The 72089-nt window shown below is 46.7% G+C and overlaps 1 long non-coding RNA gene across 1 annotated transcript; it reads left to right on the top strand.

The window, feature by feature from the left end:
• The first annotated feature begins 23539 nt into the window (after positions 1–23539).
• LOC144149779 (uncharacterized) lies at positions 23540–52283 on the top strand. The gene is made up of 3 exons (XR_013318362.1): positions 23540–23685; positions 25783–25956; positions 52082–52283. It is a non-coding gene; the product is annotated as an uncharacterized LOC144149779 (long non-coding RNA).
• The last annotated feature ends 19806 nt before the right edge of the window (positions 52284–72089 follow it).

Below are 72089 nucleotides of genomic sequence, written 5' to 3'. Positions count from 1 at the left end.
TATGCTGTTATTGACGCATTTTAGCTCAGTGCTAACCACAGATATTTTGAAAATAAGCTTTATAGACAAACAAATCGTATCTTCATTGGCTCTTGTGTAGCCCCTGCACTTTGCAACATTTTCCTTGCAGGTGTCGATTGTGATCTTAGTGAGCCGCTCAACGGGGACAAAGTGTTTAATGTTTTTAGATATGTTTACGACTTTTTGGTTCCTTTCAAAAAACACGACCCACAAACCTATACACACACTGTCACATAAGTTTTGAGTCATTTTTATTGGGGTGGGAACGGTTTAAATTTTACACATGAGCTACTCCTTTACAGGAGACTCTAGTTTTTAGATATTAAGCTAATTTTTCTGGACGAACAAGTTTGCAGGAAACACTTACCTAGAACCTCCAAGGAACTGTGACTTTTTTGTTCTGCGCATTCCGAAACTGTAAAGTGTACCATCGCCACTATGTGCCTGCAGTCGGCCCCACGCAAATCTTGTGAGCATGCAATGAGAAGCAGCTTTGACCATTAAAGGCCAGGCTTCAAGCTGCTGGCTTGCCGAGGTCAATCCTGCCGTCGTGGCTGAAGGTTTGCTAGGGAAAACCAAAGCTGCTCCTAAAGGGCTCCTGCAGAGGTCTTGCCAAATTAGCAAAGGCCTGCGGTCATAACGTCCATGGACTGAGTTGCGCACAACCATAAGAAGGTCGCTTCCAGGTACAACATACCGGTTGTGTTGGAAGCACCCTTAAAACTTCCCACGTTGTGCTCAGGAATAGCGTCCGATATGAAGCTCTAAAAATGCGCAAAGAAGCATTTAAAGCGTTTCATCAACTTTTCGAGAGGTGTTGTGTAAGCGATTTCTTTGAATTGTGGCAAAGTGTAAATCGGCAAAACCGCCCGATGCATCAACGACAACCTAAGAACATGTCCTGGGCATAAAAAATCGAACTGGTCCAGACTTGACCCAACATTTTAAAGATTGTGATTGTGTTTGTAAACAGGACCTGGACAAAAAAGAAATAATCGAAGGATGCAGAGATGTGACGGCATGTGAGGTTCGCGAGGTATTTTTACAAAATAAAGGGGCCCATGTGCGTGAGTGCACAGTCGCGTTCTATCTTTCTATCTATGACAAGGAAAGCGCATTACTAAAATCTTTTTTCTGATGTTCGCGCTGTGTCAGATGCCCGTGGTGTATCTATTTCCCTCCTTTTCTTTTTTTTTCTTTAGTGCATGCCTGTCATATTTATGCCTGTACTTTTCCAAATAAACTCAGTGGCTTGTAGCGCCTGTCTCGTCTGCCACCATCCTAGTCAATTTTTTTGCGCTAAGCCCCCCTTTCAGTATGTACCAACTGGCCCAACCGCACATTTTTTTTAAGTCTGTCGCAGTACCGCAAGTTCTGGCCTGACCAGACAGTGGAGGCAGTCCCACAGTCTGCTTGGTGATTATTTTGCCCCGGAGCGTTATAACGAACATCGACCAGAAGCAGGATCGCGCACGGTATTCTACTGGTGGTGCACGCGTTAGGGGGCACCGACTTGCGTGTTTTGAACCGCTCGTAACCGGATGCACAGAAAGTGCGGGCGTGCCCCTAGGGTTCGTCAATTCGCACCCTCCTCGGATTCCTTTAACAGCCGCCGGCCGAACCGTGCTCCACCCCGCTCCTTGCACACCTACTCCTTTTCTGCCTCTTGCTGCCGGTCGGGATCTACATTTTCTCCACTTTTTTGGGTAATTCTTACAGTGCTGATTAATTAGCGGTTACTCTTCGGCCAATGACTTTCAATTTGGAGGTACCACAGCTATCTCCAAATCACGGAATCAGGGTGAGCTCGCAGCGCCCTCAGAATCCGTATTCAGTTTCATCCTTTCGGTGCTTTCTTTCCACAGCATACTCTAAGCAGTTGCTTCCCTGCGCGTCTTTTGGAAAAGTAATAATTGGTACACAGCTACGTCTAACTTCTACTTGAGTATCCCTGACTAGCGAGACCCAGGCATAATGCATTCCGGGTTTTTATATGGTATACCTAGTTAGTTAGAGGCACATCTACAAGGTATGTCTTAAACCAAATATTTTGGGAAGACCGCGTCGGCGATATCGTCGCGCCTGTTTTACTACTGCGGTGGCCCTTCTTGTAATGGTGTTAAGTTATGGCGAGTTGGGCTCCGTGCCAACACAAAAAAATCGTAGCTGCACGCTGAAGAGGCCACGTTTATTGCAGCTAATTTGTTGACACAAGAGAAGAGAAACCCAGCGCCGGCTCTTGGGTTTACTTTTCAATCCCCGCTATCGCGAGGGAGAGTGGGAAGAGCACACTCATAGTTACCCCAAGTGCGCGGCGGCACGCGAGAACGTTGATCAGATCTGGCCGGCGTCTGCCATTTCTCACATTCGCTCCAGACTCGCTAAGCTTTGGAATGACTGGTCCTGCTTCGACGCTAATTAAAAAAGCAAACGCACACCCACACAGATGCGTACTAGCGCCACAGCTACTAGCCGGTTTAGCTGGTTCTAACACGAGCGTTCTAGTGGAGACGCTTGGACAGGTTGGTTCTGTTTTTAGCTGAGTGAAGCTACGCTTGCGCTGCAGCGCAACAGCTCTTGCCGCCGGAAGAGCGCATAGGTGGGGGGAGTCGTTCCCCTCCAAAATTCTGCCAGATGAGCAGATAGGGAGGAGCCACCGACCATGCTAGACTTCCGCCCCTTCGGGTAAAAGTTATTCAGAAAAGGCCTATAAGAGCACCGCTGGCGATTTTTCGTAGCACGATGGTTGTAAGAGGCTGTCTTAGGGATTGCATGCGCCTGCATGGTGTCTGACGACTTTTCATTTCATGAGGCGTCAACTCTTGTAGGTAAAGGTTGGGAACTCCAGGAGTCGCAGGATTTCTGTAGGAGGCGTGCTCAAGGCCCGAATTCAGGAAAAAGGCCAGAACGCTAGGTACCGCAAGCGAAACAAACAACGGCCGAGCGCTGCCAGGCCAGACATTGATGCACCGAGTGTCATACTACTTTCCTAAGGGAAATATAACTGGTGACCAGTAACTACCTCCGACAGCCAAAGGTATGGGAAGGAATTGAGAATCATTGCAATGCTGCGTCATTGCCGTCTTACGCCACGAAAGAGAAAGCCCTGCTCAAACCATCGGCGTTTGCGTGCGGGGATCCTTGCTTATATTTAACCGTAAATGCATACGGCTGCAAGCCAAGTCTGCAACGCAACAATCTGTCCTTTTCATTTGACATCTATGGAAGTCACGTGAGGCGGCGATGATCGGTAACAAAAGCAAATACGGCACCCTACATTTAACATGAAAGTTTCTCGACAGCCAATATCAGGCGTGCGCAAACTCTTTTGATGGCACTGTAGTCCTGCGCTCGAGCAGATAATTTTCGGCTCGGGGAGCGAATTAAGTGTGCCTTCCCATGTCCGTCTTCCTGGTTTCAAACTAAACTCAACTATTTTTTCGCTCGCGCCACAGTGCACAAGAAAACGCTTTGATTGGTCCGGGCTGGCTAGGTCTGGCTTGCTTAAAGCGCAGCCTTGAGAGAATCCAAAGCAGCCTTTTCGCCCGCCTCCCATTTTACTGGATTAGGTGCTTATTTCTTAGGGTTAGTGGTTAGGCTGGCAGAGAATGAAGTGTAAAACCCAAAAACCAAGAACGCGCACGATCAAAAAGAATACAACAAGAGTGTTGTATTGTTGTAAAAGGGTTAAAAGAACAAAAATGAAAAAGACGATGGAAAAAAATCCAACAAAAAAGGGAAGTTCTCCCCGCAAATACGACTTATGCGTACCTTGTTATGGTGTCACTTAGGCGTGAACAGAGCTTCGTACTTGCGTGAACAGCTTCGTGCTTGCTGGGGGCCGTTGCCTTTCGCTGATGGCGAACGCTATACCCACGCCGATAACGTACTAAAAGCGGCTACAATTAAGGGAGTGAACCCGAGACTGAAAAAAAAGAATGATAGGCCGCAACTCGCTACAGTGGTCACTCACGCTTCGGCGCGCACCAACAATGACAAGTATGCGTAGAGTGCCGCTGAGATGAATAGATATGCTTCAATAGAGGGGGTTCCTGTAAATTTACTGCTGGTCGCAAGCCACTTTAACAAGCAAACATTACTCCAAACAACCTATTTATTGCATCACAAAAGTTACTGTTGATGAACAAGTCATAAAATTGGCTACTGCGAATGCAGGTTTCAGGTGGAAGAGCAGAATGCCATTATCATGTCGGATAATTTTGTAAGTCCAGGTTATCCCCTGCAGAGCTTGCACTTCAACAAACACACTGAAGTAATGAAAGGAAAAATCAGCTTGCAAATAAAGTATCTCTATTTAAATCCCTTCTGAAGAAAACTTCACAATGATGAAAGCAAAGCCTCAATAACCCTCTTTATTGTCAGCCAATGTCACGCGTACTTTTTATATAAAAATTTTGTAGTATTAGCAATGAATAGGGTACTTTTTCTATATTTCAGACAACTTATTTTTCACCTAAGTGCCGCGCGTGTAATTACCCTCACCCGGACGTGTAAGCAGAGTGTTTTCTTATTTAAAATCATTAGAAACGACTCCTTACCGTCCGGGAGATATGTGACAATATCTAAGCATGACATAGACATAATTGAGGGCCAGTCCGAAAGCTTTTCCTACTAAAGTCTCTGGGTTTGGTCGGGGGCCATTCGAAAATCCTGCTGGCGTAATAAAACCCCTTTACACTGAAGCTGCTCATATATCTATGTTCTGCGTCCACAAAAGCCGCCATTTGGTAAACCTTATCTGACCCACTTTTACGTAACGTGCGAAGTTCTTAGTTCTTAAAATTCCGCGTCGCTTGTGGGAGTGTACTTGACTGCTTTCATGCTTGCTTAGAGGCGGCTGCTGCTCAATAAGCATTCGCCGGGAAAGAAACTTCCACTCTGCCACTGTGACCTGTAAAAAAGCAAACCTTGATTTTTTTGTGCTTGGAAGATTTTCGTCTCCGCTTTCATCGTGCTAGGCAAGCCAAGTAATGTCCTGTAGTTAATAACAGTCGAAACGAGACGAACAAATGAAATTAAACCCCACTGCTAAGTGTCCCACCAACATTGCTAAGCGTCCCATTAGCCGGATGAAATCCTGGCTCCTTCCTGCATAAACATTGTAAATTTCATTTCGGAGAGACAGGGCAAATTGTCTGCCAAAATACGCCTTCCAATGTTGATCCACCAGGATATATGTTTACCCCTATTCCATACGTCCTCCAAGATTCGATGAAGCAGAGAAACCGATAGTCGCAGCTGGGCTTTCCTTAAGCCTTTGTACGTATTTTATACATCAGCTTCGTCAATAAGTCAGTCTGGTCCAGAGATATGTCGTTTGTGTACTGAGTAATTACATCCACTTTGATCAACCAGAATTTATGGCGGCACGAAGTTGTCAATTTAGAAGACACAGGTGCACAGGCGTAGTAAAAGTCGTCGAAGTATATAGCCAGAACACGGCCTCCCTGGAGACAAGAACCAATATTCTGGCCAGCGAATTGCCTAGGCAAACAAACGAGTCCAGCAGACGTTCCTCAGCGCTGCCCATTCCCTCACCGCAGTCCTACCATTTCGAGGATTATCTTGTTCATTGATCATTTTGTCTACTTAGCTGCGTAGAACGACCAAGGTGATGAAGGCATGTCGGGAATTCTGTACTTCTCTCAGCAGCTTAAGGCAATAATGTTGTTCAAAAATCACCAGAGCTTAGCATAGAGCTTTAAAGTGTTTGGCTGCACTTACCCTACTCGCAACTGCAGCGAATATAAGCGAAAGGCCGCTTTAGCGAAAGGCCGCTAATATAAGCTTAGGCCGCTAATATAGCTTAGGCCGCTAATATAAGCGAAAGGCCGCTAATATAAGCTTAGCAACTTAGGTGCGCTTCCTCAAGCGTGGTGTCAAGGGGCAGCTTTTTCGGTCTCTGTGCGCACACCACCGATCATAAAATGAGTGCTGAACTCTATGGAGAAGCGACTTCAGCGTAGCGGGAAGCGAATCTGCACACCTTGCTGTACGTCTTGGTTGTCAGCACTTTATGCGAGCTCCGTTTCATCCATAAACGATAAAAAACCACGAGCTGCGGCAAGGTGTCGCCAGCCAGAATGGCCGATCAATGCTCTGTGCCCCTATTGCGTCATCCTCAAAGAAGTCCGAGAATGAATTTTGAAAATTTTACTACCCTAACTATAGCGCACTGTCAGAACAGAGACCGATTAGTTTCGCTTTCCGACTTCGGCAGTTTATCGCATCACTGCGAAAAAGAGAAATGTGCTGCGCACGATGGCTCCGTCACAACACAAACCTCTGTCGGCTGTGGCCTAGCAGTGCTGGTGCATTCTGAGCGGAGCCACATGGCATCAATCAAGACAACTCTACTGGAAAGAGGTTGGGGGTAACAGAGTTGGCACTGCCTCACTGCCTTATTGTTGAAAAAGACTTAGTGGGGTGTCCACCTACTATTTCCACCTGGAAGCAGCGAACGGTATCGGTGCTCTTATCAGCGCAGAATGTAGGTATTAAAAGTGACCCGCATCAAATTATAACTCATGCTTTCTTCGCGCCTAATTGTTGGTGACTTCGGCATCGCGACACTTTAGGCACATATCACCTGAACTGTCACTGCCGTCTGAAAACGAGGCCTTGTAGTTGCGGGTGGCGGCGGGGCACAACTACGTGTTATTATGTATCTCTTTTAGTGCAGGGAAATGGTTTCATAATATTTATGGCTACACATTTCATGGCACTGTATGTTAACACCGCGCCAAAGTATGGAGGCATTTCACATAAAAGAACGAGAAGACAAGTGTGTTAGCCAAGCAAGTGTGAATCCATCACAAAGGGATTGCATACGTGCCTGGGCCTTGACTGTAGTAGGTGTATATCTAGTTGCGTTAACACCATGACATGTGGAAACTTGTCTCGCTCGTGCGCAGTGTCTTTGTATTACTTTTTAATATATGTGTTGACTGTTTGAATTCACCCTTCTTGTTATTAAACTTTAGTTGTAGACCAGCGGCTGCCCTTGCGTTTCACCTCCTTCGTTTGTGTTTAAGTTCGCGCTGGTTTCATCCATGAATGTCGTTAGCCCAGCTCCTTCATTTTCATAGACACCGCCGATGCCTCGTACTCGCTTGCTAGGGGTTTGCTGCTGAACAGTAAAAATGCATCGGGATAAAAGAGCAGAAGTCGCGATTTTATGTCTTTGAACTTGAAGTGCCCAGTGTGAACACTAGTTGCGTGCCAGACTATCCCTTCCTTATAGACATGTTCACAACATCACCATGTAAACGGTGTACTGTCTCCACGTTTCTGGTGGCATGTTATCGATATTTGTTATGTGGGGCCAAAGTTGTTTTAGTGTAGGTCATAGTTAGCCTTAACCACCTTCACAGTAGAAAACCATCTGGAATATAGATGCTGAACATCTCACAGTTCCGCTGCTCTAACTTGAGTCCGTGCTTTCTGCGCGCAGATAATGCACAGAAGGGTGGTGAAATCATCCGTTAAGCTTATTTTCACAGCTAAGCAGGTTTGGGACTTCGGAACCACTAAAGGGTTGGGGATTTCGGAACCACAACTAGGCTACAAGGTCAGTTGAACTTTCACTTTGTTTAATTTTACACGTAGTCCCATTCCTACCTGGTGTCTTAATATACGAGATGACAACCACCTGCCAATCTCATGCTCTCTATCCCACTAAAATATAAAAACGACGCCTTTTAATCTCTGAAGCCCACTATGTGCAGATTATGAATTGCCTAGGACCCACATGACGGGTGTGCTCCCGTCAGGAATGGAGGCATACTCGCCTGTTTGTAAAGCTCATTGGCTAGAGCAAGGGCCCTGCAACATTCATTATTCTGAAATTATGATTATTTTTCATGGTAACAGTTTCTTCCAGTTCGCCCCTGGGTGTCCTCCGAGGCTCTTGAAGGATCCGTTAAGAATATTTTAGTAGTAGTAAAAAAGTCAATTATAATGGAATGGAAGGCCCGTTGGCAAGATGGCGGAAATGGGGAAGTAGGGGGGAGACGCAAACCTGACTTTATTCTTTAACGGTTGTGCACGCTGTTTCCCTTCGAAAAACTAATGATGCGCCGATTGAACTTTAGTGCGAACGCCTAAAGACTACAATGGTAATCTGCATCAAATATTGCGGCGCGTAATCTGTGCGAACGTGAGCAATATCTAAGTCATCAAGATAACCATGTGTAACGCACAGCAGAGTACCCCACGTATTTCTCAATAGGCCAAACGCCATCGTGCTATAAACGAGGCGGGTCTCCTAAAAGTTATACAAGCCTCCTTCATGTGTCTTGTTATTAGGTTTCTCTTAATAAGGATTAAGATTCTTTCACTTTAACTACAAGCCTCCTTCATGTGTCTTGTTATTAGGCATCTCTTAATTAGGAATCAGATTTTTTAACTTTATCTTGGCTTAGTAACTTCCTTTCCATGCGTGAACAGTTCACGGTAGTTAAGGGTTCTACTTCGCCGCTTTCCCGTGTCACATCGGGTGTGCCTCAAGGCAGCGTTCTTTGCCGCTTACTTTTTTTCAATATTTATTAATGACCTACCTTCTCGCGTAACATCTTGCATGCGAATTTTTGCTGACGATTGCATAATCTACCGGAAAATAAATAACCCTAGTGACCATGTAACGCTTCAAAATGACTTAAAGGCTATCTGCGACAAGTGCAATACGTGGCAACCGTCTCTGAAATTAACCAAATGCAAAAAATTTTCTTTCAGCTGAAAACGCGTTAACTCTAGTTTTTTGTATTTCCTAAGCAACCATTTAATTAGTGACGCTTTAAATTATAAATACCTAGGCGTGCTCTTAACGGCTAACCTTTCGTGGTTCACCCACATTAATGCCATATGCGCTAAAGCTTCGCGATCACTCGGATACTTACGTTGAAATCTGCATGCTGCTCCCTCTAACATTTGTCAACTAGCCTATAAAACTTATGTACTTCCACAGTTAGAGTTCACTTCTTCCATTTTGTCCCCCTACCAAAATTACTTATATTGAAAAAACAGAACCAGTGCAGAATCACGTTGCAGGGTTTATAACCAAGTCATATAACTTCAGCTCTCGCATAACAAAAATAAAACACGATCTTTCACTAGAAACACTGCATCTGCGCTGGCAAATCGCTCTCCTGTGCATTTTTTACACATACATTCACAGCACCAGATATTCCCCTTTACGGATTATAACCTCTGTTTCCACATCACAGAGATTTTTTAACCAAGGTAGCTTCGCACGCATGTACTTCACCACCAACGCATTTATTTCTACCGCTCTTCCACGTGCTATCCGCTTGTGGAATGATCTTTTTGATACCATTGCGTCGCTGACTATCCCGGAAATGTTCCGTCATCACTTGCATATCTATTTTTCAGATTGAACAGGAAAGTCCATTCGCAGCGGTTTTTCCTTAGTTTGGCATGGTGATGTTCTTGCTGATGTTCTTATTTTTTCTATAATTCTCTTGCCGTTGTGACGATGATGTGATGAAGTTCTTTTTTTTACTGCTTACTTGACTTGTTGATATCTGTATATGACATGACTAATTATTGTATAACTTTTATTCGTTATTTTGGTGTGATTTCCTCCACAAGCCCCCCTTACTCAATGCCCTGCGGGGCTTGTAAGGTACCTTGAATAATAATATTAATAGTATGCGAAGCGTTTTCTCCATACGTGAAAAAGCAAGAAAGACGAAGTCCGCAGGCTGATCAGAAGAGGCTAGAACCAAGCATTTCCAATACCAATCCAGAAACATAGACCGCAGCACTTGTGGCTATGGTGCTGCACAACTCGGCTCACGAAGAAATAGAAGCGCTTCGCATACAGCAACCTATGCGTACAGACACACTCTTTAGCAACTCTCCCCACCCCCTACGAGCCGAAGTTTTGAAACAAAGTACGCTCTCCTAAATGGAACGAGATATATCCTCAAGAGGCTATCTTGCCATCCCCCTAAACATGCATTCCACGTGTCACAGAAACCGTCACCTGTCGCGAGCAGAATACCATGCCCAACACTTCTCTTCCTCCTCCGACACCAAGTTGCTGGTGTCGGAGGAGGAAGAGAAGTGTTGGGCATGCCAACCGACATCAACTCTTACCGGCCTATTGCTTTACTAAGCTGCATAGGGAAGGTAATGGAGAAAATGGTGCTGCAGCGACTCGTCTGGGATCTTGAGGACAGAGAAGTGTATCCCCCAGAGATGTCAGGGTTCAGAGAAGGAAGAAGCAGCGTTGACAACGTCATTGCTTTAGTGTGGGAGGGACATTCATCGGCAAAAGGCTGCGAAAAAGATCACAGTAGCTGTGTTCCTAGACATCAAGGCGGCTTTCGATAGCGTTTCTCATGAAGCTGTTCGAAGGGAAATGGCGTTTGTAGGGCTACGAGGGCGGATGAACACTTAGCTCTGTAACTACTTGCATAAGCGGTACATCTATATGACCACCATGGAAGGCGACACAAGGCGGCATGAGATTACACAAGGCGTCCCTCAAGGCGGAGTCCTAAGCCCTGTGCTGTTTAGCATCTGTCTCATCCGGATCACGAAAGTGCTACCCCAAGGTGTTAACATATCTCTCTATGCTGATGACATCTGTATCTGGGCTTCTGGAAAAAACCGGAGAAGTATACGATCAAAACTGCAGAAAGCTCTTCTTGCAATTCAAAAGTACCTTAGCACCTGCGGCTTGCTAATTTCACCCGAAAAGTGTGCCGCGGTCGCCTTTACGAGGCGGGATTTATCCCGCTATCCTCTGGTCATAAATGAAACAGAAATACCATACGTTCACAACCATAGATTTCTCGGAGTTACATTAGACCGCTCACTATCTTGGGCCCCCCCATATCCGTATCCTTAGAGAACGCCTGCATTCATTTGTGCCCATTTTCCGGATGCTGACAGGAAAAACATGGGGCTGCTCAGTGGCTTCGCTACTACGACTTTATAGGGCACTATTCCTTGGCCTTCTGCGGTACAGCCTCCCAGCGCTGATTGGTTTGTCTAAGACAAACTTCAGAGTGATAGAGTGTGCACAGGCTCAAGTCCTGCGCATCTGCCTGGGCCTTCCAAGGTGCACATCCACGAATGGAACAATCTGCGAAGCAAGGTGTATGTCCGCCCAGACACTCCAAGCCCAAGAGTTCCTTCGCACCAGCCACCGTCACGTAACCCGGTGTGCTGACCATCCTCTAGCACAGGTGTCTTCCCCGCATGTACGGAGCCTCCTACCGGCCAACTTCGAACGCCCAAGCAAGCCTGCCTTTCCGCCATGGAAAGCTGCACCATGGGATATAGGCCTCACCATACCAGGTATAGGCAAGAAATCATCTCTGCCTGAGCCAGCCTTGCGATACTACACGCTGGAGCTAATCAGTTCGCGTTATCTTGGCCACATTCAGGTATATACAGACGGATCCGTGAAGTCTGACTCGTCAGCCATTGGAGTTTGGATTCCGTCGGTGGGACTAACTGTGAAAGAGAAACGCAGTCACAAGACGTCGTCCACATTCACTGAGTTAACTGCTATTAGGGCGGCACTCCTTCACATCACCAATAGTCCCGCTCGACAATGGGTAATTTTTACCGACTCGCGGCCTGCCTTGCAAGCACTGATGAAGCCATCCCACCGCTGCGGCCAACTCGTGCGTGACCTAAACGCATTGCACACACTAGGGCTACGAGACGGGCACCGCATCTCGCTTCAATGGCTACCAGGTCATTCCGGCATCAAGGGGAACGTCATCTCTGACGCAGCAGCGAAAGAGGCGCACAATCTGCTTGTGTCTATTGGAATCCCGTATTCCAGACAAGACGGAAGTACGGCCGTGAATGCGCTTGGATGGAAACTGCAGTTAACAGCTTGGCAGGACCCTCTTAAGATACCCTTGCCTCTGCACGCGATTGACCCTCAGTGCAATTTCCAGTTTCCGCGAGGTCTGCAAAAGAAAACTGAGGGTGTCCTTCACCGACTACGCCTGAACGTTGCCTTCACTGGTAGTTTTCTTTTTAAGATAGGCTGGGCGGACTCGCCATTGTGCTCTGTGTGCTCTGTGAGAGACGACATACAGCATGTCTTGTGTTACTGCCCGAAGCATACAACTCAACGCGAAACAGATAAAAGAACTTTAGTGCGACTGCTACGAGGACACTCTCTAGAGCTGCGTCACTTTCTTGGTCCGTGGCAAAATCACGCTGACGCGGCGCGAGGGACAAAGGCTCTCTTAACTTTTCTGTCTGACACGGGACTAACCGATGTTCTTTAAACTTGGGATCCTCAGATTTTTCTCCTAGTGGTGTAATTTTTTCTACGTTCCGAACTGATTTTATTTTCTTCTCCCTCTTATTCATTGTTGGTGCGCACTTCTCCCCCTCTTCTTTTTTTTTTTTTTTTTTCACCTCGCTATGTTCACCCCCATCTGAAGTAGCAAGCCCCGCTGTTTGTGGGGCTAACCTCTTCAGTATTCATTAGTTTTCCCTCTCTCTCTCTCCTCCGACACGGTTTGCATTCATGCTCAAGAAGAGCAACCCCACTGAGCATACGTAATAGCAGTTGTCAACCACACCCCCATCCTATCTACATAAGCCACCATGCGCACTTCCCCTCCCCATAAGGCGGAGAAAGCAGCAATCGGCCTTGCCACCACCCTCCACCCTCCTTAACTTCACATAACGAATTCACAAAGGGCAGTTAAATTTTACGCCGGGTCTTCATTTCGGCTTTCCTCCTTCAAATTATCTTCTCCCACCCCTCTCCGCAGCCCATCTTTCCCAATTATTGGTCTCCTGGCCATAAGGGCTTTCGTTCTGGGGAAAGGCGCGGTACGTGTCCCGACCTTCGATACACCGGTCCCCTCAACACAGACCTACCCGCGCTGCCAAACCTCCTCCAATATATGAAATCACCCTTCATCCCACCCTTTACCCCACAACTGTTTCCGCCTGGACCATTGTTTCCCACGTACATTCAGTATTCCACCGACAAATTGAAACGCACGTTCTCCCCAATGGATCGATCCTGCCCTCATATCGCCATCCCCCTATCCAACCTCTGCTTATCCATACTTCGGGGACTACGAAGATACCCCCATGCCATCCGGCACTGCCACGCCCGGTTTTATTAAGTGCGATGCACTTCTTAAGCGACCCTGAAACTGCGTCCTCCGGCGATGTCCGCATAGCATACCCACGTGGGGCATTGGCCAGGAATCTCCTCGTCTTCCTTGGCAACGGGGGGAGATGGGCGCGCGCTGCCTGGCCGCTGACATGGCACATACCCACGTGGGGGATTGGCAGGAATCGAGCGTGAAAAGGGCTAATGCACCCGCTTAAAGGAGAACTGACACGAAATTTCAAAGCTAAGATCCGCTCTAGCAATCAAGTACAACGACAACACAAAGAGGTGTCTGTGAATAAATGCATCTTTCTTTCTTTGTAGTTGTGTGTGTGTGTGATCTCTCTTTCGGGAACACAACCGAACCGCGCAAATTCAACTCGTGCATTCGCACTTTCACATTCTTCCCCTCGGGGAAATGCGGGGAATTTTTTACTCCTACCCAAACCTTCGCGTACTCGTGGCTGTCTGCCTTCGCTCGCTCGGAGGCCCCGGAAAACATGCAGCCTGAGACCGATGCCGCTAGAAAAACGCCCAGTCTGCAGCTTTAAAAGAAAGCTGGACACCCGGGGATGCAAGCGAGAAACTAAACCACAATCTACTACGCGAACACTGCTAATTAACAGATGACGCCTTGACCTTAGAGAGGACCCTGCAAAAATGCAACGGCGGTGGTACATCATGACGGGGACCCGATTGCTTCATGTATGTCAGGACGAGGAGCCCTGAGGCAGGCGAGGATGTGGAAGTTGTTCTGGTAATTAGAGCTGCAGTCACCGATGTGCAAATCAGTTCTGAAGCAGAACCACCACGTAGAGCGAAACAATTATCACCCCTGATCCAGTATTTTCAATGAAATGCGAAAATGGAATCGCCCGCGTAAATGAAGTCGTGACTATCAGTGATTCGAAGGTGGAGAAAAGGAGCTTTGCAAAACGTGTACTCGTCATTACATTCGAGAGCAAAGGTATTAGACTCCACAAGAATAATAGTACATGACTACTGGCTTTATTACATTGTCTCTAACCTCACAGACAATGAGCGCAGTCACCAAGCAGCTCGAGTAATACCAACCCGAGTTTGCGGCTTTGAGTGTAAGCGTTTTGGAGGACACAGTGAGGCCGGCGATGAGGCGATGTCGCCTTCAACGACAAAGAATGGGACTGTACAGGGTGAACGAGAAGGTTACACGTCTTATACCTTGGGGGCAGCGGGCTTCTGGTAACTTAGAGAACGATATCAGATCCTTGCAGAAACTCCCGGCTCAAATACTAGCAGGAGGACAAAACGTTAGAAATGGGACATACGGTTGAATTGCGACCGCTTAAGGCCAAGATGTGCATGAATACGCCAATATACAACCGCTAGTACTACAGGATGTACGATTCACGTTGATAGTGGTCGGTGGACGAAATGGCGGATCTCTCGCGTATTACCTCGTCCTGCGCAAGCCCAACTGACAGGAACGAGAGGTCAAATCAAACAGCACGGCAATATTATTCTCTCCAACTCATGGAAGAGGAGCGAATTGAGTCATAGAGTCATAAAAGAAAAGACAAAGTGTTCTTTCTTGGCTAAAAATAGCGGAATCGATGAGTTGGGATACCACGCTTGGGCTTGCGGATCCTGTGTTCTAAAAACAAAATGATTCACTTGTTAAGGCTGCCTCTTAGGCTCATGTGCTCCGTCCCGCCAAACGGGGAGAATTTACATCCTTCACTCGAAGTGGATCCAAAATTCTCTGTCTGTTTATCTGTGTCTTTCCCTTTGTTGTTTTAGATGCAAGGAGGGGGACGAACAACTTCATTAAGTCAACTTGCAAAGCATCGCTTCTCTCGGCTCCGTCGCCCATCGTTTATCCATCCGCTGGCCCCGGATGACACCAGCAACACTGCCGCTCCACGAACCGTTTAAGGGGAAGCGTACTCGTCTCGTGCCAGCTCAGGAAGACACCGTCAACACTGTCGCTCTTTCATCTCTTGGTCGGGGCATGTCCCTCCCTTGTTGTGGCGCTGTCCACACCCCCAATGCCCATGCTCGGCACATCTCGGGCTGGCTCAGGAAGACACCGATAACACTGTCGCTCCAGGATCCATTAAAGCGTAAGACACCACCGGGCGTTCAGCAAGCCCAGCATGCGCAGTGGGGGTATGGATGGTGCAACAACAACAAGGGAGGGACTTAGCCCCGTCGCCTCTAATAAAATTACACTGTCGGGAACCGCGGGGTCGCAGCGCAGCGCAAGAGAGAAAGTACCATCGTGGCAGGCTTTAGGAATCGAACTGCCCGTGCCATGCTGGCACACCAAGCACGCGCCGCTCGTCTCTTTATTCTCGTCTTTTCTAGCCGGTGCCAAGGCCCCGGCTAAGAGCGCCAACCAGAGGGCGCTACAGGGCCCCCCGCCCAGACGGAATGTCGAACGTGACGCGACGGCGAGGCTGGCGGGCGTTGGTTTTGGGGGCGAGCAGTGGAGTGTTGATGTGGAATCGGCAATGGCTGAAGTAAAAACCCAGTATACCGTAGTTATGGGGGACTTCAATGCTAAAGTAGGCAAGAATCAGGCTGGAGACAAGGCAGTTGGGAACTATGGTCTGGGCTGTAGAAATAGCAGGGGGGACCTACTAGTTGAGTTTGCAGAACGGAATACCCTACGCATAATGAATACCTTCTTCTGTAAACGGGAGAGTCGGAAGTGGACCTGGAGGAGCCCGAATGGGCAGCACAAAAATGAAATAGACTTCATATTATGCGATAACCCTGGCGTCGTGCAGGATGTGGAAGTGCTCGGAAGGGTAAAGTGTAGTGACCACCGCATGGTAAGGTCTCGAATTAGGCTAGATTTGAGGAGGGACCGCAACAAGCTAGTACGAAAGAAGCCGATAAATGAGCTAACAGTAAGACGTAAAGTAGAAGAATTCAGGATCGCGCTGCAGAACTGATATTCCGCCCTTAACGAGGAAGCCGAGCTTACGACACAGGAAGCCAGCGAGAACCTTACACGCATTATAACGGAGTGTGCAGTAGAAGTAGGGGGCACTATGGCTAGACAGGATACTGGTAAGCTCTCACAGGAGACGAAAGACCTAATCAGGAAACGGCAAACCATGAGAATCTCTACCGCAGCTGACAGAATAGAACTAGCCGAGCTCTCGAAGTTAATTAATAAGCGTAAGACAGCTGACATACGGAAACATAATATGGAGAGGATCGAATACCCTGTAAAGAACGGAGGTAGCCTGAAAGCAGTGAAGAGACGTCTTGGCGTGGGGAAAAATCAGATGTATGCACTTAAGGGTAAGCAAGGCAATGTCATCACAAATAGGGATAAAATAGTCACAGTGGCCGAGGAGTTCTATAGGGACCTATACAGTAGCCGAGACATACAGGATCATGCCTAACGAGACAGTAGTTCAGAGGAGATAGACATCCCACCAGTAATGACCGAAGAAGTAAGGAAGGCTTTGAAAGAAATGAAAGGGGGCAAAGCACCTGGTGAGGATCAGATAACAGCAGACCTCTTGAACGATGGCGGAGAAATTGTACTTGAAAAATTGGCAAACCTGCATAGGCAATGCCTAATGACCGCAATGGTACCGGAATCTTGGAAGAACGCGAACATCATCCTAATCCATAAGAAAGGCGACATGAAGGACTTGAAAAATTATAGGCCGATCAGCTTACTGTCAGTCGTCTACAAGGTATTTACCAAGGTAATCGCTAAGCGAATCTCTGCAACCTTAGATTTCAGTCAACCTAAAGAACAAGCAGGGTTCCGTAAAGGTTATGCAACAATCGACACTATTCACTCGATCAATCAGGTGATAGAAAAGTGCGCTGAGTATACTGAACCCCTATATATAGCCTTCATAGATTATGAGAAAGCATTTGACTCGGTTGAAACCCTAGCAGTCATTCAGGCATTACGGAACCAGGGGGTAGATGAGCATTATGTAAGAATACTAGAGGATATCTACAATGGGTCTACAGCTACCATCATCCTCCATAGAGAGAGTAGTAAAATACCTATAAGGAAGGGTGTCAGACAAGGAGACACAATCTCTCCAATGTTATTCACAGCATGCTTAGAAGAAGTATTCAGAACGTTGGATTGGGAACAGATGGGAGTAAGGGTTAATGGAGAATACCTCAGTAACCTCAGATTTGCTGATGACGTTGCCTTGCTAAGTAACTCGGGGGACGAATTGCAAAGCATGCTTTCCGCACTGGGCGAACAGAGTAGAACCGTGGGACTGAAAATTAATATGCAAAAAACTAAAGTAATGATCAATAACCTCAGGACAGCACAGCAGTTTGAGATAGGTGGCGAGGCAGTGGAAGTGGTAAGCGAATATATCTACTTAGGCCAAGTTGTGACCCCAGATCCCAACCATGAGGCAGAGATAATTAGAAGGATCAGAATGGGGTGGGGTGCATATGGCAGACATTCTCAGATAATGAATAGCAGCCTACCATTGTCACTGAAGAAGAAAGTGTATGACAGCTGCATCTTACCGGTACTCAACTACGGGGCAGAAACTTGGAGGCTCACTAAGAGGGTTCAACTTAAATTGAGAACGACTCAGCGGCAATGGAGCGGAAAATGATAGGTGTAACATTAAGGGACAAGAAGAGAGCGGAGTGGGTCAGGGAGCAAACTGGTGTTAAAGACATATTAGTAGAAATTAAGAAGAAGAAATGGACGTGGGCAGGGCATGTAATGCGAAGGCAAGATAACCGCTGGTCATAAAGGGTAACAGAGTGGATCCCTAGAGAAGGCAAGCGTGGCAGGGGGCGGCAGAAAGTTAGATGGGCAGATGAGATCAAGAAGTTTGCGGGAATAAATTGGTCACAGTTGGCACAGGACCGAGATAATTGGAGAATAATGGGAGAGGCCTTTGCCCTGCAGTGGGCGTAGATAGGCTGGTGATGATGATGATGATGATGATGAGTGGAGTGTTTAGGCCTGCGATGTCTGCGCGGAGTTCGTTGGGTGGCGTCTCGAGGTAGGCCGGTTTGAGGCGGTCCAACGAGACGACTTCTTCGCGGCCATTCAAGAGGATGGTGGCGGACTTGTGGGTCTTGTTAAGGACACGGTACGGCCCATCGTAGGAGGGGGTAAGAGGCGCCTTTACAGCGTCCCGCCTGAGGAAAACGTGTGTCGAAGACTCCAGGTCGGGATGCACAAAGATGCGGTGGTCTGAAGACCGAGGTGAGACCTGTCGCAGGTGCTGCATGCAGTCCTGCAGGCATTGGAGGTACTCAAGCGGCTGGGGCGAGGAGGCCGTAGGGACGAACAAATCGCCAGGAAGCCGCAGGGGTGCGCCGTAGACAAGTTCAGCAGTTGAGCAGCCGAGGTCGCGACGAAGGACGGCACGCAGGCCAAGAAGCACTACAGGTAGGTGATCAACCCAGTGCTCTCTATCCAAGCGCGCAGTGAGAGCACTTTTTAGCTGGCGATGGAGCCGCTCAACGATGCCGTTGGCACAGGGATGGTATGCTGTGGTGCGGCAGTGTTTAGTGCCAAGCAAGCGGCTGAGGGAAGTGAACAGGGTGCATTCAAACTGCCTGCCTCGATCCGTGGTAACAATGCCGGGGCAGCCGAAACGGCAAACCCATGTCGAAACGAAGGCTTTTGCGACCGTTTCTGCCGTGATGTCCAGAATTGGTACGGCTTCGGGCCAACGGGTGAAGCGGTCAATCATTGTGACAATGTACCGGCAGTCACGGGAGGGAGGAAATGGTCCGAGCAAATTAAGATGGACGTGGTCAAATCGACAGCTAGGTGGCAAAAAAGGCTGCGTTGGGGTCTTCGTGTGGCGGGTCACCTTGGCTGTCTGACAAGCGAGGCACGAACGGGCCCACTGGTGGACATCAGCGTTCATGCTCAGCAAGACGTACCGCTGTGTGATGAGGCGCTGCGTGGCTCGGATGCTGGGGTGGCAGATGTCGTGGAGCGAGTGAAACACAGCACGACGAAAGGAAGCCGGAACGAAGGGTCGAGGCGCCGCCGCTGACATGTCACACCACAGTGAGCCAGGCACGATCGGATGAGGCACAAGTTGTAGACAAAGGGAACCCGGGTGGTCCCGCAGTGCTTGCAGCTCAGGGTCTTGAATCTACGCCTGAGCTAGGCGTTCCCAGTCCACAGCAGATGCAGCACTGCCGATGGAGGTAATGCGTGAAAGCGCGTCAGCCGCCTCGTTGTCGGTGCCTTTGATGTGCCGAATGTCCGTCGTGAATTCCGATATATAGGCGAGCTGACGGAGTTCCCGTGCAACGTACTTGGAGGAGTTCGTACGGAAAACGTACGCCAGAGGCTTATGGTCCATAAGAACGTGAAAGGACTGGCCCTCCAAAAAGTGCCGGAAGTGCTGGATGGTGGCGTAAATGGCGAGCAGCTCACGACCAAAAACGCTGTAGCGCGTCTCGGCAGGTTGGAGCTTCCGAGAGAAGAAACCCAGCGGGTGCCACTCGGAGTCGATTCTCTGCTGGAGAACAGCGCCTATTGCAACGTTGGATACATCTACCATGAAGCGAGTGGGCACGTCGGTTCTCGGGTGGATGAGAAGCACCGAGTCGGCTACGGCTTGTTTAGCAGCGTTGAAAGCGGCTTGAGCTTCGGGAGACCAGGAAATCGCGGATGAGGAGCTCTTGGTTGTGCGAAGAAGCTCAGTCAGTGGATGCAGAAGCTCGGCGCAGTGGGGTATAAAGCGCCGCGAGAAATTCACCAGGCCCAGGAACTCACGAAGCTGGCGGAGGCTGGTAGGTTCGGGGAAGTCCTTCACGGCTTGAACGTGAGAGGGTAAAGCACGAATTCCCTGCGCCGAGATGTGATGGCCCAGGAACTCAAGCTCGGACGTCCCGAAGACGCATTTCTGGGCGTTGACAACCAGGCCAAATTGTTGAAGGCGTTCAAAAAGTTCTCGGAGGTGACGCTCGTGATCTTGTGGAGTAGGACTCGCGACTAGGATGTCGTCGATGTACGCAAATACAGCCGGAAGGCCGCGTGTCACCTCGGCAATGAACCTTTGAAATGTTTGAGCTGCGTTGCGTAGCCCAAAGGGCCTGCGCACATACTCAAACAAGCCGAAGGGTGTAGTGATGGCCGTCTTCGGGATATCGGCAGGCTCGACGGGGATTTGATGATACGATTTGACAAGGTCCACTTTGCTAAAGATTGTGCACCCTTCCAAGTGACTTGTGAAATCCTGGATGTGGGGTAGGGGATAGCTGTCCTGGACGGTCTGAGGGTTGGGCGCTCGGTAATCACCGCACGGACGCCAGTCTCCACTTTTCTTAGGAACCATATGCAGGAGAGACGCGTGGTTGCTGGACGATGGGTGGATAATACCGAGTTCCAGCATGTACTCGAATTCACGTTTAGCAGTCGCCAGACGCTCACCGAAGAGGCGGCGCGGCCGAGCTGCGACTGGTGGACCACGCGTGATGATGTGCTGGGTGACGCTATGCTTGGGCAGCTGCTTTAAGTTGCAGGGTCTCGTGACTTCAGCGAAGTCTTCGAGAATTCTTGCGTACGGGCATGAGGGAAGCAGCGTGCGGATGCCAGTTGGAGCGACAGTAGACAGTATGCCCACGATGGAAAGGCGCGTCTTGCTGTCGATCAGGCGATGGTGACGCATGCTGACATCTAGGTCAAAGTGGGTGAGGAAATCGGAGCCGTGGATGGGCTGATTGACGTCGGCTACTACGAAGACCCACCGGAAGGCGCGTCGCAAACCAAGGTCGAGGGTGAGGAACCGCAGACCATACGTGGCGATAGAGGTAGAGTTCGCTGCACGAAGTGTAGGTCCAGGTGACTTAGAAGTACGCTCATCCTTGGTGGCCGGTAGTACACTGACTTCAGCACCCGTGTCTACAAGGAAGCGCAAACCAGAAATGCGATCCATGACCAGGAAAAGGCGGCCAGGTTGTAAGGAGAGGTCACTTGCCGCCATTAGTGATCTCGCGGCGCGTTTCCCGAACAGCTGCATGGGGAAGTGCAGTGACGGGCGCGGTGCTGGAAAGTGCGATGGTACCAGCAGATAGCCGAGCTTCGAGGGCTGCGCGAACAAGAACCACCCGGGGAAGACGAACGGCGGCTAGGACGTGGGGAGGAGCCGCATCGGCGATCAGAGGACGTCCGAAGAGCTTCAATGGAAGCGGCGAGTTGATCGATCTGAGTCTCTAAGCGGGAAACGGCCGATGACTCTGCTGTCGAAGCGAGGGGGTGACTGAGGGAGAAGTCGCGTCGTGACCTTTATCAGCAAGCTCGGCGGCGTGGTCGAGGGTCAAGTCGCCTGCAGCAGCTAAAACGATGCGAGTGGACTGTGGCAAGCGCTGCAGAAAGAGTTCTTTTAAAAGTGCACCGTTGGAGTCCACGTTGCTCGCGCCCACAAGCTGTCGCATGGTGTTGAGCAGCTGGGAAGGGCGGCGATCTCCAAGCTCTTCGTGGGTGAGCAGCTGCCGGAGGCGCGCGCTCTCAGACGCCGTGGTTCGGTCCAGAATACTCCGCTTGAACCGCTGGTACATCGTTCAAAGGTGCACCGATGACGTGTGCCACTTCATCAGCCACCTCCGGAGGCAGGTTGCAAAGCAAGTGGTGAAACCGAGTAGTCTCCGAGGTGACGCGGTGCAGATCGAAGACGGCTTCGACCTGGGCGAACCAGACGTGTGGGTTCTTGCGCACGAAGGTGGGCAGACGGAGCTGTATGACTGCGACGTCCGGCGGCCGCGAGGAAACGTCAGGCAAAAGAGGGCCCGAGGGCGCGAGGTTGCTGGGGTCGGTCATGTCTTAGTCCGGAGTCACCACTGTCGGGAACCGCGGGGTCGCAGCGCAGCGCAAGAGAGAAAGTACCAACGTGGCAGGCTTTCGGAATCGAACTGCCCGTGCCGTGCTGGCGCACCAAGCACGCGCCGATCGTCTCTTTATTCTCGTCTTTTCTAGCCGGCGCCAAGGCGCCGGCTAAGACCGCCAACCAGAGGGCGCTACAACACCATCTTTCCGTAGGGGAACCCTGAGTAGTATACCAAACAGCCTTGGGCTCAACGCAATATCCCATTTCGTAGTTGCGGTAAGTGAAGGTGTGGCAGCTACCATGGAAACCTAACTGTAAATATAGCGGTAGCTACGTAACTAAACTTAAGGGAAACGACGAACTGAAAACTAATGGGCACTTGAATCGACCCCAAGGCTGCTTAACATACTACTCAGGGTTCCCCTACGGGAAGATGGTGTAATTTGTTTTTGTTTAGCAAGGGTGGCCTAAGAAATTTCTGACCGAGATCTCATTTATTTGCCCGTTCTGAGAAGTTCTCAGTACCTTTGTAAAAGCGGCGTATTTTATTTGCGAATAGAACGTCTATGAGAAAAGCAGTTTTGAGCTGCCAAGAAACAAATCACAAGGACTCTGAGCAGTCAAATAAATGTTATCAGTGAACACTTGGAGTAGCTAAAGATATACAGGAAATTTACGGTGTTGGATGAAAAAGGTACACTTACGGTCCTATAAATTGCATTTGAGACAAGAATAATGCTAATAAAGTAATTTTAAGCCGTTCCACCTAATGTTAAATCTGTCGGGAGTGCAGAGCAGTCATTCGACATAATGGGCTAGGACGCCGTTATCCTGTCACTGCTACCAACCATCACCACCTTCGCCTCCCTGTCTTACTCCTGCCTTGATAATTTGAACGGAGGATTGTCTAATGCACTTATAGTTTCCCGTCTTTGCAGTGCTCACTCGCCCCCGGCCTTTTACAGCGCCAGTGGGCGTTCCGTCCTGTTTTTGCTTTCTTTCATGTCGCACGTTACGGCGCGTTACCGCGCTTTTTGCAACGTGTCGTTTATAGCGGCCACTTTTTTTGACTTGCTATCGTAAAAACTACTCAAAGGGTGGTCGTAACTAGATGACATTGGGGCCGGCGCTTATATATGCACATTTCGCCTGAAATGTTCCTGCAGCTTCTGTGTGAGGAAACGTCACAAACTGCCGGCGAGGCCCTCCATTTTTTACATTCGGGCGGCCGACATGACGGCATCCCGGACGGAGTCGGCCATTTTGCGACGTGCTGTGGAATCCGGGGTCCCCCTCCGGCTTGGTGCTCACGTTCTTTGTTTCGCCCTGTCAGCTCCGAGGACAATGCGACCTGCGACATTCCAGCGGACGTGCAGTTGCGACGGGTGACGTCATCATAGCTAGCTCGGACGCGCGCGTGCGATAGTGGCGAGTGGCCGGGGGCCCCGGGAGAGGGGGAACCAGAGGAACAATGGGGAAGACGTCGGAGCAGGTCTACGCGAAAGCCGGCGGCCGGCGGAGGTTATTTAGGCGAGCGCAAGCGGTCGCTGGGGGCAGTCGGTTGGAGATTCTTGAACGTACGACGCGGGGAAGGGTCCGGGGGTGACGCGCTTTAGCGGAAGTACGTCGGTAGGCTCGCGACAGAATGACTACGGCCTGACGCTCGAGTTTCCCCGTCGCCACAATTCCCAGCTGCCGCACCCCGGAGCCTCGAAATACGTAAGCCGCAGCCCGGGGAGGCCGGGTCCATTTCGTCGTGACGTTCCGCCGGGGAACCGACAAGTTTTTCTTGCCTCGTAGAGACTTTCTTTTGCGGCCCCTCCCCTTCGTAATTGTTTGTTGCATCAGATTAAGATATCCGCCTCCTTCGGGTTTCTTCTAGCGTCTCTCGTAGCTAACGAGCTGAGAGTTGGTTTTTTGTGTGTTGGGTGTCGTAATGGTCGTTATCAAGGGTAACGATGTTTGAGGGCATTTCACGTCTCGGGTACAGCTTTCAGAGCTGCTAGATTTTTTTTATAGTAAGTGCTGTTGTCGGGGGGTGGGGTAACGATGTTTGTCCGCTGGAGTGTTTTGCGTGTTGCGTACGTGTTAGTATTTTCTGTTGTCGTTGCACTGTCGGGGTTTAAACAAGTGTTAGCCTCTAGAGTGTTTCGTGTGTCGCGTACAGCTGTCTGAGTTATAAGTTCGGAGTCGGAGGTTAAGGCGTAGGCAACGGCGGTTCGAGTGTTGTCATAGTGGCCACCCTGTGTAGTTGGTTTTCCTTGGTTGTGTTACTATCTGGCTAGCGCCGTGCGCTGGGGTGCCAGCGCGCGCGTGCGCTTAATGTACGGCAGATTATTGCCTGTGCACACAGGGCCAATGGCAGTGTGCAGGCTTCTTTTTCTTGTGACGGGCGTTGTCTTGTAATTTTTGTTCGTGTATTAAACCTATACAGTAAAAACGCAGTCGAGCATCCCCGTTTTGATTTCATTCCCCCCAGCAATCTCGGCATACGTGGAAACTCACGGGCCGGCCACTCTGCTGAAATATAAATAATTGTTGCCTCGCGCCCTTCTTTATTGGTTTTTGCTAGCGGACGCAATTATCCAGGGGAGGAGTTTGTGACAATAAGTGGCGTCCATGGCAGGGCTGGTCTGCCACGGCAGGACCGGTAAAGCTAGCCGCTGGCTCGTACGTTTGTTCTTTGAGAATCATGCAACCTGCATCTCGAGGAAATAACGGCGGAGACGGCCAAGCTAATTGAACTGGGACGAGCCCTCGTTCTTGAGGGAAAAGACCTGCAGGAGTATGTGAAGGAGGAGAGAAACAACGGGGAGATGTTTGAGAAGGGCTGGCAATTCGAGAGTTTCGAACGGTTATTAGCATATAAACCGCTTGTTTACTAAGTCTCCCTTACGGGCTCTACTTTGGTCCGCTATCGCGGTTTGCCTCCTGATCCTGGCAGTCACTTGATAATTTTACAGCAAACGAGCTACGAGGAGAAGGCGAACCCATAAAGCACTAACCAGCAAAAAATCTGCATGAGAACAACTCAAGTGTACTTCCACCCTGCGAAGGATGACGACAACCTAGCTGTGCGATTCTCAGGTACTGAATAAACACAACAGTTTTGTTTCGGTAATTTGTGATTGAACTCTCTAACAAATTACCTTATGGAGCTAGGAAGAATTACACGAATTGTGGCGAATATTCACCGGGCTGTCAGTTTGCCTCCCCCATCGTCCGTGCAGCACGCCAGCAGAAGCCGCTGCACAGCCGAGGCAGTAGTAAGGTCATATCGGCCATGAATCTCCCCTGGTTAAACGTCTCACCAGTTGAGCAGTAATGTCCTGTGTGAGCACGTGAATTCTGGCTGAACATGCACCCCGCTAACCTCCTCCGTCGTGCACGAATTACTTGCAACAAATGATGTGCTGACGTTCAGACGTGATAGACCGCTGTCAGAGCCTTTCAAAATGAACTAAAAAAAACTGAGGCAAAAGTGCTACCCAAGAACCCCTACGGCAAGAAAACGTAAAACCTCCACACATCGGAGTGCGACGTTTGTGGACAACCCGAATTATCTCTGCACAATGTGCTTGGTTCGCAAAGAATATGCAGCTGAGCTAAAAAAATACACGACTAATTCAAACGAACATAGTTTTATGCCTTGAGTACGACATTTTTTGCATCATTCCTGCCCGCGAATTTTCAGCCCTTTTCGTGGTTTGTAGGGCACAATACCCTAAATATGTCTCAAAAATGACCATTCCATGTAAGCTCCCTCAGCAAGTTTTTTTTTTAAATAACTTCCACTTTTCTACCATTCTTGTTTAGGGAAAAATGAATCGTGCGTGTCTCTTCCGCATATTGCGTCATGCAAAGGAGAAGGCCACCACTATTACTTTGACCATACAAGGAAAAAATGTGTGGAGCTTTCAGATGAACAGTGTGCATCTGGACCAAATAGCTTCCTGTCAAACTCGGGTTGTCTGCACGTCTGCGGTGGCTGTAAGTAGCGTTTGTATTTCCTGGTATTGAACACGCACGTTTGTGCATGCGCACGTTTTCAAACACAATGTGTGCGAAGTTGATTACTCAAGTACCCTTGCTGCACCACGCAGCTTTCTGAAACATGTGTCGCAAAACTTAGTTGCCCACTTGATACATATCAATGTCACAATGTCATCACAGAGATCTAAACCAGCTAAGTATGCAAACTACAACTAGTAATACGTTCCAAAATAAGCAAGTAGTCCAACTACCATGGACGGGCGCTAAGCGCTTGTTCTACTCGTAAAGAGGTGGTTTCAGAGATTAAATGTTTTCAACAGCTCTGTCGCAACACAGAGAAGAGCAACACTGCACGAATATGTCCGGATATGAGATCTTGTTTTCAGCCAACTAGTACCATATAAAAAAAAGCCACCTTCCTTGGAAGGTGGTTTTCTATGAAATGCATACCATATATCACTCCTCCTACCAAGTAGTTTTAGCTGCCCTTGCCACCCGTGCCTTACCTGCGCAACGTCCTCGCCGTGTGCGTAGTTTACTGACAGCGAGGCTAATAAATACTTCAATTTTCATTTCAAAGTGACTGACGCAAATGTGACGCACAAGAAATAATGTACTACAGTGATGTCAAAGAAAGTTAGAAAGAGAAAGCGAAGGAAATTACGAGCGTACAACTGCTAATATGCAGAAAAGACGAATTTCAGTATTCCTCCAGTCTGTAGGATGACCACCAGTGCTCGCCGCAGACAAAATGAACAAAACAAACAAGTAGCCGCAACTTGTTGTGGCGGTAAAATTATCGTAGCGGGGCACATTAAGTGCTTTTTCATGATGCCTGCATTATACAGTAGAATACAGAGAACTAGACGAACAGTGGTCCTTTCCGCCAGAACATTTTGTCTCGCATACGCTTTTGTCTCTGCAAATCAATTCTGCAAATCAAATCAATTTGTCTCTGCAAATCAAACCAGTCGTAGGTGATGCCGTTAAATGGAGAGCCTTCACAACATTTTTAGAGGTGCATACTGCACGGAGACGAAGAATGCACGCCGACGATAAATCCTAAGCTTCTACGCATGCGCACTTATAGGTTCTGTTCGATGCCGGAGAGACTGGGGCGCCCACAAGAGGTTGTTTCCGGAATCGTAATCTACATGATATTACCTGAACCAGAGGGAAAGTAATGCTCGACTTAGCACGCCTGTGCTACGAGCAATTACAAAGGAGTTAGGAGAAATGTGTACTAGGTTAATGTTGCTACTTGTACACTACTTCCGGTTAGGTCTAGTAGGAAGCCCATCTCTGTGGGCTTCCAAGGAGGCCATAGGATATAAATATATTATAGAACTTTCACTGCAGTTACTAATTTGTTTAAAGACCTGACGCCGAATTGTGTATTAGGCATTAGGCAAAGTAGGTTTTCTATTGTAGCAGAACGAACTCCCCTGCCTCTTTTTTAGTGTAGCAAACAATCAGCCTACAAACGACAGGCAAGTCAAGAACTGCGAGTAATTTAGGTTTTCCAGACATGTCGTAAATCTAGGACGTCGGTTGTTTACATCGCCACGTAGTTAACCGGGCCTTCCCTACAGCACCTTCGTCTTTTTTAGCGCTTCATCTTTCGGTGTGACATACTGCCCGAAATGCAGACTGTCCACGCACGCCATAAGATTGTTATGCGTGGCTTGGGCACCTGGTCTACTCAGTTAGAAGTCCGTTTACTTGTCACACGGACCACACTGGTTTATATTTTCTCCCACCACGGGCGACGTTATACAAAGATTAGTGGTAGCTCTCTGAGCTCCTGCTGTGCAGATTGCTGCTAAAATCCCATTCAAATTGAAGTGTGTGTTCATCTATTCTTTACAGCAGTAGCCACCTTTTCACAAAACAGAACCACAAAAGAGACTTTTTTGCATACGAGACAATTTGCCGTTACCCCTTGGCACATTTCACTTTTGTCCTTTCTCTTTAAAGCTGTTTCACTCCTCGCTCGTAGCCCCGTTAATGTAAAGAGAACACATTCGCACCCTCACACACCTCTATAAACATCTTTGTAGACGACAGTCGTATCGGAAAAAATCTGCAGGAGACCACAGAATGTACCTGGAAGGGAGCAGCAGAAGGCGTTTGCAAATGTTCATAACAAAGGGGCTGCTCTCGCTTGTCATAGTGGTTATTGCATTAATGGCAGTTTTTGTCCAAGCGGCAAAACATTGTCGGAATTCATAGCGCATAAAACACAAATACAAGAGAAAAGAAAGACTACTCTGCGCAACTTTCAACTGACGTGGGAGAACACTGTGGCAAATATCTAGATCCACATTGCTAAATATTGTCATCAGCCTTAAGATGGCACAGTTGTCTTCGACAAAAATTAGGTTCATTGGAGCGAAATTGTGCTCCCCTATCTAAAAAAATTATCAGTGGCTTAGCTCTGCTATGCCAGGATATACGTAGCGTGAGATATAATTCAGCAATCCAGTCCAATCCAGTCCAGTCCGGCCCAGTCACGTCCAGTCCAAATCAGTCTAATGCAGTCCAGTCCACTCCAGTCCAGTCCTGTTCAGTCACTGCTCCTCACGCATGCTCAGCACGGCTCTTCACTAGCCATGCGAAACCGCTCTCAAGCGGTTCCGGCGCAGCGTCAGAGTTGGCTACTGCGCAATTGAGGTGCACACCTGGGCACGCGCCGGTGCCAGTGCGTCTGCCGCGGATATGACGCAACACAATCCAACACAATCCAATCAAATCCAAGCCAAGCCAAGCCAAGTCAATCCAAGCCAATACAAGGCCCCTCCCTCTTGCGCAGAAGGGCCCTTCACGGCACACGCGAAACTGTTCAACCTAGGCCAGTGTAGCTTACGCTACAAAAAGGCACAGCAGCGAAGCACCAGTTAACATAGTGACTTCCGCAGGCGAGTGTCGGCAAATCGAACGCCTCGACGTTTGCTCCGTGGGCATTTATCTTGCGGCGCGGGTGTTTCTCTAACTGGTGATTTACATCGAGGAAACTGTAGATAAACAGCATTCTACGCTAGTAGCTTGAGGACGAAGCATTCGCCCTATCAAAAAAATGTATCCGTGCGGCATAAGACAGAAACAAATTACACCATCCTCCCGTAGGGGAACCCTGAGTAGTATGTAATGCAGCCATGGGGTCGATTCAAGTGCCTATCAGTTTTCAGTTCGTCGTTTCCGCTAGGTTGATGTACGTAGTAGCTAGCGTTATATTTCCAGTTTCGTTTCCATGGTAACTACCGCACCTTTCACTTACAGGAACTGCGAAATGGGAAATTGCGTTGAGCCCATGGCTGCTTCGCATACTCCTCAGGGTTCCCCTACGTGAAATGGTGTAATTTTGTTAAATGCGACTGGGCTATGTCCCTCCCTTGTCGTTGTTGCGCCGTCCACACCCCCACTGCGCATGCTCGGCTTGCTGAACGCCCGGGGCTGCCTTACCATTTATTTGCTCCCAGAGCGACAGTGTTATCGGTGTCTTCCTGGGCCGGCCCAAGATGAGCCGAGCATGCGCAGTGGGGGTGTGGACGGCGCCACAACAAGGGAGGGACATAGCCACGACCTTGAGATGCTGGAGTGACAGTGTTACCGGTGTCTTCCTGGGCTGGAACGAGACGAGCACGCTTCCTCTTAAAGGGCTCCAGGAGCGGCAGTGTTGCCGGTGTCTTCCTTGGCCGCCGGGTGGATGGACCAGGGTCGACGGAGCCCAGAGCAAGAGATGCTTTGCATCTAACAAAAGGAACATGCGATTCTCTCGAGACATGGATAAACCAGCCCGGCGCGGGCCGGTGTTAAAAGTAAAAAGATAGCTAAACTGATCCAATGCATGGCTCGCGACTTTACCCCCTTCCTCCCCCCGCCTCTGAAAGTGCATTAGAAACATTGCTGGCGCTAGGCGGGACAAGGACGAGGATCTACACACACAAATGAAGCGCACTTGCGCAAAAGTGCGCTTTATTTGTTTGTGTAGATCCTCGTCCTTGTCCGGCCTAGCGCCAGCAATGTTCCGAGTGAAAAACCAACTAGCCCCATTTCAAGCTCTGGAAAGTGCATTGATCTTAGGCTAAAAAAAGGACAGTGTGAACGAACGAACAATAAAGTTTTTCATCTTGCGTACTAAGGTTTTAGGCGAACCACATTGCCGAATTCGGGCCGCTTGCGTAGTCGCGATGTTCCGGAATCACCGTCTGGGATCGCCTCGTAAGGCAGTTGGCCAACACATAGAATCTCGTGGGGTCCAAAATACTGTCGCAGAAGCTTCTCCCTGAGTCCACGTCAGCGGGTGGGAGTCCAAACACACACAAGATCCCCTGGGCGGTACTGGGCGTATCGCCGTTACAGGTTATAGTGTGCGGCATCCACTATCTGCCGATCCGTTGTACGAACTGGAGAGAGCTTCCGGGCCTCCTCCGCACGTTGAAGGTGTCCTTGGACGGCAACGTTGGCGTCGTCGTCTTCTAAATGCGGAAGCACGGCGTCAAGCACAGTAGTAGGCCGTCTTCCCTAGGCAAGCTCAGACGGTGTCATGTGCGTAGTTTCCTCGATAGCTGTGTTGTACGCAAACTTCCGCTTCTCTGGTGTAGGCGGAAAGCAAAAACGCCCGTGTGTCTGAGATTTCGTCGCACGTTGAAGGTATCCAGGTGGTCAAAAAATTTTGGAGCCCTCCACTACGGCGCGCCTCGTCGCCTGCGTTGCGTCGGGGCGTTAAACCCTACAATCAATCAATCAATCAATCAATCAATCAATGAATATACGCAAATGTGACTAATGGAAGGACTTCGTCTTAAGACTCACGTTCAATGATGACGTACACAGACAGCATACCGCAATCATGTTGTTCAGACGTTCCTTTAGTCCGTTGTGTGGGGTGTGGTGCGGAGTCGTTCTTCGGTCATCCGAGTGCAAGATTCCTTGCGCAAGATTCCTTGCGTAAGCTCCGCAGTGAAGGCCGTTCCGCTGTCCGTGATTAGGATTTCAGGGGCTCCATACCACAGCACAGCTTCGTTTATGAAGAACCTCCGTACTTTTTGGGCAGTCCCCTCGGAAGTGCGGTGGTCTCTGCTAGCGCTAATGTAATCTGTCGCTACGACAATCCCCTTGTTTTCGGATCATGACGTAGGGAACGAGCCAAGAAGGGGCATTACAATCTGTTTCAAAAAGCCCTGTTTGTCTCGTCCGCGGTGTTTTTCTGGGATGGCAGTAATAGCAGCTGCGGACATAATAGTTGACGTCGGATGTAAGGCAAGGGTAGCAGTACTTCGCCTTGATTTTTCCAATAGTACGAGCGGTGCCGAAACGTCCGAAATGCGGGTAGTCCTAGCACGCTTCAAAAACTTGGTCATGAAGGTCTGCGGGTATGACAATAGAAAAATTCTTTCTCGTTCCGGGGCTGAAATTGTTCCGGAGCGTAGAGTGTTTCAGGCTGAATGCTGGTCAGTTGCGTGCGAAGGCCTTAGGCACGGCGAATTTGCCACTTTCAAGATAGTCGTTCAAGATGTGTAAGTTGGGGTTGGCACGCGGCTGCGTGGCTAGGTCACTGCCCTTTACGATTATGAAGAACGCGCTGTCTTCATGGAGTCTTGTGGTGGAGGGTCGACATGGGTGTGGACAGGAAGTCGCCGTCGGAGGGTTTCCTGCCGGATTTATAGACGATTGTATCGTCAAACTCTTGTAGGCACAAGATCGACCGCCCAAGATGGCCAGATGGGTCCATCAAATTGGCGAGCCTACACGTACATGGTGTCCTATCAGAACCATGATTGGCCTACGAAACACGTATGGGCGAAATTTGAAATTGACCATATAATACCGAGGCAATCTTTTTCATTGGCTGTGTAGTTTTTCTCCATCGAGAGACGACGGCTAGCAAAGATGGTTACTTTTCCGTTACCGCTTTGCTTAAGAACGAGGTTGGCACCCACCCAATGACTGGCATCGGTGTGAATATCTTTCTGCGTTTCTAACAACGTGTGAGTACGAGCGAGTCTTATATCCATTATTACTTCGTTGAGCGCAGTAGACAAAACACAATGGCGAGTTTGATTCGTATGGGGCAAAGAAGTCGCAGTAACACCCCTCAGTGGTGACCCAAGAGGACAAAATGGTAGCCGTCATCCCGTATATGCATCGCATATCGCACAACTTTAAAAAGGTTAGTGGAAGGGCTCGCGTAAAGTTGTCATGTCGGCCCCTGACAAACTGTCTATGCTCTGCAGCCAAACGTGCCCTGTCATGATGGAAAAAAGCAGATGCCTCGTTAATCACCAAAACCAGTGCGTGCGCTGCACAGAAAGGGTTGCCTACAAGTTGCCACTTACTTGCAAAAAAGCATACCTTGGGCAGACTGGACTGTGCCTCAGTACTCGCCAACGGGATAATTGCAACAAGGCATAGAAAGGCAAAGATAGCAATTTGGGCAATCATTGCTAAAAGTGCGACAAGTCCGAGCCCATGTAAGATGCGTGCTCCGTCATTTTTCGAGACGCGGATCAGCGCACGCGAGACATTGTTGAGGCTGCGGAAATGCAGCGGATAGGTGACTATGTCAGTTCGATGTCCATATCTTTAAGTTCGAAGGAGCTGGCATTCTGGATAAACATTTCTAACACGTGCGTGCCTGATGGCTGAGTGGGGGGATGTACAGTGATGTGTAAAACTTCATATTCGTTTGAGCGAGGTGTAGTTCTTTTCTATTTATATATCCCGCGGTTGTTATTAAAATGTATTTGTAAGTAGTGCTCGTCCTTGTATCTCTCGTCCTGTGTGTTTTCTCTACTGCGCCCAACAAAGTAATAATCTGCGTATTTTTTCTAAATTAGCGGGCTCGGGCGTGTTTTGGAGACGTTGTTTCCCCATGCAGAATGCCTTTTCTTGGGTGTTTTTCACGCTTAAAGGGGTGCTATTGTCCGTCAAGCGTCTGAGTGGCTCTGCAAAGCGAGAAAAGGTTGCGAAGGAGCGCCGGTAGTATGTGCACAGTCCAAGAAATCTCCGCACGCCCTTCCGTCCTTTGGTCGTGGGAGGTTCGCTATGGCGGAAGTTTCCCTCGGGTCACGCAGGACTCCTGCAACGTTGAATTAATGTCCCAGAAACTCAAGTTCCTCGCACGCGAAGCGGCAGTTTTCAGGCTTCAGTGTTTACCCCTGACGAGTGAATAGCTTCAGGTACATGTTCCAACCTCCCAATGTGTTCGTCAAAAGTTAGGGCGAATACCGCAACGTCGTGAGGTATACGAGACAGGGGGCCACTTCAGGCCAGCTTTCCCGGTGTCTTTGACTCTTCGAAACGTTGCCCCTGTCTTGAACAGCCCGAAAGGCTTCACCTTAAACTCGTAAATGCCATCCAGTGTTATGAAGGCAGTCATCTCTCGGTCTATCTCGTCCACATCTATTTGCCAGTAGCGTAACTTTAGATCCACCGATGAAAATTACTTAGCCTTGCCGAGGTGGTCGAGGGCACCGTCGATGCGGTGGCAGGGGGCACACGTCATTGTTGGTGAGTTTATTCACTCTCCGAACGTCAACGAACGTGGATTCTCCGTCTTTTTTCTTCACTAGTAAGACCGGCGGATTCCAGTTTTTTTCGATGGCTGTGTAATGTCGCTGAGCATGTCTTTCACTTGTGACCGGATGGCTTCCCGTTCGTGTGAAGACGCGTGGCACGGTGACTGTCGGTTAGGTCGGTCTCAATCCTCGGTTATTCGGTGCTTCCTAAGGAGCCTGACGATACTTTGAGTTCGACAAAAAACACTTGCTGTAGTGACGCGGCAAATACAATAATTGCTTCCGTTGTTCTTGCGATAGCGCGGATTCGAATCGAAAATATTTAGAAGCTTGAATGTGTTTTCGGGTGCACGTTCAAAGTCGGGGACCACGATCACGTGATTTGCTGCTTGTGTTTTTTCGAGGACTGCACTTGCAGCGCCTTCGCCTAAATGCTGGTATTGCTCGGACATATTGGTGACCAAACGTGGGATTACCGTTACCTAAAGTGGACAAAGCCAGACAGACAGCGCGGTCACGAAGCAACATTGGACAATCTCTGAGCGGGGCTTGCTTGGCGACTTGTACATGGTTTAGGTTTATGTACGCCGCACCTTCACCAGATGTCACGAATTCATAGGTGACGCGGGTGTCTTCAAGGAAAAACAAGTTTATTGGGGGAAACTTGTGCTCCCCTGACAACGCCAAAAGTACTAATGAGGCGAAGCCACAGTCAACACAGCGACTTGCGAAGACGGGTGTATGCGAATCGAATGCCATGGCGTTTCCTCTGCGAAAATGTATCATTTGACTCGGCTGTTTTAAAGCAAAGCTTTTTACCTCTACCCCCAAAGGGTGCTTTCTCGACCGTTGGTGTCACCAGAAAACTCCAGCGAACAAATAAAACAATTTACTAGCACCGGCGGGAATCGAACCTGGAACTAACAGATTAACAAAGTGAGAGCCCATTGTCTTACCGATTTACGAGCCCACGCGAAGACTGGGAAGACAGATGGTGTACTCACCAAGCACATCTACGGGTTTACCCCCTGCGTTTTCGCTGAATGCCACTTGAAAGCATCACGCGACCACTCACGCCCGTCTAGCGGCCCTTTGCGCACCTTGCTGATGTGCTAAGACTTACAAAAATTAAAGGAAGCTCACGCCAATGCATGGTATCTCACTTCTAGTACGCCAATGTGCTAAGCCTGTGCCCTCCAGTGTTCACGCAGAAAATCACAGCTCCTTGTGGTCCGCCCTCACGCCAAACCAAGGAAAACATTCAAATACTCCTTCATGGCGAGGCCATCCCTCCAAGCCCCAGCATCAAGATCCTGGGCCTACATCTCGAGGCTGACACAAAGAATGATGTCTCCTTGCAGCGCCTGAATAACAGGAATAATCAAATCATACACATTATCAGGGGAGTTGCCACCAAGAAGCGAGCCCTAAAGGAATCTGGTACCTTTCGAATGATTGAAGCTTTTCTCCTCTCGAGAGCTACCTACGTCAACCCCTGTCTTCTTTACAAGGAAGACACAGACATGATTTATATAATGATTAGAAAGGCGGTCGACCAGGCCTTTTGTCTTCTCGTGAGTGCGTTCACACAGAGGCTGCTTAGCATGGTGCTCCACAACATGGTGGAGGAGCTGATAGAAGGCCATCTCTCTAACCAGAAGGTCCGACTCACAACTCCGCTGGATAACCGCACGCTTCACCAGATTGAATGGGCAGCCCAGAATGTCACTCCGCTTGACGTACTCCCAGACTCTTGGCGACAAAAACTAAAGATGCCTTCTTGCTCACACGACGAGGGTCACAGAAAAGCACAGGCTCAAGCACTAACACCACCCTCGGTGGGGATCATGCAGTTATGTACACAGACGCCTCCAAACATCGAGGGCAGCAATACGCCATCATCGTGGCTACCTCCAGAACCAACCTCCTGGCGTGTACCTCGCTCAGGACCCAAGAAATAACGGCAGAAGAATAGGCAGCCATGACGTTGGCTCTCGCTCAACCGGGGGTTCGAAGAGTAGTAATCGATTCGAAGCAAGCCTATTGGAATTACCAGTCGGTTTGGGTGTCCTTACCTGCACTGCGCGTGCTAAAAAACCACTCCCCAAACAGTGCCATTCAGCTCATCTGGACACCCCCTCACGCTTCAATGGAGGGCAACAAATACGCCCACCCAACAAGCCTGCGCTTTTACCTCCCATGCTATGGAGCTGCACGAGTACAGTCACCCGCTTGCCACGTTCAGGTAGACAACCCAGCATAATCACCTTCTGAGACAGACCCTACCTTCGCTTTACCGTGACCTTTCTAGAGAACAACACACTACCCTACGGCTCTCACAATCCGGGCTCGTTCCCACAGCCTACGCGTCCTCACTTAATGTATCCGAATCGCAGCGATGCTGAATGTAAGTTTTGCTCAGAAGTAGGAACACTCCACCCCGTAATCGGGGTGGACGACTTTAGCCCTGAGCACCCTCCTCTCTTTCCGTCTACTACCCAACAAGAGCAATGGGAGATGCTGCTGTCCAGGCCCTCTCTACCTACCCAGCTTCAGTGGGTGGAAAGAACAAAGGCCGCGCGGACTGCATATGGGCCCCACAGAAGAAGGAATCACTCCCCAAGGGCTGCACTCTGGGCCGTTCAGAAATCTGAACAGAGGTATTTCTTCCACCTCCTCCTTCTCTGCCGCAAATCTCGTCGCCACCGTCCGCGGGGCAGAGACGGAGAAGACAGATCGTCTAACACGGGGTTGGAGATTACTTTAATTTTATAAAATCAGTTTCCACTCCTGTGCTACACCAATACAACTCAACCAAACACCGTTCACGCTTCATGCATAGATTTAACCTTAACAAGAATATCTCTTTGACATAATAAATGGTGTGGTTAAGTCCATTTTACTTCTCTCTGGTTTTGCTATTTGTAGAATGATGTAAGTGAATTTAAGTGACGTCGCATGGGTAATCGTTATGGGTGCCGTTTACAGCTTTGCTTTCCAACCACATTCACAGGGTGGATTGGCGCGATTTTTTTCGAACCGTCAAACACATGAAGAACATTATTGTTAAAAAAGACTATTCTAGGCTTGTGGCGTGGCAACAAAACATTCTCCCTATCAGATGAGATAACCCTTGGGGCAAAAAGAAAGAATGGAACATGCGATTCACTCGATACATATAAAAGACAGGAGGGCGCTGTCCAGCGGTAACAGCAAAAACATAAAAAACCAGATCCAATGTATGGCTGACAATATATTAGCAACAAGGAACGACATGGAAAAATATAGAAAGAAAGTCAACGTGCATTGGGCATTGGTGCCGTGGCTGTCTGCCACGTCTTGTGCATGCGCAGGTGCAGCTGAGGTGCAGAAGGTCAGGCTCGTGAGCAACGATCATCAGTCGCACGAGGTGCTCCGGCAACTTTTGTACACGGCTGCGGTGTGCGTATGCTGCCACGCGCTTCTTTCTTGTTAACCCATTGCATGATTGCTCATATCTTTTGAACGAGATGCTGGCCGATTCCACGTGTGGAATTTGCTTTTCCTTGTTTGATTTCTGTAGTTCTTCTGGGTTCCAGTGCAGTGGCGAGGGCGGAATTTATTACTCAGTTATCGAGGTGGTCGTCCGCTTTTTGTCTTCTGCATATGCGCTTCCCCGGCCCAACGACATTGTTCTTTCGTCTTTTATATGTGGGTGTGCATTCGCTTGAGCAGTGTGTATGGTTATAATTAGAAAATATATCGCTATCAGGGAAATGCAAGGGCGGGAAGTCTGAGGGAAAGTATCGAGGGGGCGGGCATATTGGGATCGGGAGGGCGGGGATTCGGTAGTTGACGGAAAGACAATGGGTGCTCAGTGCTAAAGTCGCACACCCCGATTTTGTGGCAGAGCGTTCCTACTTTTTAGCCAAATTTACATTCAGCGTCATAGCGATTCGGGTGCGGTAAGTGAGACGCGTAGGGTGTGGGAAGGATCCTAATCGCATGAGCTGTAGGGTATTTTATTGTTCTACGGCAAGGTACGGCGAAAGGTAAGGCGAAGGTAGCGTCTCTCTCAGACGGCGATAAGGCTGGGTCAAGTATCTGGACAAGACAATCGGAAGACTGCCCTCATGCAGCTCCACAGGACGGTGCGTAAAAGTGCACGTTTGGTGGGCCTATTCATTGCCCTCCATGGAAGCGTGAGCGGGTGTCCAGATGATCTGAATGGAATCATTTGGGGAGTAGTTTTTTATCACACACACTGCAGGTCTGGACACCAAACCCGACTGGTAATTCCGGTAGGCTTGTTGGGAATCGGTGACTACCTTACGGAACTCTGGTTGAGTGAGAGCCAAGGCGATGCCTACCTGTTCTGCTGCCGTAATGTCTTCTGTCTTGAGTGAGGCACAAGCAAGGAGGTTGGTTCTGGAGGTAACCATGATGATGTCGTACTGCTGTCCTCGATGTTGGGAGGCTTCTGTGTAGATAACTGCATGATCCCCACCGAGGGTGGTGTTAAACGCTTAAGCTCGTGCTTGTCAGTGACAGCCGTCACGTGAGGGCGTTATATTTTTAAGCAATGGAAGCATCTTTAGTTCTTGCCACCAAAAGATTAGGAGTATATCAAGACCAAGTGGGTGTACATTCATTGCTGGCCAGCCAATCTGGTGAAGGATGCGGTGACCCACCGCAGTTCTACTCATTCGGAGCTTCTGGATAGAAAGATTGCCCTCTATCAGCTCTTCCACCGTGTTCGAGAGGCCCGTACTAAGCCGCCCCTTTGTGTACGCACTCATGGGAAGATCAATGGCGAGGTCAACGGCCTTTCTAATCATTATATAAAGCATCTTTATGTCATCGTGACCGACAAGAAGACAGGGGGTTGACTTAATTGATTCTCGATATGACAAAAGCTTCAACTAGTCGAAATGTAACGGATTCCTTGAGGCCTCGCTTCCTGGTGGCAACTCGCCTGATGACGTGTATGATTTTGATGAGGCTGTGTTTGAGGCTCTTAAAGGGTATGTCACTCTTGGTGTTGGCCTGAATATGTAGGCCGAGGATCTTGATGATGGCGCTTGGAGTGGTGGCCCGGCCATCAAGGAGTATTTGAATGTTTTCCTTGGGCTGTCGTTTGGCGTGAGGGCGGACGACAAGAAGCTGAGATTTTTACATGAACACTCGAAGCCACAGGCTTTAACACACTGGCGTTCTAGTAGTGAGATGCCATTGATTGGTGTGAGCTTCTTTTAATCGCTAAGGCGTAGCATTCAGTGAGAATGCAGGGGTTAAACTCGTAGATGTGCCTAATGAGTGCACCACTTGTCTAACCCGCATCCGCGTGCAATCGTAGCTAAATCGGTAAGACAACAGGCTCTGGAGTTGTTACTGTATTTGTTCCAGGTTAGATTCCTGGCAGTGCCAGTAAATTTTTATTTTGTTGTTTGCGGGAGTTTTCCGTTGACACCAACAGTCGCAAAAGAACCCTCTGGGGATACAGGTAAAAAGACTTGCTTTAAAATTAGTTGCCACAAAACGCCTGGGCTATCGTCTTGCTATTGAGCATTCTACGTGTTATATCAGTGCACGTGCCTCAAATCTTGATATTCTGCTTGTTATATTCATCAGTGTTAAAAATAAAACTGATGATGTAGTGAATTAGTTATCCTCATCTAAACATGGATATAGTGTTCGGCTGTGTGTCGTCGCCTGACGAATCATTCACGAACTGGGAAGAGTTCCCCCAGGAATATGAAGCATTCCATAAAGACAGAAATCCACAAAGCGGAAGTGTGTTTATTATGATAAAGAAAATCATTCCGTGTTTCCCGATAAATTTTTGCAATAGATACTGTGAATCAGTATGGGGCGAGGCCGTGCTTAAGAATAAAAAAACAACTATTGCGATGGCGGCGTTTTACCGCCCACGCAGTGACAGTAGTATTCTGCGCTTTGTTTCATTATCCAATCAGCTGTTGTTTGTGCCCCTACTGAGTGCTGTGGCATTAAAGCTAACACGCTTGAATTACTGCTTTCCAACTAAGAACCACTGATTCAATCTGTCTCCGAAATCCCAGAGATTACTGATCATGCGAGAATAACCCCTAGGCTCCTGTGTTATCGTACTCATTTACCTGTCACAAGGCTTGGTAATGTTCACCTCTACGATATGGGTTATTATCATTCAATTGTCTTACAAAATATTTTCATTTGTTTCAGTCTCACAGCGCTGCATCAGACGTTCCATATTTTTGGTTGAATTGCAAGCGAAAAATATTCACACTATAGATCAATATACTCAACCTTATAGATCAATATACTGTAGGTCAATATTAGATACTTTCGGGAAAGCAAAGGTCGGATAAGCCGTGATTTACAAGAGAAATGAGCACACTCGTGATTAAATGGAAAGGGATGTTCAGAAAGCATAGAGCCCATTCAGAACCGGATTCATTTGCTAAGCTTGAAAAACTGGACGATTCAATTACACACAATATGAAAACAGAAAAACTACGTCCTTTCTTTGTTGGCATCAAAAATGAGAACAATCGCCTAAAATTCTGGACACTGGTGAAGTACACCTGCAAAGATGATACGGGCATACGCCACTGACATTTAATGCTTTAGAGAGTGTTTCAAGTCTGCTTTTTCAAGACCTCAAGCCATCCAATTTCGGACTTGCGCGTTGTCAATGTTTGCGTCTATGGCAGGCATTACGCTTGATGATTGCAAAGTTATAAAGCTTCTTCAAAACATAAAACCACACTCAGCACTACTTCCTGGTAGAATTCCAAATATTGTCCTTATATCCTGTGCTTCCTTCATATTTAAATATTTAACACTTTTGTATAACATATCTGTTTGAAATTCCACACTACCGGAGTATTAGAAAATTAGACTCGTTCTACCCATTTACATGAGCGATACCCCAAATTCAGTTTAAAATTATCGACCTGTATCGTAAACTAGTGTGTGTTGCAAGCCCCTTGAACACATAAATACACACAGCAATCATTAACCATCTCCATAAAAATCATTTCGTTATCGATTATCAACAGGGGTTATGTCCGGCCGGTGATGTACCACTGAACTATTTGAATTTTCGTACGTTACATTGAAATCTTTCGATAATGGTGTACAGTAGACTCTGTACTGCTAGATTTTCAGAAGCCTTTTCTCAATGTGTCTCATGACATCCTCTTTTACAAGCCATATTTTTTTTGTTTACCAGAGAATATTCTGTGCTGGAATCAGAAATATCAAACCGGCCGGTCCCAAAAGGTTTTAAATAATTTGGTTTCATCAACAAACGTTTCTTTGCTATCCGGTGTACGCCAAGGGTCTGTCCTCTGACCACTTTTCTTTTTTATTTAAATCGATGATATAAATATGTCATATTCAGGGAGATCTCACACGATTCCGATAGGCTCACGTTACAAACTGACCTAGATAAATCGGTTCTTGGTGCAGCCATTTGCTCATGTCCTTGAACGTATCTAAATCCAAACACATTCAATTTTCCGGGAACTGCAAGCCATTCCGAACACAGTACAATCTTAATAACGAAAGTATCCCTCAGTTAGCCCCCCCTAAATATTTAGGAGTAACATTTTCTTTCGACCTATTATGGAAGCGACATGGAAAATCTATAACAACGAAGGGAGCCCGCACGCCTCAATTCATCAGAACAAATTTCATTCAATCTCCGCAAGATGTAAGAGAACTCTTATGCAGGGCAAAATATCCGCCCGATTCTGGAATACTAATTGCAAGGCATGGGATCCCTTCACGCAGAATCTGATAGGTAGTCGCAAGGGCACACATAACCACGCTGCTAATTTTATTACGAAAAGTTTGGGATTTCCAAGTAGCATTACCCGCATAAACGATTCTCTTGGCAGGCAGGCCTACGCTTTGACCGAGCCGCGCTATTTTCATAAGGCCTTTGTGAGAGAGGTATACTTCGACAGAAAAGCATTCAACAAAGATGCTTATCTGATGCCGCCCGCATATGTCTCGCAACATCTTAACAACGCGCTTCAGAATAAAGAAATACCCTCTCGCATAACTGCTTTTATAAATTCATTTGTTCCACGCACAATCGAATCCTAGTATCACCTAACCCGGGAAATAATCTAAGGTACAATCGGCAACGAATCTCGTTTTTATTTTCGCAATTATCTTCCAAGCCAAAATTTGTCCGTCATTCTTCATAGTTCGCCGTTCGGCTTATAGCATACTTATTTTGTTTTCTGCGTCAGTTTATACCTATGTTTCTGAACACCTATCTTACTTTAAATGAAGTATATATTTGTATATTTTGTATAATTTGTATATTTGTATCATGCACACATCTCTCGTTTTGTTTCCCTGTTTTATTTTCCTTATTCTTCTTTGTATTGTTGGCACATTTCGTGTTTGCAAACGTGTTTCCCCCTCCCCGGTAGAATGTCCTCTGCGTGAAATTCAAATATGTCAATAATGGATAAACAAATTATTGGATTTTTAACAATAACTTTACAGAAATGAACAAATATACGTACAGTTGATATGAACGCACAACATTTGACCTAAAAGCACAAGTGGGCAGCCGATTGTGAATATATATTCACACGTGGGCAAGCTCAGCAGCAAATGTAGAGGGAAACGTTTTCGGTTACATGCGAGAAAACGCTTGTGGGATGAGAAAATATCTCACAGTACTTCAAGAAAAGAACGTCACTAACAAGTTGCATATACTGTGGTATGCAAAGATGAATACGCGCTCACCAGAAGGATTCACAGTAGATACAAGAACAACAAAGCATACATAACGTAGGTAAATACCACCGCCCGGAGCATTTGGAGTTTTAGCCTTCTGCGCCTGCTCTTCCCGTGTAGCGCGTTGTTTTCGGAGGAAGAGCTACATTGCCTTAAAGCAAATCGCCGCCTGACCATCTGCACCAATGCCTCGCGCATTCCGTCGTTAGATTTGAGCTGCTCTAGCGCACTCGTCATCCTGTTAACGTTTTGAACAAAGTGAAGCAAGGAGGGTTTGGGTTCACAGGGCACTTAACAGCCTGCACGGGTGGTCTCCAGATAGAGTGGAGCCCCAGGACGAGAGCGAATTTCCGAAGGACCGAACATTCCACTTTCATACTGAGGTATCGGAGGCTCGATCAGGTTAGTGCATATCGTGTGCCAAACAAGGTATGTATTTCATCCCAGCGTCGTCGGCAGTCTTGCCTGCCAGGAAGACGTGCTCACATATCGCTGTTCTCGCTGTGGAAAATCACGTCATGCTCTTCACGACGGAGCGACGGGTCAGCGCTGGACCGGTTTCCCGGCAATCCGCCCGCACCGTTCAGCATGGCAGCCTATCAAACCCCCTGTCTCCATTTCCCAAAAGAAAGACGTTTGAAAATTTTCTGCTTCTTTGCAGTGGCTGGTTCGCGCAGCCGTACATAGTTGAAGATTTCTCCTCGACTCTTGCCGTCAGCACGGACCTGCAAAATATTCGATGCCTCGTTCCCTCCAATTTATCCATGCATGAATGATGATGTTCACTGATGGAAAAATATCTACCAGCTGGCAGCACTATTGGAGTTTGCAGTGAAAGGTAGGCTGTGCTTCGTGATTAAACCCAACCGCATAGAAATTGCGGCAAAATGCACGGACTACCACAAAAGTCTCAGATAGGTTCCTGCATCAGCAGTTCAAACTGTTTTTCCGGATCCAGGGAGTTGTTCTCGAGGGCTGAAAGAAGAACGAACTCAAGCACATGAGCGGTACCACGAGAATTTTCGTATGATTCCTACATATGTGCGCGAAGTGTACAGACAAATAGCACCCTAACAGGACTGGGACGAGGATCAAACTTGAAACTGTTTATTAATTAAGACAAGAGGAACGGGGGACACCTAAATACCCTCACAAGAGCGACACTCTGCGCTTGTGCCGTAAAACCAATACAACTTAAAAAATTATGAAGGTGCAGAAACAGAACTGCTCAGACGGCCACGAAGCGCAAAACACTGGCAGGAAAATGTGGGAGCATCTGCTTGCAATAGGTTGTCTTTCCTGTCATGGTGCTTTTCTCTGAAAGCGTTTTTGTTCCTCACAACTAAGCAGGATTGACGGAGTGCTAACCGACCCTTCCTTATCTCTGATTATGTGATCTATTTGAATAATCTAGCGCATTATCCTGACGCATATCACATAGTCACAGAAGAGGAAGGGTGCGTTGGCACTCCGGCAATATTAGTGCAACCAGGTAGCGAAACATTTGGGTATATCATGCCCCTTTCACCAGCAATGGTGCGGAGGACAAGGCTGTGCCGCTTTTAGAAACACCTTAGACAGACCTCGCTTAATTCGAAATCCTCAGTTCCTGTTTAAAGGGTGAAGTCGCTAGCACAGGGAGGGATGGTGTTCTTAGGCGTAGGTGGAGATGTTCTCGATACAATTTTGGAGAGCAGAGTGGTTGGATTAGTGTTAAACATGAAGCACGGTATGGAAGCTCGCTTGCACCAAGGAAGGCTGCATCGTTCCAATCCATACCTTTGTATGGCGGTGCTGAAGTGATGTGAACTGTTTTCGTTGTGCATTAAAGAAACGTTGTAGCGTTCCGGTGCACATCCTGCAGCCAAGATAATAATGATCTTTTGCGCGTCCGTAATAACGTCTTTCCTCATATTCAATTGTTCTTTCAGGCATATACCGCCGAAGATAACTCCTCTTCTGGAAAAATGTGTTGCTATGAGCACGGGTAAAATGACGTCAGAGTGCACGACTTCTTCGGTAGTTTACATGGCAATTGTTGCCTTCATTCTGTCGAACGTCGCGGCGTGGCCGTATACTGTATTTAGTGGTTTTAGTGCTTACCTCTAAGAACTTGTATCATGGCTTGACGTCTCTTCATGCGTAGGCTTGATTTTGCGCTTTTCAGGAGGGCGGCAGCTTATACACGATGTCCCTGGGTGCGCTACATATACATAATAACTTCGAATCTACTCTGGCGGACCTATATATCGTAGGGTGGCCTCTCCAAGTTTTTTTTGTTCAAAGACTCTCCTGCTTCTAGTACAGGGGCTTGTGTGATGCCTTTCAAGATATATTAGACACAATTTAAATAGGTCTTCGGGGATCATAAAAACTTCGAAATAAGGGCTGCTTCATGTGCTATGCTGATTGATGTGTTTATTTTGCTCTACTAGAACAAGAGCATTACCACATCAGGCTGCTGATCAGTGCCCTTCTATTCGTGCTTTATACTGAAACATTTTCTGCAGTGTGGCTATTGTGACATCGGCTGTGCCGCTTCTCCATAGGGCCAGACCGAAGCACCTTTCTTGGGTGTTTTCCGGTGTCCCTTCTAGAGACACTTTTATATGTTTAATAGGCAGATGGCCCAATTGAGTTTTGCTGGAAGAAGCCTGCTAAAGTGACAGGGCCACTGTAAAATAGAAAACTAATGCCATCAACAGTGTTTTAATAGCATTAAAATTTTGTTGCATTTTAATTATGTAGCAGGCATTCCTTGTTTAAGAAGACTCTGATGCTATTCTTCTGCCGCCATCTTTAGCTAGGTGTTAATGTCAACCATGCATCACTTTGTGCCCGAGAAGTGCATTCGTGGTTACGCATGTTACAAGCACTGCTAGGGACCGTTCTACGCATGCAGCATGGGCGATCTCTATCAGTGAAGCATTGATCAAATAATTGATTGTTTGTAGGACAACACGTGCAGACGTAACGCAGGCGATGAGGCGCGCCTTATTGGAGGGCTCCGGATTAATTTTGACCTCGTCGGGATCTTTAACGTGCGCCGAAATCTCGTCTACACGGGCGTTTTTGCTTTTCGCCTCCACCAGAAAAGCGGCTGCCGTGGCCGGGAATCGAGCCCGCGACATCGTGGTGAGCAGCACAACGCCTTAGCCACTGAGCCACCGCGGCGGGTCAGAATCAAGCATTCCAATAGCACACACAGTCACCTTTACTGGACAGGACCGGAACCTGTTACAATGGCTTATATTTTCTTCGTCCCGACCATAGTACCATTTAATCGCCCTCTCACACCTGCACGAGGTCTATAGGTTACTTTTCGCATTGGGGAGCCACAACTTCTTGTTTGTAAGAAAGGTTGAATTCCATTGATTGAACAGTTTTTTTGGTTCCAACAATCTCCTTGGCCCTGTCCTGTACTCCCGATTCCGGAAAGCCGTATAACTCTCTCTCCCAGTCGGATAATAATTTATGATTTTTTTAAATCAAGAAATTATTTTATTAGGCAATGGAAGGATTACAGTTTTTTGTATACTTCCTCCGAGGCTTGAAGAGCAAGGCTGATTACAGCGGACGTCTAGCAATCAGAGTATAAAAAAAAAAACTAGGGTAAAACTCAATTGTGGAAATACGCGGTACTGGTCTATTGACTAATTCCTACAATTGGTAATATTGGTACGACGCTACCAATTATGCTGACCGAAGCGAAGCTGGGAGACTGATTAAATCAGCATCGCCAGACGGTGCGCACAGTCCCTACAAAGAAATTTAGGCTACACTGGCTCCCCATGTCACTGCTGCAATGGGACGGTCGTTATCTGTAAAACCTGTTTCGGTGTTCTATTTATTCCCCCTGTTATTGATTGCCTGAGCAATAAACTTTTAAGGTTGACACACCTACTTACTGAATTATCGGTCCTGTTGGCATTGCTTTTGCCTCCCTGGTTTCACCACAAATTCACACAAACTTCGAGAAGCCAAATGGATCCCCTGTCTTTTCTATGATATTCCTTCCTTGCTCGCTTATTCTGTGGCCAGACCAAATATCTTTATTCTTTTTAATTGGTCGCAAGACTTTGGAAGGAAACTTCTTTAAATATTTGACGAGCGCACATTCTATGGTTGTGTGTGTTGTCATGAGTTTGAAAACACACATTATTTGTCCCCATTCTCCACGTGTTACACACACCCGGGGAATTGGACAGCTGGGCGCTCTAGAAAAGACATATCCGGGTTCGTGTGATCTTTTCTTGCGGTTACCGCCAAAATTACGAGTGGCTTAAAGAAAAATTCCGGCGTTTTTGCAGCCACCCCTTTCCATAGGGAGCGATTTCCCGTGCGAGCCGGGTGAACTTCCCAAGCGTTGTAGTCCCACACAAGGGCCGAGCGCCAGGCCGGGGAGTCGCTTGTACCTATTTTACTGGTTGTATATGGGATACCGATTGTATATGGGATACTGAGTACACTCATTAAAAACTGGCAGCAATTCTAAATCAACACCTTCTTTGCACCCCAAGCTTGTACGTCTCGATGATTTTATTTCCGTATTGAGTAAATTATTTTAGTGTTAGGCCATATTTTCAGGCATAAACAAAACTTGATCCCGAATATGTTATACGTATTAGTATTTCCATGTACATACATTTTGATTAGACTACTGGTCAGTAACACTTCTAATAAAAAAATTACTACCACTATAGGAGTGGAAGCAAATCAGTGTCCAGCCTTTTTCACTGACACAACAAAAACATTTGCTGATGCCTATTGCCTAAAAGGTTGTCCCTTTACGTCGAGTGCTTAAAAATTGGCAGTTCTCCTGCGCTCTTCTCTGCAAGTGTAGTCCTTCTCTCTCTGTTACTGGCCTTCCCTGGTCCTTTGATATTAAATGAGATGTGCGTTTGGTCAATTCGATTCAATTTTCCAGCGTTCGCCCTGCTTCCGCTCCATTTGTTGCTACTTTTACAACTGTTGGCCCTGCCACTCGTACCACGCTCTGGATACTCTAGCGAGATCCAGTGTTGTAATTTGAAATGAAAATACACTTTTAACGTGTTTTTTGGTGGTTTTAGGACAAAACGAATGACCTCGGTAATATATATAAATAGACACTGCAGTATGAGTTCCGCAGTCATGTTATAACCTCTATGGGCGCGACGTTGCCTTTTCCTGGAAATATTTTGCACTGTGGAGCGTATTACCAGGGGTCTTGTTGATCAGTTCTTTCAGCATTTTGCCGGGCGGCCCAACCAAGACACAAGCAGACGCACAGCCTGATAGATACGTCGAAAAATGTGTGTTTAGGACCCCAAGAAACATTATTGCATAAAAGCTTGGCAGGTATTTCATGTTCCCGCACTAAAATTGCTGATAAATTCTTACGGGTAATAGGTCTCTGACAACATAAATAAATTTTTTGTGGCCTTTTCTCAAGAAAGATGTTACCTTTCGGGGACTAACAAAGGGGAATTGTATACCCTTGGCTCCCTTAAACTTAATTCTTATAGCGACACCCATGTCATCGTACCATATTCGAAACGTCATGCGTGTTTGAGGGCGACTGCGTAATTTTAGGAACAGGGAATTTATGTTCTTGCTTGCGGACAGGAGTTGCGACTTCGGATCTTGCACGGCCCACACCCCAACAGCACCAAGAAAAATGACCTCGAAAATGAAAAAAGAACATCGTGAAGTTGTCTGAGGTCAGGATAGACAGAGGAGTGTTTTCTAGATTTGTGGTGTGCTTGCGAAAACGTGCCTGGCGGCTAACCCAATTTCATTGCTAAAGCCCACCAGTATATTTCTGTGGCTCTTTTTCAGAGCAATAAAAAGAAAATTGATGCGACAGTTGGCCGCTAAGCCAATTGCCTCATACGAAGAATTTCATTCACTTTTTACTGTTTAGAAGAAAGCCGCAAATGTTATAAAATTCCCGCCTGTTTTCAGTACACTGGATTGAATGCGCGTTAAAAGGAACGCCAATTGTTTGTCTGCTAGGAATAAATTAGTTCTTAAACCTTTCATTAAATATTCACAATCATAGTAGCCACAAATATGAACCTGTGAGAAATAAATTCACGTGTACATTATCTAACTACGTGTGCAACGCACATTTTAGAGAGTCTTGCTGGGAACAATAAAGAAGCAGGGAGACCACTCCTCTAGAAGTCTTTTCCACTGTTCGACCACAATGATGCATTACATATGTGCGTTTGGGCCACTGATTGAGAGTTAAACTACGTGCCGACATTTTGCATAGCTAAAGCGCGTAAAAGCAGTGCAAAATTAAAACAAATGTCTTTTGTTTGTAATAATATTATCAAACCATGTTCGCGAAACTTTATAGCGATCAGTTAGGCATTCCGCTGCGAGGAACGTTACTGTGTCTAAAAGAGGATATGCATGTTCTTGTACAAAAAATCTCAATCTGCTACGCCAGTTAACGAACCTTACCCAGAACGCTGCTCTCGACTGGTAGGTAGTTTTTCTACATCTAGCCCTTTCTCTCAGCTTTTTTTTATTGCGCAAACAACCGGACCAATGATACGGATTTAATATATTTCACGGCTGGCAAGTTGCAATTCGCACTGAAAAATACTTTCCTATAGCATAAAAACAGTTCCCCTAGGCGGATACTCCTGGTTTGTGCATACGTGTAAGCATGAAGTAAAGAACTCTGACTCTGATTGGCAATACCTGCACTGGCGGCACTGTATTTTTCATAATCCAATGCAACTGCTACCTTCACAATTCCTCAAGTGTTGAGAACAGGTACTCCTTGGGTTTCTGTGGCATTTCCGCTAACAACGATAAATATGTAACTATAATTAAACAGGCGGGTGATTTCAACTGCCAGGCACAAAAACCCTCATTGCGGTGTATAGAACAGAAACAAAAAAATTCACATAGGATTCGTTTTATTTTCGATGGTACACCATTTTAGGGCATTCCTTCTTGCAATATAATTTCGCATTAGGCAGCGAAAAACAGCAAATCGGAAAAAGCCTCCAATATTTCATAGGCCTGATGCTCTAGCTTTTACATTAAAGTGGGACTATGCATTGCCTTTTCTTCCTAAAAGTGTTATCTTCGTTTGTTCCTAGGTTGGTGCAGCAGTAAATTGATAATTTAAAGTTTTAATTGCATTGCATTGTATGCAGCACTTTAGAGACCTTGCGAGAGTTTTCGACTGGAAGAACGTTTTCGCTCAAAACCACTCAAACAAAGCCTATGGCCTATTTTTGAGGTACAAACTGGCGTGCTACGAATTAGCGTTTCAACCAGTGGCACAACAAAGAAATTCCCGAAAGGTGCGAAAGCCCTGGATAGATCAACAACTTCTTATTAAACGAATAAAAAAAAACGCAATTTATCACTCTTTCGTGTGAACCCGTGACCCTAACGTGCTTCTAGAATTCATAAAATATAGAAACAAACTGCACAGCGACCTCAAAAGTGCCAAGCTCAGACACTATGAACGCCTCTTCGAGGATATACGTAACGATTTAAAAAAGATTTGGAAACAGTGACTGTGATAACGGGCCGCAAGAAGAGCACGCAGTCACATGTTTCTCGCTTGAACGGTAGACGGGTAGAATCAGCGCTAATGACAATCGCAATGAATAGGCATTTCACCAAAGCAGGGGCTTGCATTTCGGAGGTCGATGAATATAAAAGTAGCTCTATACTGGAACAGTCACAACTTACAAACTCTATCTTTTTATGTCCGACAAATGCCAGTGAGGTGCAACCTTTATTCTTAAACTTAAAAACAACGTCGCATCTGGCATCGATGGTATTGCACCACTTCCTGTTAAACACATCGCTTCAGAAATTAGTGAAGTTCTAGCTTTTATTAATATTTTAACATTATCTACTGGAGCTTTTCCTCAAAAATGGAAAGTTGCCTGAGTTAGACCAATTCACATAGGTGGTGGCGATGACCAGTTGTCCAATTACAGGCAAATGTCTGTGTCGACTGCCTTTTCAAAAGTATTTGAGGATGTAATACAAAATAGACTAACAAACTTTTTCAACACACACAAGGTCATTTCACCGTATAAGTACGGCTTTCAAAAAACAAGCGAACGCAGGAATCTCTCCCTAAGATTAAGGACAGTATAATAGAAACTATAGAGGGAAAGAAATTTACACTCGGGTTATTCGTGGACCTGCAAAAAGCATTTGACTATCAATAACGAAATATTGCTAAGAAAACTAAAAAACTAGGAATACGCGGAATAGCGGCTGACCTATTAAGGGGCTATTTCAGTAATAAAGGAGCAATTTGTATAATTTAACGGTATTTTATGGGAGTTATTGGCAATGGAACACAGTGTTCCACAAGGGTCAAAGCTGGGACCGTTGTTATTCTTAATATATGTGAATGATATTCCAAACATACCTTCTACACCCCAAATAGCCATGTATGGAGATGACATGAACGTATTTTTCTTGAGTAGCAGTACAAGAGAACTCAAGTACGAAGTAAATAGATATTTAGAAATGTCGTCAAAGTGGTTGCACGAAAATAACTTACAGCTTAACGTATTGACGACTACTTATATAATTTTTAGACCAATTATAAGAAGATAGATCAAGGCATTCATGTATTGAATATCGGGGTAATATGACCAACCAAGTCAAAGAACGGAAATTCTTAGGAGTATGGTTTCATGAAGAAATATCTTGGAATCTTCATATAGAACACTTAGGCAATAAAATTTCAAAAAAGATTGGCGTTCTCTACAGTTTGACAGGCTTAATACCGCTTTGGTTGAAAACACAGCTATATAACACTCTTGTCTATTCTGGGCTTTGCTACGGGATATTAGCGTGGGGAACAACAAACCAAAAAAATTACAAACGGCTGATCGTCTCACAGAAAAGAGTCCTCCGTCTATTCGCCAATTTTCACGTGTACTCTGCCAACTTGAGAACGAGTCCACTATTTGTTCAGTATAGTATGCTTAAGGGTGACCAAATTTAATATTTGAAGCTTTTACAAGCTATACACAAAGAAAATCTCCATGGCAAACACAACGACAATAGCAGTATATACCCTCTTAGGTGTGCCAAAATACATACACAGAAATTGCGAACAAACTACGGCAGGCAGCCTTCTCTGTTTCAACGCACCGACATACTCAACAAAGTTGGAGACCACATTCAGTTCAAATGCAGTAGAAACATATTTAAAGCACAGGCGAAAGAAAACCTCTTAAATCAAAATATCTGCTTCAAAGGCTAGAACTCTTGATGTCATCTAGAGCTGTTAAATCCGCAGGTTTTTTAATTGTGTCTATGGGATTGCCCACTTATATTTTGTTTTAATTTACTCCTTTGTACCCTAATGTACGTTACTGTACCTTTCCCATATTGTTATGTAATGTCTTGTTCTCTACATGTTGCTTGTATTTTTGTAACTCATATTAGAATTTCTAGCTTGTTTGGTTTTGCCTCATCATTGTACTGTACGAAAGAGGGCTGGGGCCTCTGTCAGGCTTTGTAGCCTTTAGTCCCAGCCTGCCTCCTCATACTTCTCAGGAAATAAAATCTTTAAATCTTTCAAAATCTTTATTTTTCCCTAAGCTACCATTTCAGTAGATATGGCAGAGGAGCGTGGGTAGCTGTATTGTGTAAAAGTTATGATCTGGTCCCTTTTTGGTAAGAACAATTATTCACCTTTGCGAATAATGAATAATTGATCTGGATGTCGGTCACATATATGATACCCATTAATACAGATACCAGCACATGCAAAATATGGTAGAATTGAATGATAAAACAAACCAGTCTAGGTGTTTCTTAGCAGACTGCTTCATGTTGCCTACAAAAGGTGTTATTTTGTGTGTTTTTAGACACCAGAGGTTTGTGATGAGCGTGACATTGGATGCTTAGACAAGCATGACTAAGAATTTGCCAGGTTGGACAGCTACTGGAAAAAGAAGGACAAACATCGCCATTCCGTTGGTCATTTGCTTCAAGGCGAATACGTCAATGGTTGTTGTCAATTCTGCGGTCCACAACATGTTGAAAAGCAAAATAAAACGACAATACCCACTTGCCTATCTCCTTATTCGCAGTGTTGGGGTTGTTGCTTTTTTATTCTGGTATGAAAAAAAATCATTTGACACACTTTAAACTTTGTATTTCGCGTTTCGGTTTTTAAAAACGAGTCTCATAATTACTGCAGTCTCTCTTGCCAAATTTTCGCGCAGAACGAACACCAGTTTTCTGGATCACGGCACATTGCGACTGCAGTATTATGCCGTTATCTCGCACCCCGTCGCTCCCGCCGACTATCTTGCAGTAAATCGTGTTTGAACCTCCGGCGAAAATGTCAGCGTTAGTAAGCCGCTGCCACGGTGGCGCGAACTGCGTCTCAGGAGGCGATCACAATCTGCGTCTCGAGGACGGGCTGCGATCGGCCTTTGGAAAACGTGAAGGCGTCATCGCCGAGCGCACTCCAGCAGGGGCTGCTAAGGCCTCAATTCGCTGCACCCGGCAACCTTCCAGCATGTGTCACTGCCACCCCCTCACACTTTCGCCATGCGTTTCCGTCGGGAAGCATGTCACAACGCATGGGCATACCAGCGTATCCTACCATTTTCGCCACACTCATCCTCAGCTTCCTTCCTGTCTTTGGTTCTTCCGTACTTAGCTCGGCCACGTGGACAACGTCGCCGGCAAACTGCATTAGCGAACGCCAAAGATCTGCGAAACAACAACGATTTGGTTTTATTTGATTAGAGAATGGGTGCGTGCTAGTTTCTTCAATCTATAATCGAGCAAAACGAATTGACGCAATAAAAATGACCCTTTGTTCTCTTTGAAATCGTGTCACTAAAATGATAAAAGAGTACCGAGCACTTAAAAGGCCACAACCGCGCTTTCAACGTGGTAGCAGTGTCCTCATCTCGTTTCCAAAAAAGGTAGGTGAAGTAAAAGAATATTAGGGTGGAGGAACCTAAAGCTACCTAAAAGCAATATGTGATTAGAAGGCACATAAAAGAGCATATAGCGACATCTTCGACCAGATTTGCAAAGCTAGAATGACACCGATGCTACTTGTACTGAGCTGCGTAGTACAAGAGCCTTTATTACAGACTGACCTTGCTTTGATGCCGTAAGGGTTTCCTCTGCTGCTCACCAAATTTGTATTTCTTTAAAACCAGCCTTCTGACGTGAAGCACAGATTATGTCGGATCAAATTTCCGCTAAATGTCGACTTTTATTACTTAGTCGGTATTTATGGCCTTCTGAGCAGCACCAACTAAATTGGGGGTTTATTATTGTCAGGACCTTTATTTCCACGTACAACACACGTTACTGCTTCAACGTCCTGTGCTTGCTTCAACCATCCGTACAAAAGTGGGAGCAATATCTGTTTCCAAAAAAAAACCACTGTGCCACCCATTGGCCTTTATTACCGACTGACCTTGCTTTGATGCCGTAATGTTTTCCTCTGCTGCTCACCAAATTTGTATTCCCTTAAAACCAGCCTTCTGACGTGAAGCCCAGATTATGTCGGATCAAATTTCCGCTAAATGTCGACTTTTATTACTTAGTCGGCATTGATGGCCTTCTGAGTAGCACAAACTAAATTGGGGGTTTATTATTTTCAGAATCTTTATTTCCACGTACAACACACGTCACTGCTTCAAAGTCCTGTGCTTGCTTCAACCATCCCTGCAAAAGGGGGAGTAATATCTGTTTCTAAAAAAATCCACAGTGCCACCCATTGGCCTGCCGGGATGTTACCTGTAAAACCCCAAAATATTCATTCTCATGAAAAAAAAAAGGCTGAAACGAATATGTTTTCTGTATTCTAGGTTTCCTGAATTAGAGCAGTCCAATGCCAGCGTGTACTTTCATGACATGTTAAAATGTTAGGTTAGATTTCTCACCTAAAAATATACTTCAAAACCGAGCCATTATGCCTTTCAAATATTGTATATGTGCTACAGCTTAAGGACATATTTATGCACCGTGTCACTAGTAGAAGCATTAAAAGACTCGGGAAAAGAGGTATCCCACGTAACATTCTTAGTAGACATATATAAAGAATTCATGCGCATGATGATCCATCAGAACAAACGCGGCTAGTTCCCGATGATAGAGAGTACAGCCGGGACATAACATCTGGCCAAACCTGTTCGCTGAGTGTCGGAAGGGGGATATTTTGGAAGCTTGACGGAACTATTTGCGGATTCCGGATGACTAGAAATAGGGAGAATAGAATAAAACTTGAAAAAAAAACGCGTGTGGAAGGAATTCCAGAATCAGGCTTGGTGTGCTGCCTGCCCTCGCCGACCATTGCTGGTAACGCACTTCCTTACCAGCGCACAATTGGCCACCATGGTGTAGTAATGGATCAAACCTCCCATGAATACACCAATTAAACCACGGCCCTAAGACTCCAGTGGCTGCGAAGCAACTGACCATTACGGCGGTCAGACCTGTGACGCAGCTTACGGTGCTACGAATCCCTTGAGCCGGACAGGCCGCCACTGGATTCTGGACCTGGCAACATCTAACGCGAGAAATGGATCTATCGAGGCGACTCGAGACCTGGTGTTCGAGAAATTAGAGGGCATTAAATGGCATGTCATAGTGCTTAGTGAGGTTAGGAGAACAGGTGAAGGATTTACGGTGCTGAAAAACGGGCACTTCTTATATTACCAAGGTCTAGTGCTCAGAAGAGTACTGGGAGTGGGATTTGTAGTACATAAAAGCATAGCTGGCAACATAAACGCATACTATAGCATTAAGAAATGTTACCGGTCATGTAAATAATATAATAAGAGGTACTAACTGAAGGTTGTACATGGCTGCACGTCGAAATACAGTCACGACGACCAGCTAGATGAATGCTTCTATGAAGAAATTGAATCACCAATGCTAAAGTAAAGGCACAGTATACCGTAGTTATGGGAGACTCCAATCCTAAAGTAAGCAAGAACCATAGAAAACTATGCTCTGGGCTGTAGAAATAGCAAGGGGGGGACCTACTAGTGAGTTTGCAGAGCGGAATAGTCTACGCATAATGAATACCTTCTTCTGCAAACGGGGGAGCAGGAAGTGGACTTGGAGGACCCCGAATGGTGAGCAGGAAAACAAAATCGACTTCATAATATGCAATAACCCTCGTGCCGTGCAGGATTCGGAAGTGCTCGGAAGGGCAACGTGTTCTGACCACCGGATGGTATAATCTCAAATTGGATTAGATTTGAGGAGGAACCGTAACAAGATAATGCAAATGAAGTCGATGAATGAGCTAACAGTAAGGCGTAAAGTTGAAGCATTCCGGATAGCGCTGCAGAACTGATATTGAACTCTAACAGTGGAAGCAGAGCTTGCGACACATGAAGCCACCGACAATCTGACGTATTATCACAGAGTGTGCAGTATAAGTCGAGGGCACCATGGCTAGACAGGATAGTGGCAAACGTTCCTAGGAGACAAAATATAGAATCAAGAAGCGGCGAAGCATGACAATGTCTACCCCAGCTGACAGAATAGAACTAGTGGACCCTTCCAAGTTAATAAGCGTAAAACAGCTTCCATGCGGAAGTATAATATGGAAAGGATCGAATATCGAAAGTATCGAGGAACGGAGGCAACGGGAAAGCAGTGAAAAAGTGTCTAGGCGTGGCGAAAAATCAGATTTACGCACCTAAAGACAATCAAGGCAATGTTTTTAAAAACAGGAATCGAATGGTCCTAGTAGCCGGGGAGCTTTATAGAGACCTGTACAGTAGCCGTGACATCGACTAAATATACTGAACTAGAAAGTGATTCAGTGGAGATAGACATCCCACCTGAAGAAGTAAGGAAGGCTTTGAAAAATCTGAAATGGGGCAAAGCAACTGGTGAGGATCCGATAACAGCAGACCTCTTGAAGGATGGCGGCCAAATTGTACTAGTTAAACTAGCAAAGTTGTACACACAACGCCTAATGACGAAAAGTGTGCAGGAATCTTTAAAGAACGCTAACATCATATTAGTCCTTAAATAAGGTGAAACGAAGTACTTGAAAAATTACACGCCGATCAGCACTGTCAGTCGTCTACAATGTACTTACCCACGTAATCGCTTACAGAATTTCTGCCACCTTAGATATCAGTCAACCTAAAGAACAAGCCTGGTTTCGTGAAGGCTATTCAAGAATGAACCATATTCACACGATCAATCACGTGATAGAGAATTGGGAGGAATATGCTGAACCCCTATGTATGGCCCTCATGGAACATGAGAGGGAATCTGACACAGAAGAAACCACGGCAGTCACTCACGCATTCCGGAATCAGGGCGTTGACGAGGATTTTGTAAGAATACTGCAAGATATTTACAGTTGGTCCACAGCTGCCAGCAGTAAAATACATATAAGGGAGGGCGTCAGACAAGGCGACACAATCGTTCCAATGTTATTCACAGCATCTTTACAAGAAGTTTTCACAAGGTTGAATTGGCAACAGCTCGGAGTAAGGGTTAATAGAGAATACCTCAGTAACCTCAAATATGCTGGTAACGTTGCCTTGTTAAGTAATTGGAGGAAGATTTGGAAAGCATGCTTACCACACTAGAAAAACAGAGTAGAACCATGGGCTTAAAAATTTTTGTTGGGAAAACTAAAGTAATGATCAATAACTTCGGGACAGCTCAGCGTTATGAGATAAATAGCGAGGCAGTGGAAGTGGTAAGCGAATACATCTATCTAGGCAAAGTTGTGATCCCGGATCCCAACCATGACGCAGAGACAATTTGAAGGATGAAAATGGAGTGGAAATGCATTCGGCGAGCATTCTCATATAATTAATGGCAGACGACCACTGTCCCTAAAGAGGAAAGTGTATGACAACTGCATCTACCGGTGCTCACCTACAGGGCAGAAACTTCGAGACTCACTAAGAGCGTACTACTTAAATTGAGGACGACTCAGCACGCAATGAAACGAAAGATGATAGCTGTCAGATTAAAGGACTAGATCTGAGCGGAGTGGGTCAAGGAACAAACGCGTGTTGAGGACATATTAGTAAAAAAATTAGGCAGAAGACATCGACTTGGGATGGGCATGTAATACGAACGCAAGATCATTAAGGTTGGTCATTTGGGGAATAAAGTGGATCCCTAGAGAAGGCAAGCGTTGCAGGCGGCGGCAGAAAGTCAGATGTGCAGATGAGATCAAGAAGTCCGCTGGTATAAATTGGTTGCAGATAGCACGGGACAGGTATAATAGGAGAATAATGGAGGAGTCCTTTGCCCTGCAGTGAGCGTAGACAGGCTGGTGATGATGACGATGATCAGGAGGAGGAGGATGAGAAATCTAGAGATATCCCGGTCATTTGAGCATTTCACATGACATATGACATTGTTTCGCTCAGTGACTTTGCAATGAACCTGAAAAAAATTCTTGTAAAGCTACAATCATAAAACGCGTTGGGGGTACTATGGATAAATGCGGATAAGCCTGATGTAAAGTTGAAAAATCATTTTCAGAGCGCCTTATTAAGCATGGGTAACTCACCGCTAAAACTAGTAGAAGGATTTAACTAATTTTGGCAGGTCATCAATGCTGAATAAATGAGAAAGAAATCCAGCGCAGACTGACTGTGGGGTGCACTGGGCAAACATTCCAAACGATGACAAGTAAGCTACTCTGCCGCTGAAAAGGATAGCGTCCAACCAGTGGGTGCGGAGTAATGACATATGGTGGAGAAATTTGGCCCCTCTTTAAGCAAGTGGACTGAAATCTTTGGTGAGCCGAATGGTATATATAAAGAAGTGGCCTAGGAGTTACTGTCAGATGCAGGAAATGAATTTCCTGAACCAGAGAACAAACTCGAGTCGGGCATAACATCCTATTTTAGAAAAGGAAACGGACGTTGGCGGGCCTTGTTCTGAGACGAAAGGACAACCGGTTGCCAACCTTTGTAAACGAGTGGCTACTGAGATACGGATTTATATGGTGGGCAAGGCCATTAACACTATTATAAGTCAAAACGAAATTCCGAAATTAAGAATACACTCAAGCGGCGCATATTATAAGTAGCTGGAGGTCAGTAGGAGAGGACATCGTCCATCTCTCGACTTGAGTATGTTGTTTTAGTTGATGAATAATATTATGATTTTTAGGAGGAAATAGCGGGGCAGGAGTAGCTGGAGGAGCATGAGGAAGAAGAGGAAGAGGATTGTGAGGATCATGATGTTGATATCTACTGCAGTGGTGCTGGTGATTTAGTGTGGAGTAAAACCACAATACTCAAAGAGGGAAATCATAAGAGTATGACAGGCTCTCTTTTTCAATTTTCATGAACATTGGAGGTCCCTTTATTTCCGATTTTGTTATTACCTAAATTTGCATTGCACTTACGATTTTCTTTTTAAAAATCCCGGGCAATCTCTACTAACGTGCAACCTGGGGAGGGGCGAAGCATGCAGTGTGTAAGTGTATTTTTGGCTCCTTGAACTTTTTGCCCAACGAGATGAAAGCGTTGGAGGGATACAGGTATACATATTTGTTTGAAGCACGAAGCGTTCAAGAGCTAGTTGTTAGAAAACGAGCGCCCCGGTGTGTTGTTTAAGTACCAGTATTTCTACCCGAAAAAAAAAAACAGATTCGTTTGCTGTTTTGGTTCAAGCGAAATCATTTCGTTTCGGTTCAGTTGCGCTTCGACAAGTTCATGTACCGAACCGGCTCGCGATCCGATTCGGGAGCTTGAACCGGTTCGCGAACCGGTTGGATGAGTTGAATGATCACTGATATCAGAAAAAAAAACACTTAGTTGTTTAAAACGACAGTGCAATCAAAATACGAACAAAAATTGAAAATGCTGCTCTTCCCCAAGAGCAGTGGCGCATTTGCGAAACAAACTTTAAACAATTCCGAGATATTAGAAAAACAGGTGAAGTGGCGATGGTTTACAGACTACGTTCTGGTCCAGACTTTGTTGTCCTAGCGACTATTGATACAGCCACGCCCAAGACTTATGACGGTGGGATATAGTTTCTGCCTTTTCCGTTTTGTTGAAATCGAAATCGTCGCTATGGAATCGACATCACGCTAATCTTAAAGAAATAAATTTAGGCCTGCGTACTGGCGCCGTCAAATACCAGCGCCTAATACCAACGGCGCACATGTTTTTATATTTGTAACAAACAGAAAAATCCTGCAACATGCACATAGATACTACCAATTAATGAGATTATTTGGTCACCCTAAATAATTTGGTAGCCATCACCTTATCAAATATGTTAGCCATACATGAGTTAAAAATAAGCTTTAGTTAATGCTGAGTCCCTGCATTATTGGTCTGACCACACCAATTCCTTTTGCGATAGCTATACCGGATGTGTGCTTTACAATAAGAATGTCATCATTCCGCATGACCGCCGGCCATCGTTCTGTGTGCTACATTGCGGAATTTTAATAACTTATTATTCTGTTAGAAAATGAAAGGACAGAAAAATTTCACGCCCAAAACATGAGATGAGAATTTTTTGGGTAGACGCACTTTAATTCGTCTGCCGCAGTACTCCCCTCCAGAACAAGTAGCAGCAGAACTAATGTAGCAAGTTGGGCAGTCAGTACAAGTGCAGGTTCGAAAAAAAAACCCGAACTGCAAGAGGCAAAACTGCGGAACCAGCAGAAAAATGATCGCTAGGCGAATAGGGCAATGTGAGGTAATGCCCTGCCTTTCTGCACATGTCATATGCTTCAGTACTGTCTCTGCTTCCAAAGTACGGTCGAGGGCTGAAGTCTCTTGAAAGTGATTAAGTGCGCAGCTGAACAGTTTTCCCTGACGTATCTGTTATTTGTATCTGTAAAAAACGGAACTTGTCCGCTGTACTGTTCTCAAAAACTGACCACGGAACTCACTTCCTTCGTATTGATAACACGTTTGGTTGTGAAAGGCAGGGAAAAGAAGGCGCAGCTTATGTTGCAGGCCGGCAGACTTATTTAAACCAGCTGGTCATATTAAATGTGGATCGAAATCTTGATACACAGAAGATGTCGATTTCCATCTACTTCAGAAAAACAGTAGTGGGGAAGGCACATCGAGGCCACTTGTGGTCAGCAGCGAACGGCTTAGCCACTGGGCAGCTACTGCGGTCACACTTGTCAAGTATTCACAATTTGCATGCGTAGGACGTTTTAAACATATTATGAAATGCAAAGCGTTTTCACACATCGGGTTTGGGCTTTCGCTGATGCGCAGTGGAGCACTCCTGCAGCCTGAGTGCTCCAATAGGTCGCAGCTAATGAAGGACAAATTCGCTTTATATCCCGTGCAAGCTGCCGAGAATGACATTTGATTTTATTTGATTTGATTTGATTTGATTTGATTTGATTTTTTATTTCTTGGCAAAATCCAAGTGGAGGCTGAGACTAAAAGTGAACGTGGCCTGACAGAGGCCTCAGCCACCTTATTTACAGCGTACATAACAACAGGTCTGTTCAGAAATTTAAGCATGATAGCACAATTGTAATAAAGAAATAGCACAAAACAATATCATTACTACCCATCTTATGTATTATACAAAGCATGGGTATCAAATTCACAAAGCGAACACAATGTACACATAAACGCAGTAATTCGTACGCATGAACTTTCATCAGTTACGCTACTGTCACAATTACGTATTAATATATTTTTGTTTGTAATTGTTTTTAATTTCTACCTTTAGGGAAGATGTAGACATATACTTCGCACCCATAATTATATAGCAGTTGTGCGAGCGTTTTGCATAAGTAACACTTCTTTTACATGATTTTAAACATAAGTTCACTGGCGTCGAAGTTAAATTTTTCTCCTAATTTATTTAATACTTCAGTTGACTGGTACAGGAAGGATTGCTCACCATAGTTAGTTGTTACTTTTGGAAAGTGCCGTATTGTATGCCTGAGAGGGTAGCCAGAAGATTTATTGTTAACTTGATTGCGGGTCTTTTGCTCATTAATTGTGTGCATAACCCTCATGTAACAGATTTGGGCAGCTCGAAGCATTGAATATTCTGTAAATAAAGGACATGTCCTCAAATCTGCGTAACAGCCACGATATACTAAATATATCCGGAAACTTCATTTTTGCAATACCATGATCCTGTTATAATTAGTTTTAGTTGTGGTCCCCAACACCAAAATCCCGTAGCACAGTTTCGAATAAATGAGAGCATTGTATAATTTCGTTTCAACCATAGTGGTATCAAATGTCCGATTCTATGTATGAGACATATACTTTTAGAGAGTTCGGAGGACAGGTGAGCAATATGCGTCTTCCATGAAAGTTGCTCTTGAAAATCAAACGCCTAAGAACTTCTGTTCTGTTTGGTAAGCTCGCACTATGCAGGCGCTTCCAGCAGCAACGGACCATTGCTACACTGCTGATCATTCATTTCCCCTGCTGTGATAGTGTTCAACACTAAGCGTGATAGTGTTCAACTGTCTCGAGGGAAAGAGGGAGGGTACAAAGTTGATGGTAAGTGAAAGTGAAGTGAAGTCTCGTAAGAGTGTTGTGTGTGTCTGTGCCGTTCGCGACGTGTGCGCATTATAAAGGGAACGCTTGCTTCGACCGCTGGTGCTTCGTGTATAAATAAGACCACCCACGCACTGTAGTTCATTCCTGTTTGAAAAGTGAATCAATGCTGTCACTATGCTCGAGTCCTGTACTGTAAGCTCGCCCGTCGGGGCATTGTTCTTGTCTGACTTCGCCCATCTCTCGCCATGAAGTTAACAAGTTACGTTTGCCTTCGGCTTCCTTGCTTTTTCGAGGCAGCACCATTGGCTCGCCGCTTGCTTCACCACGCTAGGACACGCACGTCGGAGCCGATGGAGCTCGACTTGGGTACGCCTTCCCGTATGCATCAACGAGTCGTCAGTGGTGGAACGACAACGTCGCAACAGTGCGAAGATCCGATAAAAGAAGTGAATATGTTTCATATGTACGTTGTTGAGCCTATAAACAGGGTCGCCCTCCAAAGGTCGACTCATCGCAAGTGCTCAAGTAAGAGCAACGCAGGCTGACTGCCAGGCTCCGCCATACTTTTTCGACGTATGCGAAAAGAGGGGAAGCATGGGTTCCCGGTTGCGCTTAAGCTGGCTGATCCAATACTTACCCTTGTATTAAGAAAGAAAATGTATCTTATGCCTTAAAGACGCCATTCGTAAGTTCTCGAAAAGAATCGGAATGAGAAAAGGTCACCTAACTTTTCATCAGCCTTGTTTGGGACGCCATTATGAAAGGCGCCCTTTTCAGAATACGCTAGGCTCCTGAACACCAAGGGCTGAGAAAATGTCGCCGCCCGGTCGGGTAAAAGGTTCTTACTTAAACACTTGTGTTCGCCGACCTGAGGTCCTTAAAAAAAAGAAGAAAGACGTTTCAGCTTCAACACGGAAGCCCAAACGTCTTTCTTACAACGGGCCACTGGCGGAGGCGGCCGATCCGAGCGCTTTGAATCTGGCGCCACACGAGTGTCCTTTCCTATTGGTCCAAGAGCCAAGTTCTTTTAATTCTCCTTACGCGGATTGGCGCATGGCGCATGAGCCTCGGTTGCAGGAGCTTCGCTTCGTTAAAAAGGTGTCGTCCCCGACGAAAGGACAATTAAAAGGGGAGAAAGAAAGGTCAAGTAACTTGACTGATGCTTATAATTGGCCTTTGGTGGTGACGACAAGTTTTTAACAAAGCTAGGCCCCTGAAAACGAGGCTACCTCGAGATGCACCAATCCACGTATGGGGAGTGGCCGGGACTTGACTCTTCTGGAAATGAAGAAGGACCCCGGCTAGGCGCCAGCTTCTAAGTGCTCGAATCATCCATCTCCGTCGGCGTCCGGTCACCTTTGGCAACGTTAGGCCTAACATCTCAGCCGAAATTTCATCGCCGCTTGCACTACGGCCGAGCATGTTTATCATTTGCTCACATTTTCACCAAAATATCATCCCTTTTCTGGTATGTTTATTTGATTTCCCCGATTGTTTGCATTCTGACAAGCGGTGACAAAATGCAGCTGCATCTGTCGGCTTCTTTGTATGCTCGAAGGCAGTGCTATAGTGTCGACGCAAGCCTGATCGCGCGCAGTCCGTGACGGTGCGCGGGTGTAAACGGTCGCGTCTACGTGGCAGGCGTGTGAGGGGGCATTGTTTCTCGCTGAAAGCGCTCATTCTTTGCGCTGTAAATTTCCCGCGAACAACGCGGGCAATCTGACACCTCAGCTAAGCTATCATCATAGTCCGCGATGTTCGTCGGGAAACGGTGACTTAAGGTACGGTGGGAGACACCTTAAGTATCTGTTACTTTTCGCGCCTATGGGTTTGCGAAAAGGCGCTCTTGCAGCATCAGTTGAATCATTGAAACGTGTCAAATCGTCGAAAACTGACGTGCAGCGCAACTGATCCTCGAGTTTGGTTTTCGAATAATGGGGTAAGCGCTAGTGTCGCTGGCCAACGGGACACCTAAAATACGAATTACCCACTTTTGAAAGAAACAGGCATGTCGCTGTGGTTGGTGACTTCGTCATATCCGGTGGGAGTTGCTAACGACCATGAACAAGGAGAAATTCTTTCTTTTCAGGTGCAAGGTGAAGGCTCGGGGTAGGAAGGATATTGTCACGAAGCCAAATACGACGCAGTTGTCTTGAAGGAAAACACGTTTATAGGAGCGAACTTGTGTTCACATAACAACTGAAGGAATACACAGGCGGCGAAGCAGCCGTCCACAAAGTGATGTGTGCGGGCCAGCGTCGGCGATTGGGATGCCGCAGCATCTGCTCTGAAAGAATTTATCACTCGGCGCGAGGGTTTCCCGAATAGTCGAAGTGTATCCAGACAACTGTACATCAACGAAGATTATTCTAGGCTATTCAGGTTAGTTCAGAACGCTTTCCCTATCAGAAGAGATAACTCATGCGCCTCACAAAGAAAGAACGGAACACGCGCCTCCCTTGGCACCATACCTCGGCAAAGTTGGCGCGGCTCACTCAAACTCACGTACAATTTTTTTTTCGAATCACCACTCACTCAAACTCAGACTCAATGCTGAGCAGCACATCTGCGCTCACTCAAACTCAAACTCACATTGAGCGCAAAACTCAGAACTCACTCGGACTCAAAACTCAAAATGTACTCAGAACTCAAAATGTACTCTAAATGTACTCAGAACTCAAAATGGACTCAAATTTAAAATGGACTCAGAACTAAAAATGGACTCAAACTCAAAATGTAATCAGAACTCAAAATGGACTCGAACTCAAAATGGACTCGAAACTCGAAATAGACTCAAACTCAAAATGTACTCAGAACTCAAAATGGACTCAAACTCAAAGTGAACTCAGAACTCAAAATGGACTCAACCTCAAAATGTACTCAGAACTCGAAATATACTAAAAACTCAAAATGTACTCAAACTCAAAATGTACTCAAACTCAAAATGAACTCAAAACTCAAAATGAACTCAGAACTCAAAACGGGCTGAGAACTCAAATAAATTCAGAACTCAAATGGCCTCACAACTCTCTCGTGCTAGGAATTTACTCGGGCTTTGATGGACTCTGATTTCATTAGCATTCAGTCTTTTCAAATTCACGCGCGGTAAAAATATTATGGGTGCAAATTCGTGAGCTTAAATTGTTGCATTCGGCATGACATGACACCGTAGCTCCTGTGAGATTGGAAACAATTTTCGTTGCAGATTTAATTCCCCTATACCTGCCACCCATGATGACTAGCGCTGGTTGCAAGCAATTGTACCTATATATTGGATACCAAACTCTTGATGTAGGCTCCGTGTTCGTGTTCATGACAGAGGCGGTTCAGACTCGATAGTGTGCTGGGTCCCTGGCTCGAAACAACCAAGATTCGGCGAGCGGACGCGCGCTCACTGCTCCGTTCGTTTACGTCGAAGCTGTTTGGGGTTACAGTTCCGTGCATTCTTGCTCTGCATCCGGAAAAAAACGCCTTGTGTCAAAGCGAGCTGTCCCAGCGAATCTCTGAAGCGCGAGGTGTTCAAGGATATGCCTTTGCTTTTTTAATGCGTTGCATTCTTTGCCGAGTACCCGCCTCCGCCTCCCCCCGCCAGGATCGTGTAACGCCCTGCATTTACACAAAAATGCAGATATCACGGAAGTTCAACCTGTAGTCATTATAAAAGCGTAAATGTAGAGAATTGATCAAACGAAATGTTAAAAAACTAAAAAAAAGAAATAATAAAAAAAATATTGAAAATGGCGAACCCTGTAACACGGGAGTCATGGATAGTCTCAGATTGGGTTAAAATTCATAGAGATGTGGCGCTAAAGAATGTGGGGTATCAAATTGAAGGTCTCGAGGAGGGACATCACGTGGTACAAACCAAAAAGTGCCTCGTTGTTTGCTGAGGCACTTGTATTAGTTTTTATTAGCATTTGCTAGGTGGGATGAGCTCTCGTAGCTCAGAAAAGCACCACGCTATCGTTGTAAGCAATTACCGCCACCGTACCAAGCTGTTAACTTCCAGCATAGCGCGTGCGCGCGCGCGCGCGCGCGTGTGTGTGTGTGTGCGTGTGTGTGCGCGCGTGTGCGTGTGCGTGTGCGCGTGCGCGTGCGCGGGCGTGTGAGCGCGCGCGTGTGTGTTGCTGTGTGTGTGTGTTGCGTCAGTCATCTGTTCTTTAATTGTGTTTGATATGTAGTCGTTAGAGAACTGCAGAGCCCGAGTTTATTCTTTTCCTGTACATTGTTATCATGTGCTAGTTTTGATATCTTACGCTGATTTCTTATTGTAATAAAATCAGTTCGAGCCCACACACAAACTGCGCCTGCTTAGTTTTCTGAAGTGTTTTCCTTCTTTCGAAGTGTATGTTTATGTCTTGGTGGCTCTGTTGCCTCTTCATCTCCTATACTCTAGCAGGGAGTTATTGTCTCACATGTAATTCGCCAATTCTGGATTCGAGTGCACGTTGGTACACTGTGGGAAGGAAATTACGGACATTAAACGCGGCCGCAAGGCTTATTCATAAACAAATGCGAAATTCGCCTTTCTGATAAGCTCTGATGCCCCCTGTTAAATATGGTCATCCATAATTTCCAGGACACCATATGTGTCGTAGGACTTGCTTATTTGCTGGGACACGGGGAAATGGAGTAAGTGACGTTTGAATGGCAGTTATCAGCAGAGAGATTTTGAGTTTGGGTATTTAGGTTCCAGAGCTTGGCATGGCTTCTGTTTTTACCCCCATGCCATCCTGCCTCGATGATTTAACAATTAGACGCCAATATTTTTATTACTATATACCGCATTGATGGACATCTCTGGATAAACCTTCGCATGTATATAGTACAATTGCCTTACGGGTTGGCAAGGAATCTTGGTTAATTAAACCCGACCAGGAAATTAAAGTAAGGTACCTTTTGCAATATGCTTATTACTATAACCAGAAAGCATTTTTATATTCATCCCACGTGATCTCCCTCGACGAGACCTTTAATTTGACACCCCACCCACCCTAGTAGGATCATATGGAATTCATACCAGTCAAAATAACCATGACTCTCATGACTGTAACCAGGACGCATTATTTAAATGTCCGACGTGATTCTCATAACTGAAACCTTCAATTTAACACCCCACATGCTTTTGCGGTGTCACCTTGAATTTAACTCAATCAATGACTCATAATGACTATCTCATGATTAGAACCATAAAGCCTCTTTTTATTTGTTCCACGTGATTCCCCTCGTCAAGACCGTAAATTTGATACCCCACACGCCCTAGCGGGGTCACTTCGAATTTTAACCCCACATAAGACTCCCCATGACTATCTTATGGTTATAAGCAGGAAACGTTTTTGTATTTCTGCCAAGTAATTCCACTCATCAAGACCATTAATTTGATACCCATCACATCCTAGCGGAATCAATTTGAATGTTAAACCAATCAATGATTAACCATGATTATCTCATGATATAGCCATACCGCATTTTTGTCCCACTGATTTCCCTCATCGGAACCTGTAATTGGATGCCCCGCACACCCATTGGCGTCATTGTGAATCTTAACCTAATTTATGACCCACCTTGACTATGTCATGATAATAATCAGGAAGCACGTGATTACCCTCATCGATACCATTAATTTGATACGCCACACGCCCTAGCCTCATAAACTTGAATTATAACCGAATTTATGACTAACCGTGACTAGGTCATGACATAACCATAACGCGTTTTTATCCCGAATAATTCGCCACATTGAGACCATGAATTTGATTTCCCACAGGCCCTCGCAGCGTCATTTTGATTTTTAACCCAATGTATGACTCATGACTGCCTGATGACTGCAATCAGGAAGCATTTTTTTATTTAACACGCGTGATTCCGTTAATCGGGACTGTTCTTTTGATACCTTACACGCCTTAGCGCCATCAGTTTGACTTTTCACCCAATCTAATGCGGTCATCATTCTGTGTAAAGGGGGGTTGCCCAGTCAATTCCGCTAATTCGTTTGAAACAGCAGAAGGAACAGCCCCCGCCCTCTTTTCCCCTGGCTCTCACCTGTTTCTTTGTGACCCCTAATATATCAAACCGTTAACCATAGCAGGCAAACAACCAGCAAGAAAGCACCGCCGTGTGCCTTCCCACCACCCTTTCCCACCCTTTTAGTGGATCCATCAGGAGGAAAAGTTAAGCCCCGCACGGGGCACCTTGAGCAATCTTGGTGATGGTACTGGCGATACCACGGACCCCGAGCCACCAAACATAAGCTGGATCCATCCGTGGCGATGTGTTTATAGGTGGAGGGTTAGAAACCACGAACGGTGGCCGTCGGAGCCCAGGTCAAGCTCCGGCGGATGGGCTCCCTGTCTGTCTACCAGGCAGGGAGCTCCGGGACCTCTTTGGCTACCAGGGTAAGGTCAAAGAAGAAAGTACCCCCGTCTCCCTGCTTTTATACTATGCTATATGGCATTTTCAACCCCCCCCCCCCCAACCGTGATCGGCACCCTAAAAGTGGCCGCACCGAAGTATGTTTTCCTCCTTTGCCTTCTGTCTCGCTCCCAAAGCCAAATAACTACCCTCGTTTTTTGATCATTGAATCTGTGGACAAATCGAAGCCGGTTTCCTCTCAGTCAGTATTTCTTGTTTCTAAATACCTTGAAGGTATCATCGGCAAAATATATGACGCCAAAAAGCTGAGAACTGGCGAAGTGCTAGTTGAAGTAAAAACTCAGCAGCAATGCACAATCCTCCTGAAACAAACCCGCATGGCAGATCTGGAGATCAGGGTCACACCCCACCGCAGCCTCAATAGTTGTCAAGGTGTGATCTCTGAGGCAGATCTCATGTCCGAGACAGAGGCCGACCTTTTGGAAGGCTTAAGGGATCAGGGCGTCACGGCTGTAAAGCGCATATCAATACGCCGCGATGACAAACAGGTAGCAACTGGACACATTATCTTAACCTTCGATCGATTCATCCTTCCAGAATCCATAAATGCCGGTTACATAAATTGTTCTGTCCGCCCATACATTCCGAACCCACGGCGCTGCTTCAAGTGCCAACGGTTCGGGCATGGCACAAACTCCTGCCGCGGCCGCCTTACCTGTGCAAAATGCGGCCAACATGACCACCCATCCGAAAACTGCAACACCCAGAGTTTCACTTGTGCTAACTGCCAGGGGCCCCACGCAGCGTGGTCCCGCACTTGCGAGAAATTTAAGCAGGAAAAACAAATCATAAATGTAAAGGTCACAGAGAACATCACCTACCCAGAGGCGCGGAAGAGGTTCGCCTCTTTCCCCCTGTGGAGGTACGCCGACGCAGCTCGCCGGGGGGCGGAGCGGAGTCTGGTTTCCGCGGGGACCCAGTACCGTCAGTCGAACTTGGTCCCGCCCCCCCCCTGGGTTGCCTCTGGCAGCCCAACCCACCTCCGCACCGCTCGCTGAGCCAGCAGCGGTTGAGGTGGCAACCTCTTCCGTCCGGACCGGTGCCACTCCCGTCCCTGCCTCCCCATCCTCCAGTGCGTTAGAAGGTGCCATGGACACCACGGGCCCCGCACCGGCTCCCACCGCCACCGCACCGCCCGTGCCACTTCTGGTGCCTCCGTCACCAGCGGCGGTGGCGGCTCAAACGAACGGCCCCCGAAGGGGAGCCCAGTCCGGGGGGCCCGGTTCAACGGGCACACCCAGGACATCGGACGACGAGATGGACGTCGTGCCGTTCTTGCCTGCAACGCAGCACAAGGAGCGGCCTCCGACGTCCAAGCCTACAGATAGGCCGCCCAAAAAGCCCAATCCAAGAGTCACAGCCCCGAAAGACGACACATAAACATACACACTCCAGTAGCTCTCGCACTAAATAATGGGAAGATAAAATATTGTTCAATGGAACTGCAGAGGCCTTCTGAATATTCTTGACGACGTGTATGAGATTCTGCATACCAATCAGCCAAGTGTAATGTGTGTTCAGGAAACACATTTGAATTCTAAACATGCAAATTTCTTGAATAGTTACCTGGTATACAGGAAAGACAGCGATGGCTGCACACACTCTTCTGGCGGTGTGGCCATAATCGCCCGCAAATCCTTAGCATGCCACCCTGTCACCTTGAACACCGTCCTTGAGGCTGTAGCCGTCCGCACCATAGTATTTCATAGGTTGATAACGGTATGCTCCATATAAATTCCTCCTGATCTTGCACTTTCGAGCTCTGGCTTCCAGGCGTTGGTTGACCAGCTGCCCGAACCATACATTTAACAGGCGACCTTAATGCTCACAATTCTCTATGGGGCTCTTCTCGTACAGATGCCTGGGGTCGCCTGATAGAGAGGTTTCTTTCATCCTCTAGAGCATGCCTTTTCAACACTAAACAGCCTACATACCATAACATAGGTCATAACACATACTCACATCTTGACCTGGCTATTGGCTCTGCAATTCTCTTTCTATGTCTTGAGTGGGGTGTGGGCACAGACCCATATGGTAGCGACCATTTCCCCACTTCATTTGAGTATATAGGTACAGGCCCGAGCAGTCCATCTTCCCATAAAAGGTTTAATGAAGCAAGAGCTAACTGGAATACATTTACAGAGACATCCAAACTACACCACACATCCATAGTACACCTACACGTTGAAGAAGCTACCCAACTGCTCACGGCGCACATCCTCGATGCCGCCGAAAAGTCCATTCCCCACGCCTCTGGTGTCCCGCGCAACCAACGGAGAACGTGGTGGAATGAGGACTGTAGGCGGGCGCGAGAGGCCCAGAACAAGGCGTGGGGTATCCTCCGTCGGTACCCCACGTCGGGAAACCTCCTCTTGTTCAAACGGGCCAAGGCATTCGGAAAACGTGTGCGCCGTGAGGCAAAAAGATATAGTTGGCGCTCATTCATAACATCTATAAACTCGTACACAGACACACGCAAGGTATGGACACGTATACGCAAACTCAAAGGACAACAGACACACAGCCTGCCCCTGGTCAGTACAGCAGGGGACACACTGGAAGACCAGGCTGACACACTCGCACAACACTTCCAACACGTGTCCAGTTCAGCGTAACACACAAACACTTTCATGAAACACAAACAAATGGCCGAAAAGAAGCCTTTACATGACAATGAGAGGTCAGCCACTTCTTATAACTCTGAGTTCACACTTCATGAGCTGAGGGGTGCTCTGAGCACGTGTAAACCCTCAGCTCCAGGCCCAGGCAACATTACATATACAATGATACAGAACTTACACACAGACAGTCTTGTAACACTTCTTCACCTTTTCAACAAGATATGGCTTTCGGGGCACATTCCAAAGTCTTGGAGGAATGCCATAGTTGTAGCATTTTTGAAAGAAGGGAAGGACCCTTCTTCTCCCGCTAGCTATCGACCCATTGCTCTGACCAGCTGCCTGTGCAAGCTTCTCGAGAAGATGATAAACTGGAGGCTTGTGTACTTTTTGGAGTACAACGGTCTTCTTGAGAGCTGCCAGGCAGGCTTCAGGGCAGGGAGATCCACAAACGATCAACTTGTGGCACTAGAGTCATACATTAAGGATGCCTTCATTCACAAACAATTCTGTCTTACGGTGTTTTTTTACATAGAGAAGGCCTATGACACCGCATGGCGTTATGGCATACTTACTGACCTTAAGTCGTTAGGTGTCTCTGGTAATATGTTAAATACTGTCATTAGTTATTTGTCGCAGAGAACCTTTCGCGTCAGAGTTGGTTCTGCACTGTCAAAGGTACACGTGCAGAAAAATGGCGTGCCGCAAGGTGGAGCTCTAAGCTGCACTCTCTTCATAGTAAAGATGAACTCCCTTGGGAAGGCACTGCCGTCTACAATTTCTTACTCTATGTATGTAGATGACGTGCAGATATCGTTTAAATCTTGTAATATGTCAATATGCCAACGTCAAGTCCAGCTCGGCGTCAAGAAACTTGGCAGCTGGGCAGACAAGAATGGTTTTAAATTGAATCCTGCAAAAAGCTCCTGCCTTCTGTTCTCTAGGAAGCGCGGGATCCTTCTAGACCCAGACATTACACTTAATGGCGTGTCGCTTCCTGTGAACAAGGAGCACAAGTTTTTAGGTGTTGTGTTTGACCAGAAACTCACATTCATTCCACACATCAAGAAACTTAAACATAAATGTCTTAAAACAATGAATATGCTGAAGGTTCTCTCCCACCATTCGTATGGTTCCGACAAAGAACTCCTACTACGGCTCAATACTGCTTTGGTTGGGTCTCGTTTGGACTATGGCAGTGTGGTATATGGGTCGGCGAGTAAAACAGGATTGCGAATTCTTGACCCCGTACTACACTTGGGGCTACGGCTTGCGTGGGGTGCTTTTCGCACTAGCCCTGTCGAGAGTCTATATGTTGAATGTAATAAGTGGAGTCT

This window comes from Haemaphysalis longicornis, unplaced genomic scaffold (assembly GCF_048455015.1).
Source record: "Haemaphysalis longicornis isolate Haplotype H1 unplaced genomic scaffold, Haemaphysalis longicornis Haplotype H1 scaffold_8, whole genome shotgun sequence".
NCBI lineage: Eukaryota > Metazoa > Arthropoda > Arachnida > Ixodida > Ixodidae > Haemaphysalis > Haemaphysalis longicornis.
Note: the sequence above shows the minus strand (reverse complement) of the source record. Positions and strands in the feature narration are given on the sequence as shown.